A 72,089-nucleotide genomic window follows, 5' to 3' on the forward strand; every position below is an offset into this window, starting at 1 on the left:
AAACATAACAAATGAGAAGACAAGGCTTCACTTTGTCCTTAAAAAAAATAAAAGATTTCCACAAATGCCTGAGCCAGAGTGTCTGCCAATTCACTGTGATGTTTATGAAACACATATAGCTGAAAGGAATTCAGACTCACAAAGGAGGATTTTTGTCATCCAAACACACATTTCCCCCAAGTTTCTTCTCTGCTTCCAGATTTAAGAATCTGTTCAGGGCACACATACAAAAAAAATAATCACCACGTTAAGAGGGTAATTTGGAAGGAGTTCCACGGAACAGCCTCGGCTGTATAATTGAAGAGATGCCTCTCATACATCCACATGGGGCTTCGGAACTCTTAGTGCAAGTCACTGCCAGTTTCTGAGACGAGGCCTGGTAATGCTTCAGAGCAAAAGCTAGGATGAATTTTTCACCACAGAAATAAAGTGAGGTTACATTTTCCTCTCACTCCTGCATTTTCCCTTCTCTCCTCTGCTTCTGGGGATCATGCTCCCTGGAAGCACATTACTTGGAGTTACTTGATCAGTCAAGCAATATGCATACGTTGTCTGAGGACCTACTGTGCATCCAGCGCTGAAGCGATAAGAAATGGAAGGGCCTGCTATCACATAAAGATCAGGCTGGCAGATCACATCTCAGGCCTCTGGGGGGACTTAAATTTCCTTGAGGGCAAGCAAGATGTTTTGAATCTTACTCCAGTGCTGCAAGGACTTCACAGAGAACAGTGTGCCATGTGCAAACTTTAAATCAAGACAAAGACTGACCAGGTGACTGATGTGCTCCCTCAGCTTAGATCAGACCAAAAACCTTTGCTGCACCTAGCTCCAGGAAAAGGTTTTTTCCTATGACCTCCTGGAAGGGCTTGGGATTAGGGCTGCTTTGGGCTACAAAAAAATTGCCTGGCTTTAATAATGAGCACATTTAATATCTTACATAGCAAGAAGTGCAGAGGTGGCTGGATCCAGGGCCCTTAAGCCACAGCTGCATCCCATCATCCCAGCTGGATGCTTCCACGCTTTCTACTCCTTGACATGTGGGCCTTGTTCATCAGGTTATTCCCCTCATGGTCACACGCTGATAGGACAGCATCTTTCCAAAGAAGTCAGATTCTCTCTTCTCATGTGTTTCTTTTTAATAGCAGACACTTTTCAAAGGATACCCCCCTCAAGCCTCTTTGATTCATGCTAAACCAACCCCTGGAAAGAAGGATTAGGTTATGTTGTTTGGCTGAAGCTAACCAGTATGGGATCCCCAAGTCTCGTGTGGAGGGGATGAACACTCAAGACAGATTCTTGGGTTGGCAGACAACTGTGCTGATGATTCTTTGGGGCTCAGTCTTCTTACTTTTCCAACTGAGGCATAATACCTTTTCTCTAAATATGGGGTGATTGGGAAATCTAATTCAAAGAGTATTACTATGCCTCTCTGGTTATTGAGCACTGCCCTAGATGCCATAATGTGCAAAGAGATGACTAAGACACTCTCCTAGTCCTTAGGTTACTTATAATCTCATGGGGAGACTAATATAATTCATATTATATAAGACAAAGTTTATTATTAGAAAAGCCACGTGAGAGTTTAAACTACTCTGGGCACTAGACTGAGTCAAGACTAGAACCAGCTCATCCCAGACTGGCCTTTTAAGTAGATCCGTGTTTCTCAGGGCAAATGTAAATCTGGGCCATAACTGAGAGCCTGGAGCCAGGATTAAGATAAAGGGCTTGGCTGACCACTGGTCTGGCCACCGACTTTCATCAGTGGATTATTCTGGGGTAACTATCTGCTGGTGATGTAGCACCTGCAACTCCAAGGATGGAAATGAAGCAGCATTTATTGAGAGCCAGTTACAGGCCAGACTTTTTCATGCTTTACCTCATGTAATAAAATTCAAGAGCATCCAACAAGGTTTAAGGTAGTTGTTATTATTCCCATAGTTGTAAATAAGGCAGTTGACATTCAGAAAAGTTAAGTAGCTCCCCTGAATTGCCATGAGACCATATCAAACTAGCTGTAGTCAAGATCAGAATCTCTCTTTTTGGAGCCTTGAGTTTTGTAGCTCTTACAAACAGAGAGTAATCCAGGTCCCTACAGGCAAGAATAGAAGTCTACAGGCAAGAAGCATATTGGTGGTTAGCAGCAATGTACTAAAATAATCAGCCAGAATGCTAGGAAGAACAGTGTACATGCTGATGGCTGTGAATTTGAGCCATTTGTCTTAAGACAACTATTAGACCCCAAGAAGTGAATGTGGGGTTGGGGAGAGGGGTTCTAATGTGGTCCTATTTCTCTGCAGAGTTTATGCTTTAGTTTTTATATTAAACCACTGTGATCTTTATTTATTTTAGTAGTCCCTTCCCTCAAAGAACTTACATTCTAGCTGTGATCTGAGGGCAACTAATAAAAAGAAAGTGCAGTAAGAGAGTATGGCGGCTATGTTGAGGCAAGTACTATCCTGGAGTACGAAGTGGGAGCATCTGACCTTAGGTGGCGGCCAAGGAGGCTTCTTAGAAGAAGGGAATGAACACATTCCACACATTCTTCACTGGAGAGGCAGAGAAAAGAGCCAAGGAAACAAGGGCGTGAAGGGAAACTGCCCTTGGAGAACGTAATCACTAAAGAATTCTCCTCTTTATCTGTCTCCTCTTTCTTTGCCTATGGAGGTAGGATACCAAACTTGAAATTCTGAAATACTGTGGAATCCAGGACAGAGATATTCATACTCAGTAAGCAGGAAAGCAGCAGGGTACTAGTTAGCCCTTGGAAAAACAACACCTGAATCAACCACTCCATTCACTAGTCATTCCCCATCTATTCTAACTAACTGACTTTAAGTTGCGCTTTTCACTTTAACATTTGTTGTAAGCACAAAGTCATTACTGAAAATATGAGAATCTTGAAAAAGGAGAAAGAAAATAAAATTAAATGAAAACAGGGAGTAATATCTAAGTTAGAAGTAATTGAAAAATCTTCAGACTTGGCTGTGTAAAATTTAAAATCTTACTTCATTTAATTACAAGGCAGACTGGGAAAAATATTTCTAGTAAATATGTCAAAAGATTATTATACTTTTATCACAAGAGCTCATACAAATAAATAAGACATTAATAAATAGAATGATCAAAAATTAGAAAGAGGATATTAAATTGTAAAATAACCATGTGAAAGAATGTTCAATTTTTTAAGAAATATTAATTAAAGCAATCAGGAGATATCACTGTCACCTGTCAAACTGGCCAAGACTATTTTAAAAATGAAAATGGCCAGTGTTGGCAAGGATGCAGCTGACACTCACACATTGCTGAGAGTGTAGCCCTCTTCAGGGAAGCTCTTAGACAATCTGAATCCAAGTGTTAAAAGTGTCCAAAGCCTTTAACTTGATTATCTGCTAATTAAGACATCTATTCGGAAAAAAAAAAAGCCCCCTAAGTGTAGGATAGTCCTTAAGCACAAGGATATTTTCAGCCCAAATTTTCAAATATAGAAATTTGTTTAATAGAGAATACATAATAAATAACTTAAAAGTTGTTCTTATGGAGCATATGTTCTTTTTGTAATGTCAAAATAGTAACTAAATGCAAGAGGGTATAAAAATATAAGGTGTCATACCAAGAGACTGCCTTGTCTTTAAGGAGCTTGCCAGCCAAGTGACTGGGGCAAACACACATGGACACAATACTGAAAGTAACAGAAACGCAAAGGGTTAACAGGGGAGGTGTGACAGAGTGAAAACACATCACTTATGGGGATACATTAGGGAGGCAAATTAAATAGCTGGGATTAATCATGAATTTTCCTTTTCTCATTTAATTATATTTTTAAATTGGAAAACAAATGCAAGTTTGTTTCAGAAAAATCGGAAAATACAGAGAAAGTAAAAATTACTTGTAATATTCCAGACCATAGTTAACCTCTTGACAAGTTTCCTTTTTTTTTTTTCAGCAAAGATGTCTAGGATTAGGAAGAACGAGATCTGAGAAAGAATTGCTGGATATTCTTGGGAGTAAAAGCAAGCAGGTCTTTTAAACGTACGGCACTCATTTAGACATTGTACTAGTGAAATTCAAGGCCCAGGTTTTTCCTCAGTGAAAGTAGGTGATAACAATAATGCCATGCTCATCAAAGGGTCATTGTGGGGATTAAATGACATAGTATCTTGTATTTTTTTTTTTTTTAATTTTTAATTTTTTTAATTTTTTTTTCCACACACACACACTGTATTTTATTTTTACAAGAGATAAATAGACTGACACCAAGCATTGTACATGGATGACCAAAACAAAAGCAACAGTGATTGCAATTACCAAACATGAAACACACTCATACTATGTCATAATATTGACATTCAGTCCAGTAATCCTCCACTGTAACAGCTCCTTTACTTTGCAGTGAAAATTGATTTGTATATTCTTTGCCTGAGTCCTTGTGGGATTTTTTTTTTTTTTTAATTCAGACAGAAAGTCACAAAAATTATACTCATCCTCATCAGTTCACTCAGTCCCATGTAATTAATTTTTTTTTATCTTGATCTTTTGTTAGCACTTTTATGAGTTCATCAGTTTTTCATTAGAGTTCTGAAAATGCTTTTTCATTCAGTTCAGCAGTACAGTCAGTTACCAGAAACCTGTACTTGTCAGAGTCTTTTCCATGAATTTCTTGAAGATGAAACCCTTTTATAGGAACATATTTGCAAAATCATCAGAGTACACCCAGAACTGTCTGTAAATGACAAAAGACTTAAAAATGACCATGGTTAAAGATTTGATGAAAGTTCATAATAATGCAGTTGACAAGAAAATTAGTTATTTCTGAGATATACATTTTAAAGTAATAACTAGGATTATTACTTATAACATTATACCAGAACATATAAGATTTTTAGAAGTTTCCTGTAATGTCTGAAACATTTATATTAACATATTTCCATACAAATACAAATATAAGATTTTTAGAAATTTCATGTAATGTCTGAAACATTTATATTAACATATTTCCATACATATTTCCATACAAATACAAATATAAGATTTTTAGAAATTTCATGTAATGTCTGAAACATTTATATTAACATATTTCCATACATATTTCCATACAAATACAAATATAAGATTTTTAGAAACTTCATGTAATGTCTGAAACATTTATATTAACATACTTCCATACAAATAACCCAATGAAAGTTTAGTATTAGTTGTTTTGTTTGTTTTTTTATACTGCAGGTTCTTATTAGGCATCAGTTTTATACACATCAGTGTATACATGTCAATCCCAATCGCCCAATTCAGCACACCACCATCCCCACCTCACCGCCGTTTTCCCCCCTTGGTGTCCATATGTCCATTCTCTACATCTGCGTCTCAACTTCTGCCCTACAAACTGGCTCATCTGTACCATTTTTCTAGGTTCCACATACATGCATTAATATACGATATTTGTTTTTCTCTTTCTGACTTACTTCACTCTGTATGACAGTCTCTAGATCCATCCACGTCTCAACAAATGACTCAATTTCGTTCCTTTTTATGGCTGAGTAATATTCCATTGTATATATGTACCACAACTTCTTTATCCATTCGTCTGTTGATGGGCATTTAGGTTGCTTCCATGACCTGGCTATTGTAAATAGTGCTGCAATGAACATTCGGGTGCATGTGTCTTTTTGAATTATGGTTTTCTCTGGGTATATGCCCAGTAGTGGGATTGCTGGGTCATATGGTAATTCTATTTTTAGTTTTTTAAGGAACCTCCATATTGTTCTCCATAGTGGCTGTATTAATTTACATTCCCACCAACAGTGCAAGAGGGTTCCCTTTTCTCCACACCCTCTCCAGCATTTGTTGTTTGTAGATTTTCTGATGATGCCCATTCTAACAGGAGTGAGGTGATACCTCATTGTAGTTTTGATTTGCATTTCTCTAATAATTAGTGATGTTGAGCATCTTTTCATGTGCTTCGTGGCCGTCTGTATGTCTTCTTTGGAGAAATGTCTATTTAGGTCTTCTGCCCATTTTTGGATTGGGGTGTTTGTTTCTTTGATATTGAGCTGAATGAGCTGTTTATATATTTTGGAGATTAATCCTTTGTCCGTTGATTCATTTGCAAATATTTTCTCCCATTCTGAGGGTTGTCTTTTGGTCTTGTTTATGGTTTCCTTTGCTGTGCAAAAGCTTTGAAGTTTCATTAGGTCCCACTTGTTTATTTTTGTTTTTATTTCCATTACTCTAGGAGGTGGATCAAAAAAGATCTTGCTGTGATTTATGTCAAAGAGTGTTCTTCCTATGTTTTCCTCTAAGAGTTTTATAGTGTCCAGTCTTACATTTAGGTCTCTAATCCATTTTGAGTTTATTTTTGTGTATGGTGTTAGGGAGTATTCTAATTTCATTCTTTTACATGTAGCTGTCCAGTTTTCCCAGCACCACTTATTGAAGAGACTGTCTTTTCTCCATTGTATATCTTTGCCTCCTTTGTCATAGATTAGTTGACCATAGGTGCGTGGGTTAATCTCTGGGCTTTCTATCTTGTTCCATTGATCTATGTTTCTGTTTTTGTGCCAGTACCATATTGTCTTCATTACTGTAGCTTTGTAGTATAGTCTGAAGTCAGGGAGTCTGATTCCTCCAGCTCCATTTTTTTGCCTCAAGACTGCTTTGGCTATTCGGGGTCTTTTGTGTCTCCATACAAATTTTAAGATGATTTGTTCTAGTTCCGTAAAAAATGCCATTGGTAATTTGATAGGGATTGCATTGAATCTGTAGATTGCTTTGGGTAGTATACTCATTTTCACAATGTTGATTCTTCCAATCCAAGAACATGGTATATCTCTCCATCTGTTGGTATCATCTTTAATTTCTTTCATCAGTGTCTTATAGTTTTCTGCATACAGGTCTTTTGTCTCCCTAGGTAGGTTTATTCCTAGGTATTTTATTCTTTTTGTTGCAATGGTAAATGGGAGTGTTTCCATAATTTCTCTTTCAGATTTTTCATCATTAGTGTATAGGAATGCAAGAGATTTCTGTGCATTAATTTTGTAACCTGCAACTTTACCATATTCATTAATTAGCTCTAGCAGTTTTCTGGTGGCAGTTTTAGGATTCTCTATGTATAGTATCATGTCATCCGCAAACAGTGAAAGTTTTACTTCTTCTTTTCCGATTTGGATTCCTTTTATTTCTTTTTCTTCTCTGATTGCCGTGGCTAGGACTTCCAGAACTATGTTGAATAATAGTGGTGAGAGTGGACATCCTTGTCTCGTTCCTGATCTTAGAGGAAATGCTTTCAGTTTTTCACCATTGAGAATGATGTTTGCTGTGGGTTTGTCATATATGGCCTTTATTATGTTGAGGTAGTTTCCCTCTATGCCCACTTTCTGGAGAGTTTTTATCATAAATGGGTGTTGAATTTTGTCAAAAGCTTTTTCTGCATCTATTGAGATGATCATATGGTTTTTATTCTTCAATTTGTTAATATGGTGTATCACATTGATTGATTTGCGTATATTGAAGAATCCTTGCATCCCTGGGATAAATCCCACTTGATCGTGGTGTATGATCCTTTTAATGTGTTGTTGGATTCTGTTTGCTAGTATTTTGTTGAGGATTTTTGCATCTATATTCATCAGTGATATTGGTCTGTAATTTTCTTTTTTTGTAGTGTCTTTGTCTGGTTTTCGGCTCAGGGTGATGGTGGCCTCATAGAATGAGTTTGGGAGTGTTCCTTCCTCTGCAATTTTTTGGAAGAGTTTGAGAAGAATGGGTGTTAGCTCTTCTCTAAATGTTTGATAGAATTCACCTGTGAAGCCATCTGGTCCTGGACTTTTGTTTGTTGGAAGATTTTTAATCACAGTTTCAATTTCATTACTTGTGATTGGTCTGTTCATATTTTCTGTTTCTTCCTGATTCAGTCTTGGAAGGTTATACCTTTCTAAGAATTTGTCCATTTCTTCCAGGTTGTCCATTTTATTGGCCTAAAGTTGCTTGTAGTAGTCTCTTAGGATGTTTTGTATTTCTGCGGTGTCTGTTGTAACTTCTCCTTTTTCATTTCTGATTTTATTGATTTGAGTCCTCTCCCTCTTTTTCTTGATGAGTCTGGCTAATGGCTTATCAATTTTGTTTATCTTCTCAAAGAACCAACTTTTAGTTTTATTGATCTTTGCTATTGTTTTCTTTGTTTCTATTTCATTTATTTCTGCTCTGATCTTTATGATTTCTTTCCTTCTGCTAACTTTGGGTTTTGTTTGTTCTTCTTTCTCTAGTTTCTTTAGGTGTAAGGTTAGATTGTTTACTTGAGATTTTTCTTGTTTCTTTAGGTAGGCTTGTATAGCTATAAACTTCCCTCTTAGAACCGCTTTTGCTGCGTCCCATAGGTTTTGGGTCGTCGTGTTTTCATTGTCATTTGTCTCTAGGTATTTTTTAATTTCCTGTTTGATTTCTTCAGTGATCTCTTGGTTATTTAGTAACGTATTGTTTAGCCTCCATGTGTTTGTCTTTTTTACGTTTTTTTCCCTGTAATTCATTTCTAATCTCATAGCGTTGTGGTCAGAAAAGATGCTTGATATGATTTCAATTTTCTTAAATTTACTGAGGCTTGATTTGTGACCCAAGATGTGATCTATCCTGGAGAATGTTCCATGCGCACTTGAGAAGAACGTGTAATCTGCCGTTTTTGGATGGAATGTCCTATATATATCAATTAAATCTATCTGGTCTATTGTGTCATTTAAAGCTTCTGTTTCCTTATTTATTTTCATTTTGGATGATCTGTCCATTGGTGTAAGTGAGGTGTTAAAGTCCCCCACTATGATTGTGTTACTGTCGATTTCCTCTTTTATAGCTGTTAGCAGTTGCCTTATGTATTGAGGTGCTCCTATGTTGGGTGCATATATATTTATAATTGTTACATCTTCTTCTTGGATTGATCCCTGGATCATTATGTAGTGTCCTTCCTTGTCTCTTGTAACATTCTTTATTTTAAAGTCTATTTTATCTGATATGAGTATAGCTACTCCAGCTTTCTTTTGATTTCCATTTGCATGGAATATCTTTTTCCATCCCCTGACTTTCAGTCTGTATGTGTCCCTAGGTCTGAAGTGGGTCTCTTGTAGACAGCATATATATGGGTCTTGTTTTTGTATCCATTCAGCCAGTCTATGTCTTTTGGTTGGGGCATTTAATCCATTCACGTTTAAGGTAATTATCGATATGTATGTTCCTATGACCATTTTCTTAATTGTTTTGGGTTTGTTTTTGTAGGTCCTTTTCTTCTCTTGTGTTTCCCACTTAGAGAAGTTCCTTTAGCATTTGTTGTAGAGCTGGTTTGGTGGTGCTGAATTCTCTTAGCTTTTGCTTGTCTGTAAAGCTTTTGATTTCTCCATCAAATCTAAATGAGATCCTTGCTGGGTAGAGTAATCTTGGTTGTAGGTTCTTCCCTTTCATCACTTTAATTATATCATGCCACTCCCTTCTGGCTTGCAGAGTTTCTGCTGAGAAATCAGCTGTTAACCTTATGGGAGTTCCCTTGTATGTTATTTGTCATTTTTCCCTTGCTGCTTTCAGTAATTTTTCTTTGTCTTTAATTTTTGCCACTTTGATTACTATGTGTCTCGGCGTGTTTCTCCTTGGGTTTATTCTGTATGGGACTCTCTGCGCTTCCTGGACTTGGGTGGCTATTTCCTTTCCCATGTTAGGGAAGTTTTCGACTATAATCTCTTCAAATATTTTCTCTGGTCCTTTCTCTCTCTCTTCTCCTTCTGGGACCCCTATAATGCGAATGTTGTTGCGTTTAATGTTGTCCCAGAGGTCTCTTAGGCTGTCTTCATTTCTTTTCATTCTTTTTTCTTTATTCTGTTCTGCAGCAGTGAATTCCACCATTCTGTCTTCCAGGTCACTTATCCGTTCTTCTGCCTCAGTTATTCTGCTATTGATTCCTTCTAGTGTAGTTTTCATTTCAGTTATTGTATTGGTCATCTCTGTTTGTTTGTTCTTTAATTCTTCTAGGTCTTTGTTAATCATTTCTTGCATCTTCTCAATCTTTGCCTCCATTCTTATTCCGAGGTCCTGGATCATCTTCACTATCATTATTCTGAATTCTTTTTCTGGAAGGTTGCCTATCTCCACTTCATTTAGTTGTTTTTCTGGGGTTTTTTCTTGTTCCTTCATCTGGTACATAGCCCTCTGCCTTTTCATCTTCTCTGTCTTTCTGTAACTGTGGTTTTTGGTCCACAGGCTGCAGGATTGTAGTTTTTCTTGCTTCTGTTGTCTGCTCTCTGGTGGTTGAGGCTATCTAAGAGGCTTGATGGGAGGCTCTCAGTATCTTGTATTAATTTGCTAGGGCTGACATAATAAAATACCAGACTGGGTGGGTTAAACAACAGAAATTTATTTTCACAGCTCTGGAGGCTAGAAGTCCAAGATCAAGATGTTGGGATGTTTATTTCTTTGAGGCTTCTCTCCTTGGCTTGTAGATGTCCACCTTGTTTCTATGTCCTCACATGGTCATCTCTTGGTCTGTGTTGTCTGTGACATAATCTCATCTCTTTAGAAGCACATCAATCACATTGGATTAGGGTCCCCTTCATTTTACCTTAACTATCTCTTTTTTTTTTAACATCTTTACTGGAGTATAATTGCTTTACAATGTTGTGTTAGTTTCTGCTGTAACAAAGTGAATCAGCTATATGTATACATATATCCCCATATCCCCTCCCTCTTGCGTCTCCCTCCCACCCTCCCTATCCCACCCCTCTAGGTGGTCTCAAAGCACCGAGCTGATCTCCCTGTGCCATGCGGCTGCTTCCCACTAGCTATCTATTTTACATTTGGTAGTGTATATATGTCCATGTCACTCTCTCACTCCATCCCAGCTTACCCTTCTCCCTCCCTGTGTCCTCAAGTCCATTCTCTACGTCTGTGTCTTTATTCCTGTCCTGCCCTTAGGTTCTTTAGAACCATTTTTTTTTTCAGATTCCATATATATGTGTTAGCATATGGTATTTGTTTTTCTCTTTCTGACTTACTTCACTCTGAATGACAGACTCTAGGTCCATTCACCTTACTACAAATAACTCAATTTCATTTCTTTTTATGGCTGAGCAATATTCCATTGTAAATATGTGCCACATCTTCTTTATCCATCCATTCATTTGTCGATGGACACTTAGGTTGCTTCCATGTCTTGGCTATTGTGAATAGTGCTGTAGTGGACATTGTGGTACATGACTCTTTCTGAATTATGGTTTCCTCAGGGTATATGCCCAGTAGTGGGATTACTGGGTCATATGGTAGCTCTAGTTTTAGTTTTTTAAGGAACCTCCATACTGTTCTCCATAGTGGCTGTATCAATTTACATTCCCACCAACAGTGCAAGAGGGTTTCCTTTTCTTCACACCCTCTCCAGCATTTATTGTTTGTAGATTTTTTGATGATGGCCATTCTGACCAGTGTGAGGTGATATCTCACTGTAGTTTTGATTTGCATTTATCTAATGATTAGTGATGTTGAGCACCCTTTCATGTGTTTGTTGGCAGTCTGTATATCTTCTTTGGAGAAATGTCTATTTAGGTCTTTTGCACATTTTTGGATGGGGTTGTTTGTTTTTCTGATATGGAGCTGCATGAGCTGCTTGTATATTTTGGAGATTAATCCAGCGTCAGTTGTTTCAATTGCAAACATTTTCTCCCATTCTCAGGGTTGTTTTTTCATCTTCTTTACGGTTTCCTTTGCTGTGCAAAAGCTTTTAAGTTTCATTAGGTCCCATTTGTTTATTTTTGTTTTTATTTCCATTTCTCTAGAAAGTGGGTCAAAAAGGATCTTGCTGTGATTTATGTCATAAAGTGTCCTGCCTATATTTTCCTCTAAGTGTTTTATAGTGTCTGGCCTTATATTTAGGTCTTTAATCCATTTTGAGCTTATTTTTGTATACAGTGTTAGGGAGGGTTCTAATTTCATTCTTTTACACATAGCTGTCCAGTTTTCCCAGAACCACTTATTGAAGAGGCTGTCTTTTCTCCATTGTATATTCTTTCCTCCTATATCAAAGATAAGGTGACCATATACGTGTGGGTTTATCTCTGGGCTCTCTATCCTGTTCCATTGATCTATATTTCTATTTTTGTACCAGTCCATACTGTCTTGATAACAGTAGCTTTGTAGTATAGTCTGAAGTCAGGGAGCCAGATTCCTCCCGCTCCGTGTTTCTTTCTCAAGATTGCTTTGGCTATTCAGGGTCTTTTGTGTTTCCATACAAATTGTGAAATTTTTTGTTCTAGTTCTGTGAAAAATGCCATTGGTAGTTTGATAGGGATTGCATTGAATCTGTAGATTGCTTTGGGTAGTAGAGTCATTTTCACAATGTTGATTCTTCCAATCCAGGAACATGGTATATCTCTCCATCTGTTTGTATCATCTTTAATTTCTTTCATCAGTGTCTTATAGTTTTCTGCATACAGGTCTTTTGTCTCCTTGGGTAGGTTTATTCCTAGGTATTTGATTCTTTTTGTTGCAATGGTAAATGGGAGTGTTTCCTTAATTTCTCTTTCAGATTTTTCATCATTAGTGTATAGGAATGCAAGAAATTTCTGTGCATTAATTTTGTATCATGCTACTTTACCGAATTCATTGATTAGCTCTAGTAGTTTTCTGGTAGCATCTTTAGGATTCTCTATGTATAGTATCATGTCATCTGCAAACAGTGACAGTTTTACTTCTTTTTTTCCGATTTGGATTCCTTTTATTTCTTTTTCTTCTCTGTTTGCTGTGGCTAAAACTTCCAAAACTATGTTGAATAATAGTGGTGAGAGTGGGCAACCTTGTCTTGCTCCTGATCTTAGAGGAAATGGTTTCAGTTTTTCACCATTGAGAATGATGTTGCTTGTGGGTTTGCCATATATGGCCTTTATTATGTTGAGGTAGGTTCCCTCTATGCCTACTTTCTGGAGAGTTTTTATCATAAATGGCTGTTGACTTTTGTCAAAAGTTTTTTCTGCACCTGTTGAGATGATCATATGGTTTTTATCCTTCAATTTGTTAATATGGTGTATCACATTGATTGATTTGCATATATTGAAAAATCCTTGCATTCCTGGGATATACCTCACTTGATCATGTGTATGATCCTTTTAACGTGCTGCTGGATTCTGTTTGCTACTATTTTCTTGAGTATTTTTCCATCTATGTTCATCAGTGATACTGGCCTGTAGTTCTCTTTTTTGTGACATCTTTGGCTTTGGTATCAGGGTGCTGGTGGCCTCCTAGAATGAGTTTGCGAGTGTTCTTCCCTCTGCTATATTTTGGAAGAGTTTGAGAAGGATAGGTGTTAGCTCTTTCCTAAATGAGTGATAGAATTCCCCTGTGAAGCCATCTGGTCCTGGGCTTTTGTTTGTTGGAAGATTTTTAATCAAAGTTTCAATTTCAGTGCTTGTGATTGGTCTGTTCATATTTTCTATTTCTTCCTGGTTCAGTCTCAGAAGGTTGTGCTTTTCTAAGTATTTGTCTGTCTCTTCCAAATTGTCCATTTTATTTGCATAAAGTTGCTTGTAGTAATCTCTCATGATCGTTTGTATTTCTGCAGTGTCAGTTGTTACTTCTCCTTTTTCATTTCTAATTCTATTGATTTGAGTCTTCTCCCTTTTCTTCTTGATGAGTCTGGCTAATGGTTTATCAATTTTGTTTATCTTCTTAAAGAACCAGATTTTAGTTTTATTGATCTTTGGTATTGTTTCCTTCATTTCTTTTTCATTTATTTCTGATCTGATCTTTATGATTTCTTTTCTTCTGCTAACCTTGGGGTATTTTTGTTCTTCTTTCTCTAATTGCTTTAAGTGTAAGGTTAGGTTGTTTATTTGAAATGTTTCTTGTTTCCTGAGGTAGGATTGTATTGCTATAAACTTCCCTCTTAGAACTGCTTTTGCTGCATCCCATAGGTTTTGGGTCATCGTGTTTTCATTGTCATTTGTGTCTAGGTATTTTTTTATTTCCTCTTTGATTTCTTCAGTGATCTCTTGGTTATTAAGTAGTGTGTTGTTTAGCCTCCATGTGTTTGTATTTTTTACAGTTTTTTTTCCTGTAATTGATATCTAGTCTCATAGCATTGTGGTCAGAGAAGATACTTGATACAATTTCAGTTTTCTTAAATTTACCAAGGTTTGATTTGTGACCCAAAATATGATCTATCCTGGAGAATGTTCCTTGAGCACTTGAGAAGAAAGTGTATTCTGTTGTTTTGGGATGGAATGTCCTATAAATATCAATTAAGTCCATCTGGTCTAATGTGTCATTTAAAGCTTGTGTTTCCTTATTTATTTTCATTTTCAATGATCTGTCCATTGGTGAAAGTGGGGTGTTACAGTCCCCTACTATGATTGTGTTATTGTTGATTTCCCCTTTTATGGGTGTTAGCCTTTTCCTTCTGTATTGAGGTGCTCCTATGTTGGGTGCATACATATTTACAATTGTTATATCTTCTTCTTGGATTGATCCCTTGATCATTATGTAGTGTCCTTCTTTGTCTCTTGTAATAGTCTTTATTTTAAAGTCTATTTTGTCTGATATCAGAATTGCTATTGCAGCTTTCCTTTGATTTCCATTTGCATGGAATATCTTTTTCCATCCCCTCTCTTTCAGCCTGTGTGTGTCCCTAGGTCTGAAGTAGGTCTCTTGTAGACAGAATATACACAGGTCTTGATTTTTGTATCCATTCAGCCAGTCTATGTCTTTTGGTTGGAGCATTTAATGCATTTACATTTAAGGTAATTATTGATATGTATGTTCCTATTACCATTTTCTTAATTATTTTGGGTTTGTTATTGTAGGCCTTTTCCTTCTCTTGTGTTTCCTGCCTAGAGAAGTTCCTTTAGCATTTGTTCTAAAGCTTGTTTGGTCGTGCTGAATTCTCTTAGCTTTTGCTTGTCTGTAAGGTTGTAATTTCTCCATCAAATTTGAATGAGATCCTTTCTGGGTAGGGTCATCTTGGTTGTAGCTTTTTCCCTTTCATCACTATAAATATGTCCTGCCACTCCCTTCTGGCTTGCAGAGTTTCTGCTGAAAGACCAGCTGTTAACCTTATGGGGATTCCCTTGTATGTTATTTATTGCTTTTCCCTTGCTGCTTTTAACATGTTTTGTTTGCATTTAATTTTTGATAGTTTGATTAATATGTGTCTTGATGTGTTTCTCCTTGGATTTATCCTGTATGGAACTCTCTGCACTTCCTGGACTTGACTGACTATTTCCATTCCCATGTTAGGGAAGTTTTCAACTGTAATCGCTTCAAATATTTATCAGACCCTTTCTTTTTCTCTTCTTTTTCTGGGACCCCTACAATTCGTATGTTGGTGCCTTTAATGTTGTCCCAGAGGTCTCTGAGACTGTCCTCAATTCTTTTCATTCTTTTTTCTTTATTCTGCTCTGCAGTAGTTATTTCCACTATTTTATCTTCCAGGTCACTTATCTGTTCTTCTGCCTCTGGTATTCTGTTATTGATTTCTTCTAGAGAATTTTTAATTTCATTTATTGTGTTGTTCATCATTGTTTGCTCTTTAGTTCTTCTAGGTCCATGTTAAATGTTTCTTGTATTTTCTCCATTCTATTTCCAAAATTTTGGATCATCTTTACTATCATTACTCTGAATTCTTTTTCAGGTAGACTGCCTATTTCCTCTTCATTTGTTTGGTCTGGTGGGTTTTTACCTTGGTCCTTCATCTGCTGCATATTTCTCTGTCTTCTCATTTTGTTTAACTTACTGTGTTTGAGGTCTCCTTTTTGTAGTCGGCAGGTTTGTAGTTCCTATTGTTTTTGGTGTCTGACCCCAAACACCAAAGTGGTGTTGGGTGAGGTTGGTTCAGTGGCTTGTGTAGGCTTCCTGGTGGAGGGGACTTGTGCCTGTGTTCTCGTGGGCGGGGCTGGATCTTGTCTTTCTGGTGGGCAGGTCCGCTTCCGGTGGTGTGTTTTGGAGTGTCTGTGAACTTAGTGTGATTTTGGGCAGCCTCTCTGCTAATGGGTGGGGTTGTATTCCTGTCTTGCTCGTTTTTTGGCATGGGGTGTCCAGCACTGGAGCTTGCTGGCCGTTGGGTGGAGTTGGGTCTTACTGTTGAGATGGAGATCTCTGGGAGAGCTCTCGCTGATTGATATTATGTGGGGCTGGGAGGTCTCTCGTGGTCCAGTGTCCTGAACTCTGCTCTCCCACCTCAGAGGCTCAGGCCTGACACCAGGCTGGAGCACCAAGACCCTGTCAGCCACATGGCTCAGAAGAAAAGGGAGAAAAAAAGAAAGAAAAATAAACAAATAAATTTACTAAAATAAAAATTAAAAAATAATAATAATTAAAAATAAAAGAAGAGAGCAACCAAACCAATAAACAAATCCACCAATGATAACAAGCGCTAAAAACTAAACTAAGATAAAAATAAAAATCAGAAACAGATCAGTCACACACAGCAAACCCCAAGTCTACAGTTGCTCCCAACATGCACTGCCTCAATTTTGGGATGATTCGTTGTCTATTCAGGTATTCCACAGATGCAGGGAACATCAAGTTGATTGGGGGGATTTAATCCGTTGCTCCTGAGGCTGCTTGGAGAAATTTCCCTTTCTCTTCTTTGTTCACACAGCTTCTGGGGTTCAGCTTTCATTTTGGCCCCACCTCTGCATGTAGGCCACCCTCCGGCATCTGTTTCCACCCAGACAAGACAGAGTTAAAGCAGTGGCTGATTAGGGGTTTTTTGCTCATTCAGGGTGGGGGGAGGGAGGGGTACGGTAGTTATAATTGGAACGCGGGGTAAGCCTGTGGCAGCAGAGGGCAGCGTGATGATGCATCAGCCTGAAGTGTGCCGTGTGTTCTCCCAGGGAAGTTGTCCCTGGATCACGGGACCCTGGCAGTGGTGGGCTGTACAGGCTCCTGGGTGGTAGGAGGTGGGTGGGTGTGTATAGTGACCTGTGCTTGCACACAGGATTCTTGGTGGCTGTAGCAGCAGCAGCGTTAGCATTTCATGCCCGTCTCTGGGGTCCGAGATGATAGCCACAGCTCGCGCCCGTATCTGGAGTTCATTTAGGCAGCACTATGCCTTCTTTGGGCAGACAGGGAAGGAATCCCCTCTCCTTGTGCACCCCAAAACAATGGTCTCTTGCCTCTTAGGCAGGTCCAGTCTTTTTTCCCGGACTCCCTCCCGGCTAGCTGTGGTGCACTAGCCCCCTCAGGCTTTGTTCACACAGCCAACCCCAGTTCTCTCACTGGGATCTGACCTCAGAAGCCCGAACCTCAGCTCCCAGCCCCCACCTGCCCTGGCAGGTGAGCAGACAAGCCTCTCAGACTGGTGAATGCTGGTCGGCACTGATCCTCTGTGCGGGAATCTCTCCGCTTTGCCCTCTGCACCCCTGTTGCTGCGCTCTCCTCCGTGGCTCCGAAGCTTTTGCCCTGCCCACCCACCATCTCCACCAGTGAGGGGCTTCCTAGTGTGTGGAAACTTTCCTCCTTCACAGCTGCCTCCCAGAGGTACAGGTCCTGTCCCTATTCTTTTGTCTCTGATTTTTCTTTTTTCTTTTGCCCTACCAACGTACGTGGGGATTTTCTTGGCTTTGGGGAAGTCTGAGGTCTTCTGCCAGCGTTCAGTAGGTGTTCTGTAGGAGGTGTTCCACATGTAGATGTATTTCTGATGTATTTGTGGGGAGGAAGGTGATCTCCACAGCTTACTCCTCTGCCATCGTGAAGGTCCCCCTACCTTAACTACCTCTTTAACGTTTTTTGTCCAAATACAGTCACATTCTGAAGTACTGGGGGTGAGGACTTCAACATATGAATGAATTTTGTGGTGACATGATTCAGCCTAGCAGTTGTATATGCATTTATCCCATTTCCTGGCTTACAACAGGATTTTTAAATTGGCTATTATTTTTATTAGATAGATCCATGTTTTTCAACCATATGGCATTTCATAGAATGTGTAGAGAGGTTAATTTTCCTTTTTATAAGCAGCAAAATTCCTGCTGTGTGTACATCCTTTTACCTTTGGGAAACCTTGGATTGAACAAACTCATTTAATGTTAGAAACCACTTTTCAATTAACATCTATTAATTAGTGTCTAAAGAATTTATATATGGCAGAAAATTCTTGGGAAGTGTTGATCTGTACTAATAATACAGACCAAAAATTTTAGATTGAAAAAAATACATCTGTACTTGGTTATGATAAATGTTTAATTTCAACTTGGTTGTTTCTGGAGAAACTACACTGTAATGGAAAGGGAGCAATTATTTGCCTGCCCTGTTCCACTCCACTCCCCCAGCTCATCCACTTCCTTCCTCTCCTTTCCACTGTGAAGGAGCTGATCATCTATAAAATAGATGTTAAATAAATTTCCTAAAGAAGAGTTACCATCTCTCTTTAAATCTACATATATATATATATATATATATATATATATATATATATATATATGCCTTTCTTGCACTAGTCAAGCATAAATTTTCATTTTAATATCCTTCCTCTCTAGTCCCTGCTGATCAAAGGATTCTATTTCAGAGAGGTGGGAGGGGAGAATACTAATGAGATTATTTGAAAATTTCAATCACATTTAGAAATCCAACTCATTTCATAGACAAACAATAGGAATTACTGAATCTATCTCCTCACCTAATGCCCTCAGTCTCAGTTTATTTAGATAAATAAAGTGGAAACCTGATAGTCTTTCTATTTCAATACACAAGTAATCATAGATACCTAAATTAATTCACTGTGGGCTGTGTTTTATAATTATAAATTGTTTAACATTCAGTATTTTGTTGGTTTGAGGTTAAAGTCTAATTTAAAATTTTTTGCCTATCACTTTGGGCCATGTTAATTTGTTTGCATTTACTTTGGCATTAGCTCTCTAAAATCAGTTCAACTCAGTTGGGAATGGAACAGGCACAAACTCTGACTTTGCAGAACACTTGGGTGCTGGTGTGGAGTACGCCTGGCCTACAGCGGATGGTCTCTATTCTGGACACACCTGATCACTTGTCAAAGCAATTTGTGTTTAGAGTGTTTGAGTGGCTGCCTGTTGCCTTCAGTGAATGTGTTGACATTTGTTTACTCTCTGAAATGCCTAATAAAAGAAATATAACCACTGCTCTTGTTCCTAGCACACTCTCCACCAAAGAGCAGTTCAGTCCTTGAAGTAGGCATGTCCTTACTCTCGTTTATAAACGCAGCTACTTTAAACCACAGCTGATAGCTGTGTCTCTCATATCACCATTATCTTTCATCCCAGGTAAACCCTTTCTTCCTACTTAAATAAGACAAACATGTTTCAACTTCACAGCTGGGAGCTACCTGACATTAAAAACCAATTGTAATGAGTTGCTTGTGGCTGATAAAGAAGTAGGGTAGGTCATCTTAGATGCTGAAATACATTAAAATTATAAAAAGGAGAAGGAGAGAGAAAGAGAGAGAGACAGACTGCCTGCCTGATGTCATTTGGGTCCCATGTTGTAGCACAGAGGGAGGGAAGATTCCAGCATCCTCCTCCAGTCACGGTTCCTGGACTGAGCTGGGCAGGGACTGTGCCTTAACCAGTGGGATGCGTGGGCCAAGGGAGGTCAGAGCACCTACAACATCAAGACAATTTCATGCCCAGATTAATCTCCAAAATATACAAACAGCTCATACAACTCAACAACAAAAAAACAAACAACCCAATGGAAAAATGGACAGAAGAACTAAATAGACATTTCTCCAAAGAAGACATACAGATGGCCAACAAGCACATGAAAATATGCTCATCATCACTAACTATTAGAGAAATGCAAATAAAACTACAGTGAGATATCACCTCACACCAGTCAGAATGGCCATATCATCAGAAAGTCTGTAAATAACAAATGCTGGAAAGGGTGTGGAGAAAGGGAACCCTCCTGCACTGCTGGTGTGAATGTAAATTGGTGCAACCACTATGGAGAACAGAATGGATGTTCCTTAAAAAACTAAAAATAGAACTACCATATGACCCAGCAATCCCACTCCTGGGCATATATCCAGACAAAACTATAATTCAAAAAGATACATGCACCCCTATGTTCATAGCAGCACTATTCACGACAGCCAAGACATGGAAACAACTTAAATGTCCATCGACAGATGAATGGATAAGGAAGATGTGGTACATATATACTATGGAATACTACTCAGCCATAAAAAAGAATGAAATAATGCCATTTGCAGCAACATGGATGGACCTAGAGATTATCATACTAAGTGAAGTAAGTCAGACAAAGACAAATATGATATCACTTATATGTGGAATCTAAAATATGACACAAATGAACTTATCTACAAAACAGAAACAGACTCACAGACATAGAGAACAAACTTGTGGTTGCCAAGCGGGTGGGTGGTGAGGGAGGGATGGACTGGGAATCTGAGATTAGCAGATGCAAACTATTGTACATAGGATGGATAAACAACAAGGTCCTACTGTCTAGCACAGTGAACTATATTCAATATCCTGTGCTAAACCATAATGGAAAAGAATACAAAAAAAGAATGTATATATATATATATATATATATATATATATAACTGAATCACTTTGCTGTACAGCAGAAATTAACACAACATTGTAAGTCAACTATACTTCAATTAAAAAAAAAAGACAATTTCATGCCCAAGACATTTGACACTATGAATTATTGATCCTCATTTCATTTATTCAGTGAATATAATTCAGTGTCTACACTGTGGCAGTGCTGGGATAGAGTCAACCATATAAGAATGCTGATGCCATAAACCTGATGCGAGAGAGAGAATGAATAGACACAAGGTAGACTAAACCTGAGGAACTCAAATCAAAAGAGGCTGAAGGCATCTGAAATGACCTCATCTTTCTTTTCCCTACCATTACTCTAGACAAAGAAGGTGGTTTTTTCCCAAGAAAGAGAGGATCAGATAATTTTAAAAAGTTTTCCCTACCCCTGGATACTCACTCTTCCCTTCTATCTCTCTCCCTCTCCTCTTATATACTAGAACAGTAATTCCTAGACATTTGGATTTCACGACGGTAAAGTTAAAAAAAAATAATTTCAGGCATCTATATAGAATTGCCAACTTCTTTTTGCTATGGTTTTATGCATATGTCTATGTGTACATATATTATATATGTATATATTACCATCTATTTTATATATTATAGATAGTGATATACATTACCATCTACTCCTAATATTAGCTAATGTTTGAGGGTTTAATATGTGACTGATTCTTTATATTGAATCTGCACAACACTTACGGTATAGATACTGTTAATATTCCCTTTTTACAGATAATGCAGTGGAAGCTCAAAGAGGCTAAGAACACTGCCCAGTCAGACCCAGCTGGTGGGTGGTAGAGCCAGAGATTGGACTTCTGACCATTCAACCCTTGAGCTCTCAATACCACCATTCCCTTTTTTTTTTAACTTTTTAAAAATCCTCAGTTTTAAGTTCTAATTCTTTTATTTTATTTTTAATTTTTTGACCACGCTGTGTGGCATGTGGGATCTTAGTTCCTCGACCAGGGATCGAACCTGTGCCCCCCCGCATTGGAAGCGCTGAGTCTTAACCACTGGCCTGCCAGGGAAGTCCCCCACCATTCCCTTTAAAGCAGAGAAAACCCTTACAAAACTACTCATCACTAAAAATATGGGAAAGACATGATTTCAGAAATTTTAAAGTTATCTTTATGAAAAACTCACTTGTTTTTATTTTTCTTATTTCACTGTGGACTGGAGAAAGCTTTGTTAAAGGCTTGCCCAGGCCCATGAATTGCACTTAGGAATCCTGGTTCCAAGTCTTCAGCAAGAGAGAAACTTTTTTTTTTTTTTTATTTTATTTATTTATGGCTGTGTTGGGTCTTCGTTTCTGTGCGAGGGCTTTCTCTAATTGCGGCAAGTGGGGGCCACTCTTCATCGCCGTGCGCGGGCCTCTCACCATCGCGGCCTCTCCTGTTGCGGAGCACAGGCTCCAGACGCGCAGGCTCAGTAATTGTGGCTCACGGACTTAGTTGCTCCGTGGCATGTGGGATCTTCCCAGACCAGGGCTCGAACCCGTGTCCCCTGCATTGGCAGGCGGATTCTCAACCACTGCGCCACCAGGGAAGCCCAAGAGAGAAACTTTTAATCCACATCCTAGGTGACTTTCTAGAGAGTTTAGATCAAGAGTATAAGCATGTTAGCCATTTTAAGGACAATCATGTATCATTTTATGAAATGACCTTCAAATGCATTTTACAAAATACCTGTTTTAATTCCCCCATTGGGTGCATGGAATTAGGAAACTAGGAAATGTTCCTCAGGTGAGAAAGGTCTTTACCACAGAGGGCAAAGCCTTCAAGGGTATGGGAATCCCCAGAAATAAACCACAAAAATGTACTAGCTTGGGCAATGCTACACCTTCCCCACACCTTGGAGAGAAAGTCTTTCCAAGTATTCTTAATTGTTTCTATAACCCAAAAGAGCTTAAAAAAAATCAATACTCTAGGTTCAGTCACTGAGTTATGATCTTGAGTGAGTTGCTTGATTATCTAGTACCTCAGTTTTTCCATTTGTCAGTCAAATCAGAATAATTTAATTCCCATCTGACATATCTTCGAAAGGGTGAGCGTTAGATGAGACAAAGTATGTGTATTCCCTCCATCTTTTTCCCCTTCTGAGAGAGCTTCTGCAATTTAGTTTGCAGATTCATGGGCATTCTTTTGGACCAGCTCCATTTCCCTGTGTCATTAGATATTCTCTTCTGATTCCTTATACGTTTTCCCCTTCTCAAATGTTTAGTATTCTATACTCACTCTTTCCTGCAAATTGTTATTTCTGTTTGCTCCCCAAAGCCAATAAAATTTTAAATTAAGCATAAATGAAAACAGTAACTATTGCATTTCTGCCAATCAACATGTGGATGGGAGATGAAAGGAGCAAGTGAACACCCGAAATGACACACAGTCACTTCCAGGTTGATTAGGAGACTGCAGCAGGGGTTGTTTTAATCAGAGCCGCTCTCAGGGAGACAGACAATCCTAGGTGGCTGACTGGGGCACGCCTTCCAACATCAAAATATTTCTACTTCTTAGAAATTCCAAATGGTACGATTTGTCCCTCAAAGAGGGAGAGCTGGGAACCCAGGAGGCCCTGAGGTACTTGCTGTCTTTCCTGCTTTCTCCCGATTCTGCTGATTCATGGGAGGAGCGTCATATATAAGCGCATCACAGGAACATGCAGAGGTCAGATGCTCTAAGGAGCAATGCATAAGGAATGTTCAGTAACATTACTCTGTTGACTGTGGCCCAATCTCCTTGGTGAATTTCTTAAGAAGCCTCACAATTAGGTATCATGTAGGAAGAACAATAGCCCCTCAGGGAGTGAGGCTTCTTTCAGTGGCCTCAGTAACCAGCACCTTCTGAAACCTTTATACCAGAGTAACTTCACCCTCTTTTCTGGTAACAGGGCAAGATTTAGTCAAGAAGGCCACGATACAATGAAGGGAATAAAGGAGGGAGTCATCAGATTTCCTGGAAACATAAGAAGGACCTAGGAAAAAGCACACAGCTCCCCATCCTTACCATAGGCCGTGCAATTACATCTTTTTCCTTGAGGACTGTTTTGTAGATGGGGAGAAAGAGTTTCCTAAACACTGTGTAAAAAGGCACAGAGGCAAAACAGATATTCGAAATGAATGGGATCTCAGAAGATGAGAATTAAATCAGGCATCACGTACTCTTTAGGCCACCCCCTGCCTCGCACTCAGCTTTCTGCTCTAACCCCACGTGTCAGAAATGCTGGCACATCCCTGGTGACGGAAAGCTTACTGCTTCCATGACTGGACAGGTCCAACCATCATGTAGTTACGCTCCTACTCAAACACTTATCAAAACTACTTGATGAGGCAGTGGAAACACAGTAGTGAATTAAAAAAAAAAAAAATGTGATCCCAACTTCAGGGCCCTTAGAACTGAGTGGAAGACAAAATGAAACCAGCGACTACAATATTGGATTCTTCCTCATTGAACTCTCATGCCTGCAGATACCACTCAAAAGTGTTAAGTCTAATCCATCGCCGTTAGGACAAATCCATCTGGTATTTGAAGACAATGATCGTAATTCCTTTGAAGAACTAAAAATGCTCATCTTCCTTCCTCTCTCCCTTCCTCCCTCTCTAAGGTGAATTAGGTAAACCTCATAAGTTAGCGTAAGTAACAAACTATACCCTTTAATGTATGCTTTGCCAGGATATTATAGATTATATAAATAAAGGCAAGCCAGCCAATACTTGGTTTCCCTTTTTGCCTTCTGAAAGTAAAACAAAACTGAATTTGTGAAGAAAAGAGGGTGAAGATACTCTTGTAGAAAGGCTTCTTACCTTACCTAGTCTTATTTGGCTCCCTCTTCCATACCTCCCCTCAGGCACTTATTATACTTTTCATATCCTCAAACTTTTCAATAAGAAACATAAAATCTAACCAAAAAACCTAAACAAATTAAATGGAACCTATTTTTTTTTCACACACAAAATGGATTTTAGTTTTGCCTTATGAAGGTCTTATGTTTCATTATTATTAAAAATATCATGAATATTTTGCCTGCTGGGAGCACAGTTTTTCTTCCTATTTTTCAATCTTCCTCAAAATCCCTTATTGCATATTTTATGAGTTACAGCAGATCTTAGTTATTGCTTTTTAAAATTACAAACTCTAACGCCTATGTTGGCATTCTGCTAATGGTCTTTGCATATACGTGTTGTTGAGCGTTTACAGAGAAAAATGTAATAAGAGAAACATTTGTGGGATGAATATATACTTGTAATATACTTGTGTGACTTTTATAAACAGAAATAGGGCTATGTTGAGCAAGCAAGCTGAGTTTCTCTAGATGCCAATTTCCTGAGAACTTCTTCCAACTTGAGTGGCTTAGATCACAGGCTAATTTATTATCCTCTCACTTTATTATCATCTCACTTTTCCTCTCCCCTTGACAATTTTGGGAAATCTATAATTAGGGACATGTACAGAGCTGGAAGCTGCGTTGGGTGCCTTGAAGCCTCTTGTTTTTTCCTTGCCTTGCCTGCTAGGGTACTGTGAGCTTCTTGAGCTTTCATGGTGTGTCTGCAGTACGAACTGTTCCCCTTGCAGTTGGGAAGAGTTGAAGGTGTTCATGGGAAATGGAGCAAAACTGTTGTGAGAAGTAGTTGACTGGGGAACTTTGGGATTTCAGGAATGAATTTTTAAAGAGGTTTTTTTTTTTTTTAAAAAAGATATTTCTAGAAAGACTCAAGAGGGTGATTATGAAAATTAAATGGTATAAGGCCTAGGAAGTGCTTAGCACAGGGTCTGGGCACCTGAAAAGTGCTCAATAAATGTTTATTATTATTATTATTGTTACTGTTATTGTTATTATTATTAAGTTGCAGGCACACTCATCTTGTATGTGATTCATTGTAAACCCCTCAAAGGGATTTGGGAAACAACTTTTTAAAGGGGGCTTTAATTGCGTCAGGAAAGTTGCAGGAAAGGACACCTTATATCGCCTGCATCTAGGATCTAGGACCAACAACAAAGCCCAAGAACAAATAAAGGTGGCCCAAGGTGAGCTGGTGATGCTGTAGGCAGTTCAAAGGAGTATGAGTTCCATGAGGATCTGACCACTCCCTGTCTGTTGTATCTTGAGACAGTCCTGCTCAAAAGTGAACTTTGGAGGCCAATAAGCCTCATGACCTCTCCAAATCGATTTGGTTTTGGTCTCCCCCAAATAGATCACCATAGAAAAACTGATGCATCTCTATGGGGGTCAGAGCAGTGGACATTCAGGGTCAAGAGGGAGAGCTAAAACTTAGTTCTAACAATGTCTGTGTCTTTATTTTTCCCTTACCCCTCAGGACCGCATCCTAGTGCCATGGTTTATCTGAGTAAAGGGGTTCACGCTCTCACCATCCCCAGCCCCACCCATGCATACACCAAATGTGGCATTCATGGGGTGCTGCACTCATGTGTAACCTGGCTCTTTCTAGCAAAGCTGGAATGAAGCAAGTATTTTTTTACTTCTGCCTCTCACTCCTTCCATTGCCCTCTTCATTCCCCGGGTGCTACTTTTCGAGGTCTTAACCCTGTTCTTTCACTTTTCCCTGGACCCCCCACTAGGTGGTGTCACTTGGGCAACTCAACTGAACTACTGTATATTTTATTTCTTTTAGGACAATCCCTCTGCCAAGACAGTGTTGCCTCAAATTCTGGAATCGAAGGTGATTTTTATTTTATACAAAGACAAAAGCAAATATTCACTGAGCATTTATTGTATACTGGACATGGTTCTTGATGTTTTGTATGTGTTTATCTCATTTAATTCTCATACAAACCCTGATGTTTATTTAATATAATTTAATATAAATATATTTAATCAACATAAATATTAATATTTAATATAACAATTATTTAATATTACCCCTCATTGCAGGAAGTATTGACATAAAGGCTATTCCTACTCATGAGAGGTGGAATACAAGTTTAATTTTCAGCCTTCTTCTAGATTCTGTAAAGAGATACTGAGACAAGTGCCCATCAACAGACGATTGGCTATATATATACCCCACATCTTCTTAAGCATATATAATACACACACACACACACACACACACACACACACACACACAATGGAATATTACTCAGCCATTAAAAAGAATGAAATATTGCCGTTTGCAACAATGTGGATGGATCTAGAGAATATCATGTTAGTGAAATAAGTCAGATAGGGAAAGACAAATACTATATCACTTATACGTGGAATCTGAAAAATAATATAAATCAATCTATACACAAAACAGAAACAAACTCGCAGCCACAGAAAACAAACTTATGGTTACCAAAGCGGGTGGGGGGAGGGACAAATGAGGAGTATGGGATTAACAGATACATAAAGTAGACACCTGAAACTAACACAATATTGTAAATCAACTCTACTTCAATAAAAAAAGAGGTCCTGAGCCACTTAGCAGTCCAGGACACTGAACCATTGTGATAGTTGCTCTCCCCTCTAATTTTGTTTTCCTGAAATGCCTACAGTCCATCAGAATGGACTATGGTTACTTGACTCGTTGCATTTCTATCTAAACAGATGAAGGGTGAGAAGCAGACAAAAGAGAAGCAACACCTTAAAGATATGCCTTCACCTATAACGTGGAGGCCAAGCTGGAGACAAGTAGGAAATCAAAGCAGTAATTAGGCCAATACAATATGAAAGTAAGAGGTATGGGGCAGCTGACTCTGAACATGTGTTTTGGGCCCAACAGGAGTCTAAACGTCAAAGTTGGTTACAACAAAGCCTGTTTAGCAGCAGCTCTGGCTACAGAGAACGATGTGAAAAGATCAGGTGGACCCCCACCAGACAACCCAGCTACATCTGCTCACACAGATGGCAACACCATGAGCGGCATCATCCTCAAACAGGAAGGCCAGTGACAAGACAGGAAGGCCAGTGACAAATGCATCACAAACCAGTATCATAAGAAGAGACCAATGGCTCTCTTAAATCCAGAGCAGAGAAAAATAAGGAGCAAATTTACTAGTCACATTTTTATTGGTCAAAATCAATCCTTTTTATTGATTGTCTATTATTAATTAAAGCTGCAAGTTTGTATTATTGAATTAAAATGTGTGGTGCATGTTCCCACATTTGTATATTAATCTTATGCATTTTATCATTTCACAGCAGGAGCCCACTTAGGTTATATTTCTGTAATTAATTCAAACATAAGATGAATGAATTACCCTTCACAGCAGAAGTCAAAGCAGACTGTTCGTTCATGAATTTACTCAATGTTTTCTCCTCCTCAGTTTATCAGTTTACTGAATGTGCTACCCTTGTATAGATATTAGCTACTGTTTCATCATTAGCTATAACATTTTTGTGAGTCAAAGACCAGTGTTGAACAGGATAATCTATGTTTGAATCAAACTGTTGAAAGTAACTCAAATTGTCCATCCCTAGAATATAAAAATGAAGTAAGTCTGATGGAGATACTTAGATCTATTCTATATCCTTCTTAAGTAGCATTTAAAGTGCTTCAGGCAATGCTCACACTCAAGCCCACTGGTGCTTCTCTTTGTACAGTATTTTCAAAAGCAAAGGCTCCTGTTGCATTGCGAGCTGGAACTCCTTTGAAGCACAAGCAATGCATTCACTATCTTATATAACAGCTGTTATCTCCCCTCTTTGTGGAGATGTATTTCTTTTCAGAGGCAAACACAAGGACATCTCCTTAGTTGAGTATTAGCAGTAATCGAAGTGCAGAGGATCACAGAAATCTTGATAAGCACAACACCTTGTTCCTGAGGACCCTGTAGACTGTCACCTCACCAGGCTTTCTCCTTAGCATCGTTGTCACATATTCTGTGAGTGAAGCTTCTCATTTGCCTTCACTCCCATCAGGCAAATATTGTCTAGGTGTAGTGCTGATGACTGAATTCTGGTTTACATGCAAACAGAAGGAGTCAATGTCATTGGAGAGTGAGGCTGTGATGAGGTTAACTTCAACCACCATCCCTGAGGACACTCTATTCCCATCTTCACTGAGTTCACTGCCAGCAGGACCCCCACTGCTTTGCATACAAATATAATACCACACTATTTCTGTGGGACAGAAATCCCAGAAAGATACGATGTAATTTCTGCCTGTCTATAAACTTTCCCACTGGACAATGCAAAAGTGTGTAAAATTATATTTCTGTGTAAAATTATATTTCTATTTCCTTGCCTTTCCATTTTAAGGATGAAATTTATACTCACCATCAGAGAGAGAAGAAAAACTTCCAGAACAAAAAAAAATCGCCCTTTTCTTCTTTTTCCTTTTCACAGCTTCATGGCATGCATAAAAACTAAGCCCTAGGTTATAATATAACTTCCAGGCTTTCACTGCACTTACGATTTTTTTCAGAATTTACACTTCTTAATATACTAAGATGGTAGTACTACCCTCTGATGGATACCAACCTGGCATATGAAACCCAACAAGAGTCTAAACAGGAGACTGGCAATGTTTGGCAATGTTTGTTCTCCCCTTTAATTTCCTAAAATGCCTACAGTTCATTTTCATGGCCATAATCTTATAATGTGCTCATTGTTCAAACAGCTATCTTCCAAGATCACATTTTCAAGGTAACAGTATTACTCAGAGGAGTTATTTAATTAGGGCACAGGGCAGTATCTCAACTCCTGTAGCTCCTTCTGTTAAGTTTCCTCAAGCTTTCCTTCCAGTTATGCACATCCATTCTGAGAGTTCACCATGAGCTGAGAAAACCGAGACAAGGTGGGCCAGAATTTGGAACTATTTGTTGTAGTTAACTTGCCATGTTGTGCAACCATCCCCATAAATCAGTTTTAGAACAGTTCCATCACCCCAGTAAGATCACTAATGCACATCTACAATTAATCCCCATTCCCACACCCACTCCCTAGGTAACCACTAAGCTACTTTCTGTCTCTCATAGCTTTGCCTTTTCTGGATATTTCATATAAATGGAATCATACAATATGTATTCGTTGTGTCTGATTTCTTTCACTGAGCATCATGTTTTTGAAGTTCATCCATGTCATAACATGTATTTGTAGTTCATTCCTTTAATTGCTAAATCGTATTCCATTGTATGGACATATGACATTTTGTCTACCTGTGTGCCAACTGATGGACATTTTGGTTGTTTCCAATGTTTGGTGATTATGAATAATGCTAAGAACATTTGTTTACAAGTCTTTGTGAGGACATAGGTTTTCATTTTTCTTGGATAGATATGGCACTTTTTAAAAAACGGCTTTATTACATTATAATTGACATATAATAAACTGGATATAATTTAAGTATACAATTTAACCTGTTTTGACATATGTATACACCTGTCAAGCCATCACCATAAGCAAGGTAATGAACATATCCTTTATCCCCAAACAATCCTTCATGTTGCTTTGTAATCCTCCTGCTTATCCTTCCCCATCAACCCCAGTTCTCTGACAATCACTAACTTGCTTTCTGTGCTTTTAGATTAGTTTTCATTTTCTAGATTTTATGTCAGTGGAATTATAAAGCATGTGCTATTTTTTTTTGGTCTTACTTCCTTCACTCAGCATAATTATTTTCTCATTTTTCCATGTTGCAGTGTATATCAATAGCTCATTTCTTTTTTTAAATTCCTGAGTAATAGTTTATCTGCATATACCTCAGTTTATCATTCATCTGTTGATGGGTATTTAGGTTGTTTCCATTTTTTTGCTATTACTACAAACAAAGCTGCTTTGAACATTTACATTTGTATGAACATATGCTTTTTTTCTTTTGGGTAAAGTCTCAGGAATGGAACAGCTTCATTACATTGTAGGCATATGATTAACTTTGTAGGAAATTGCCAAATCGTCTTCCAAAGCGGTGTTTCATTTTACATTCTCATTAGCAGTGCACTGAGAATTTCTGTTCCTCCAGATTCTTGACACCTTGATATGGTCAGTCTTTTTAATTTTAGACATTCTAATATGTGTGAAGTGAGACTGCACTGTGGTTTTAATTTGCATTTCCCTAATGACCAATGATGTTGAATATCATTTCATGTGCATATTTGTCATCTGTGTGTCTTCTGTGGTGAAGTACCTGTTAAAACTTTTTTACCATTTAAAAAAATTAGGTTGTTTGCTTTCTGCATATTGAATTTTGAGAGTTCTTTATAAATTCTAGATACAAGTCCTTTACCAGATATATGCTTTGCAAATATTTTCTTCCAGTATGTGGCTTGTCATTCCATGAATCAAAAGAAAGTTGGAACATCTATATTAATATCAGACAAAAAAGATTTCACAGCAAAGAATATTACCAGGGATAAAGAAGTTCATTTCATAATGGTAATAGGGTCAATTTATCAAGAGGACATAGCAATTCTAAACATTTATGCAGCTAATAACAGAGATTCAAAATACATGAAGCAAAAATTGCTAGAGTGGCTAGGAGAAATAGGCACAATGGTATTTGGAGATTTTAATATCCCTATCTCAATACTTCATAGAAAAAAATGGCAGAAAATCATGAAGGATATAGTAGACTTGACTGACAGCGTCAACCTACTTCACCTGAATTTTTGTGTTCTCCCCAGATTTATATATTGAAGCCCTAAGCCCCAATATGATGATATTTGGAGGTGGGGCCTTTGGGAGGTAATTACGTTTAGATGAGGTCATGAGAGTAGGGCCCCCGTGATGGGATCAGCGTTGTTGTTAAAAAAAAGGAAGAGAAACTAGGGCTCTCTCTCTTTCTCTGCCATGTGAGGACACAGTGAGAAGGCAGCTATCTACAAGCCAAGAAGAAGGTTCTCACCAGGAACTGAATTCGGGCACCTTGATCTTGGTCTTCCCAGACTCCAGAATGGTGAGAAATAAAAGTCTGTTGTTCAAGTCACCGAGTCTGTGCTATTTTATTATGGTGTACTAAGCTATAACAAAAGCAGACTAAGATAGTCCAATTCCCAATTCAGCTGTGAATTTTCTGAAGTATAACAATGACTCTCTTGGTTGCAGGTGGAGAAAGCAAAGACTTGAATTATCTTAAGTGAAAAGAGAAACTTATTCAAAGAAAATACTACGTATATGGATAGGGACTTGAGTTATACAGATGTATGCATTTGCCAAAACTCACTGAATGCTACACTTAAAATCTGTGCATCTTACTATGTGTAAATTTTACCTCAATAAGTAAACAATAATTGAACTCTGCTTAATGATATGTATGCTAAAGTGTTCAGGGTTTTAGTGAAGTGATGTTTGCAACTTAAGCTAAAATGCATGAGAAATAAGATGATTTTATGGATAAGGGATGGATAGATGTGATAAGGCAAATACAGCAAAACATTCATTGTAGAATCTAGGTGGTAGATACGAGTGTTCACTGTAAAATTATTTCAACATTTATATATGTGAACATTTCTATCAGAAAATGTTGGGTCAAGAACCCAAGAACAAGGCTATGGTTGGACCTCTATAATAATAGAAACATCGGGATGTTCTTCCTCTCTCATTTATTTCCCTCTTTGGGTCATCTCAGCCTCCTTTCTCTCTATGGCAGAGTAGCTTTCTCTATGTGGCCAAAAACACGACCACCAAGATCTCCCCAGATGTACATCTTATGGATTCAGTACCAGAGAGAGACTGGCCAAATATTCCCCCCTGTTTCCAAATCCAAATATCCATGAGGAAAGATTCATTGACCCAGCTTGGGTCAGGCACTCATTTTTGGGCCAATCAATGTGGCCAGGAGGACAGGGCTGTATGAATAAATGGTATCTGTTTAGAAAATATGAGATAAATGACAGAGTTTAAGGGTGTGGAGAGAGCGAGCCTTCAACAATAGGCTTTTCCTGGAAGAAGGTAGTCTGGAATCAGACCAAACAATAGGTGCCAATTCCAGCAACATAAAAATGAGAAGGACCCACATCATTGACATCATTGAGTTTACCTCCAAGCAAAGAAAAAATAAAAAAGAGTAGCAAACTACATACACTCAGCCAAAGTCGTCAACAAAATTTGTTCCTGCAGTTATCTCCCTCAAGCCCAATCTGAACAGTGTTCTGATTTTTTTCCTGACACATAAATAAGGTTCCAGGCATTGAGTAATATGTTAATGAAAGATCTCAAGATGAGAGCTCAAATCCAAAGTGTAGAATATGTGACAGTGCTTTTTGCTGTGAAAATCATGAACTAATAATGAGTAAGGACACAGTTACTCCAACCTTCTCTACTTAGGGAAGTCTCAAAAAAAAAAAAAAAAAAAAAGAAGTTCAGAAGATGTATATAGAGACACATTCTTTCCAGAAGGTGGTGGAAATATTTGCTTAATACAAATTTCCAAATCTGTGGCTTGCCAACTAACGCTTATTAATTAATACCAACTGAATGACAATTAATTTGAATTTGTGAAAAGTAAGGATCACATAGTATGTGAATTACGGTATAATTAAAAGGCAAAACACTGATTAACAAAGTGTTATCAGAAAATGTCCCATTGAGAGCACCTTCTTTAGTGAAAGAATCTTGAAAACTTTTCATTTTAAGATATATGTTTTCTACGTGCTCTCGTTGAATTGAGTCTCCACACGAGTTGCTGACATCTTAGTAATACTTTCAGTCTAAAAGTCCATTCTCATTTAACTGTCTGGACCTCATGAGGTAAGCAGGTTTCAAGGCTTGCCAGACAGAGACTGGGAGCCCACTGAGTGCAGGAGGAACTAAAAATCAATATACTTGGGCTTCCCTGGTGGCGCAGTGGTTGAGAGTCCGCCTGCCACTGCAGGGGACACGGGTTCGAGCCCTGGTCTGGGAAGATCCCACATGCCGCGGAGCAACTAGGCCCGTGAGCCACAGCTACTGAGCCTGCGCGTCTGGAGCTTGTGCTCCGCCACAAGAGAGGCCGCGACAGTGAGAGGCCCGCGCACCGTGATGAAGAGTGGCCCCCGCTTGCCACAACTAGGGGAAGCCCTCACATAGAAAACGAAGACCCAACACAGCCAAAAATAAATAAATAAATAAATAAAATAAAATTATAAAAAAAAAAAATAATCAATATACTTGATTTCTAATACACCAAGCAACTAGTAACCGCTGATTTAAATTGGACCAGTTCTTAATCACTGAATTTTAAGGTTTTTTGTTCTTTGTTTTCTGTTTTTTGCCATAGGGCAAAAATTACATGGAAAAAAAACCTTCCTATTGTATTTAGGCTCTTAGGGATAATGGTTATGAGGGGCTGGGGGCAGGGAACACAGTGATCCCAACCTGCTGATTTTGGCTTAGTTCAACTCCAACGTAAAATTTATAATTTTTTAATTTCTGACTGTTTCAATTGGAAAAGTGTCTATCTATCTCTCTACCTATCTATCTATCTTACACACACACACACACACACACACAGATATATTTAAGTAAATTATTATTTTTTGTTTTGTTTATCTAGCAAGAACAGATAACTAAACTAAACTGAGTTAAAGCTCCGCTGAGAATTCTCCCTCCTTCCCTTCCATTTGCCCTGCTTCCGCAACAACGTTTTCGGAGTAAATTAGATTCACTGTATGTTTAAAGCAATGTGTTTAACTGTTGGCTCTGCAGGTCCAATGAACTCCTCTACAATTTGGGTGAAAAGAGATTATTATATTATGTTTCTAGCCAATTAGGGTTGTTCTAGTTGAATACTCCCTCTTGTAAACTTAGTTAAAGTTAATAAAACATGGTACTGAAACATATTTCTTGGGAGCAGAAGTCTGGAGGGGAAACAGAAGAAAAATGTTGAGTACAAAGTGTTTTGAAGGTATTTTATTATTATTTTTGCCATTATTATTATTATTACACACATGAAGTATCTTTAATGGGACACAACATGGTAAAGTTGAAGCACTGGGAACACAGCGTTGGGAAAGAACAGTCCAAACCCTAACGTCAGCTCTGTGGATGTTGAATCACAAACTCTTGAACTTAATATTCCCTAAGCTGGGAAGTAGAAATAATAATCCTGTTGCCCTGAGGACCCAGTGATACAGTGAATACAATGTGCTTTGAAAAGCATGAATTGTAAGTTAGAGATTATAAAATAGAGTTAAAATACTATGTGGTCTTTCTGAAAGTATTTTAAAATCTACAAGGAGATTTAGTCTTCTCAACACATATGTTCCCAAGGAAATATTTATAAGCAGAAGTTTTGTAAACAAAACCTGAGTTTAATTTAGCCAAAGGTATATAATCAGCCCTCTCCCTCCCCTGGTCTAATTATAACATAAGCGAAAACTGGGTTTATAAAAGGCAAAGGCAAAGTAAAATCATTTCTGCAAAAGCAAATAGTTTTTCACAGTAGTTGGGATGGATCTTCAGGACAAGTAGAGGAGGATCGTTAAGAAAACTGCAGCCAAATGAGACAGGTCTGCTTTGAGGCACTATCTGTAGAAGGTCCAGTGAGCCCATAACTTTGAGCACCAGGACCAATCAAGAAGCCCCATGGATTGGGAGTTTGAGATTAGCAGATGCAAACTATTATATATAGAATGGATAAACAACAAGGTCCTACTGTATAGCACAAGGAACTATAATCAATATCCTGTGATAAACCATAATGTAAAAGAATACAAAAAAGAATGTATATATATGTGTAACTGAATCACTTTGCTATACAGAGAAATTAACACAACGTTGTAAGTCAACTATACTTCAATTAAAAAAATAAAGACAATTTCATGCTCAAGACATTTGACACTGAATTATTGACCCTCACTTCATTCATTCAGTGAAAATAATTCAGTGTCTACATTGTGACAGTGTTGGGAAAGAGTCAGCCAGACAAGAATGCTTACGCCATAAAGCTGATGCGAGAGAGAGAGAGAATAAATAGACACAAGGTAGACTAAACCTGAGGATCTCAAATCAAAAGAGGCTGAAGACATCTGAAATGATCTGATCTTTATTTTCCCTACCATTACTCTAGACAAAGAAGGTGTTTTATTTCCCAAGAAAGAGAGGATCAGATAATTTTTAAATTTTGCTGTACAGCAGAAATTAACACAACATTGTAAATCAATTATACTTCAATAAAATAAGTTAAAAAAAGGAAGGCCCAGACCTTGGCCAACAGTCCAAGGGCCAACAGTGGTGATGGACAATCCTCCCAGCAACACTTCAAAGTAGATGCTATTATCCACAATTCTCAGATAAGGAATACATGCCAAGGATGCACTGCTGGAAAGTGAAGAAAAATAAATTTGACCCAGGTTCTACCTGGGGAATCTACAGTCTATGTTCTTTTGAACCCAAAAGTGGGCATTCTTCCTCAGAGGAGAGTCGGCCTTTCTCTGACTCTCTGGGGGGCTTGCTTCCCCTTTCCCACCCAGCCTTAACCCAAAGGCTGCTTCCTTGCCTGGGCTCTTGCTTTTGGAAAAGCATCCACAAGTTCTTGATCACAAGCTGCGAATATCAAAATGTTCCATGAAGACCCTTAGAAACCTAACAAAATTATGCAAGTCAATATGTAAAGCATTATATAATTTACTATTATTATTTCCTGAATTGTGATTTTTTTCCCCCAAAGTAATTGCATGTTTGTGAAGGAAATTCTTGTGCTGTAATTTGGTCCAAAGAAAATCTAAAGAGTGTAATCAGTGTACCGAGTGCTTAACAACTCCTCAAGTGATTTAAGAACACTACTTTAAATAATTCCCCTGACTGCAGTTCTCAAGAACATGCAAGGCTCTCCTGATGGTCTTCTTCAAGTGCCATCTGTGTCAGCGAAGCCACAGAACTCCAGCATTTGTGTGAGTCCTATCTCAGGTTTTCTGTTAAAGACCCAGCAGCAGATATATAAAGTCTGACTTCCCCCTTTTATTATTTTTTTAACATCATTATTGGACTATAATTGCTTTACAATGTTGTGTTAGGTTCTGCTGTATAACAAAGTGAAACAGCTATGTGCATACATATATCCCCATATCCCCTCCCTCTTGTGTCTCCCTCCCACCATCCTTATCTCACACCTCTAGGTGGTCATAAAGCTTCGAGCTGATCTCCCTGTGTGATGCAGCTGCTTCCCACTAGCTATCTATTTTACATTTGGTAGTGTGTATATGTCAATGCTACTCTCTCACTTCGTCCCAGCTTACCCTGCCCCCTCCCTGTGTCCTCAAGTCCATTCTCTACATCTGTGTCTTTATTCCTGTCCTGCCCCTAGGTTCATCAGAACCATTTTTTTAGATTCCATATATATATGTTAGCATACAGTATTTGTGTTTCTTGTTCTGACCTACTTCACTCTGTATGACAGACTCTAGATCCATGCACCTCACTACAAAATAACTCAATTTTGTTTCTTTTTATGGCTGAATAATATTCCATTGTATATATGTGCCACATCTTCTCTACCCATTCATCTGTTGATGGACACTTAGGTTGCTTCCATGTCTTGGCTATTGCGAATAGTGCTGCAATGAACATTGTGGTACATGACTCTTTTTGAATTATGGTTTTCTCAGGGTATATGCCCAGAAGTGGGATAGCTGGGTCATATGGTAGTTCTAGTTTTTTAAGGACCTCCATACTGTTCTCCACAGTGGCTGTATCAATTTACATTCCCACCAACAGTGCAAGAGGATTCCCTTTTCTCCACACCATCTCCAGAATTTATTGTTTGTAGATTTTTTGACGATGGCCATTCTGACTGGTGTGAGGTGATACCTCATTGTAGTTTTGATTTGCATTTCTCTAATGATTAGTGATGTTGAACATCCTTTCATGTGTTTGTTGGCAATCTGTATGTCTTCTTTGGAGAAATGTCTATTTAGGTCTTCTGCCCATTTTTGGATTGGGTTGTTTGCTTTTTGATATTGAGCTGCATGAGCTGCTTGTATATTTTGGAGATTAATCCTTTGTCAGTTGCTTCATTTGCAAATATTTTCTCCCATTCTTAGGGTTGTCTTTTCATCTTGTTTATGGTTTCCTTTGCTGTGCAAAAGCTTTGAAGTTTCATTAGGTTCCATTTGTTTATTTTTGTTTTTATTTCCATTTCTCTAGGAGGTGGGTCAAAAAGGATCCTCCTGTGATTTATGTCACAGAGTGTTCAGCCTATGTTTTCCTCTAAGAGTTTTATAGTGTCTGGCCTTACATTTATGTCTTTAATCCATTTTGAGTTTATGTTTGTGGATGGTGTTAGGGAGGGTTCTAATTTCATTCTTTTACATGTAGCTGTCCAGTTTTCCCAGCACCACTTATTGAAGAGGCTGTCTTTTCTCCATTGTATACCCTAGCCTCCTTTATCAAAAATAAGGTGACCATATGTGCGTGGGTTTATCTCTTGGCTTTCTATCCTGTTCCATTGATCTATATTTCTGTTTTTGTGCCAGTACCATCTGTCTTTTTTTTTTTTTTAAACATCTTTATTGAAGTATAATTGCCTTACAATAGTGTGTTAGCTTCTGCTTTATAACAAAGTGAATCAGTTATACATATACAATATGTTCCCATTTCTCTTCCCTCTTGCATCTCCCTCCCTCCCACCCTCCCCATCCCACCCCTCTAGGTGGTCACAAAGCACCGAGCTGATCTCCCTGTGCTATGTGGCTGCTTCCCACTAGTTATCTATTTTACATTTGGTAGTGTATATATGTCCATGACACTCTCTTACCCTGTCACATCTCACCCCACCCCCTCCCCATATCCTCAAGTCCATTCTCTAGTAGGTCTGTGTCTTTCTTCCCGTCTTGCCACTAGGTTCTTCATGGCCTTTTTTTTTTTTTCCCCTTAGATTCCGTATATATGTGTTAGCATACTGTATTTGTTTTTCTCTTTCTGACTTACTTCACTCTGTATGACAGACTCTAACTCCATCCACCTCATTACAAATACCTCCATTTCATTTCTTTTGATGGCTGAGTAATATTCCATTGTATATATGTGCCACATCTTCTTTATCCATTCATCTGTCGATGGACATTTAGGTTGCTTCCATGTCCTGGCTATTGTAAATAGAGCTGCAATGAACATTTTGGTACATGACTCTTTTTGACCTATGGTTTTCTCAGGGTATATGCCCAGTAGTGGGATTGCTGGGTCGTATGGTAGTTCTATTTGTAGTTTTTTAAGGAACCTCCATACTGTTCTCCATAGTGGCTGTATCAATTTACATTCCCACCAACAGTGCAAGAGTATTCCCTTTCCTCCACACCCTCTCCAGCATTTTTTGTTTCTAGATTTTTTGATGATGGCCATTCTGACCTGTGTGAGATGATATCTCATTGTAGTTTTGATTTGCATTTCTCTAATGATTAATGATGTTGAGCATTCTTTCATGTGTCTGTAGGCCATCTGTATATCTTCTTTGGAGAAATGTCTATTTAGATCTTCTGCCCATTTTTGGATTGGGTTGTTCGTTTTTTGGTTATTGAGCTGCATGAGCTGCTTGTAAATCTTGGAGATTAATCCTTTGTCAGTTGCTTCATTTGCAAATATTTTCTCCCATTCTGAGGGTTGTCTTTTGGTCTTGTTTATGGTTTCCTTTGCTGTGCAAAAGCTTTTAAGTTTCATTAGGTCCCATTTGTTTATTTGTGTTCTTATTTCCATTTCTCTGGGAGCTGGGTCAAAAAGAATCTTGCTGTGATGTATGTCATAGAGTGTTCTGCCTATGTTTTCCTCTAAGAGTTTGATAGTGTCTGCCCTTACACTTAGGTCTTTAATCCATTTTGAGTTTATTTTTGTGCATGGTGTCAGGGAGTGTTCTAATTTCATACTTTTACATGTTCCTGTCCAATTTTCCCAGCACCACTTATTGAAGAGGCTGTCTTTTCTCCACTGTATATGCTTGCCTCCTTTATCAAAGATAAGTTGACCATATGTGTGTGGGTTTATCTCTGGGCTTTCTATCCTGTTCCATTGATCTATATTTCTGTTTCTGTGCCAGTACCAAACTGTCTTGATTACTGAAGCTTTGTAATATAGTCTGAAGTCAGGGAGCCTGATTCCCCCAGCTCCATTTTTCGTTCTCAAGATTGCTTTGGCTATTAGGGGTCTTTTGTTTTTCCATACAAATTGTGAAATTTTTTGTTCTAGTTCTGTGAAAAATGCCATTGGTAGTTTGATAGGGATTGCATTGAATCTGTAGATTGCTTTGGGTAGTAGAGTCATTTTCACAATGTTGATTCTTCCAATCCAAGAACATGGTATATCTCTCTGTTTGTATCGCCTTTAATTTCTTTCATCAGTGTCTTATCGTTTTTTGCATACAGGTCTTTTGTCTCCTTCGGTAGGTTTATTCCTAAGTATTTTATTCTTTCTGTTGCAATGGTAAATGGGAGTGTTTCCTTAATTTCTCTTTCAGATTCTTCATCATTAGTGTATAGGAATGCAAGAAATTTCTGTGCATTAATTTTGTATCCTGCAACTTTACCGAATTCATTGATTAGCTCTAGTAGTTTTCTGCTAGCATCTCTAGGATTCTCCATGTATAGTATCATGTCATCTGAAAAGAGTGACAGTTTTACTTCTTCTTTTCCGATTTGGATTCCTTTTATTTCTTTCTCTTCTCTGACTGCTGTGGCTAAAACTTCCAAAACTATGTTGAATAATAGTGGTGAGAGTGGGCAGCCTTGTCTTGTTCCTGATCTTAGAGGAAATGGTTTCAGTTTTTCACCATTGAGGATGATGTTGGCTGTGGGTTTGTCATATATGGCCTTTATTATGTTGAGGTAGGTTCCCTCTATGCCTACTTTCTGGAGAGTTTTATCATAAATGGGTGTTGAATTTTGTCAAAAGCTTTTTCTGCACCTGTTGAGATGATCATATGGTTTTTATCCTTCAATTTGTTAATATGGTGTATCACATTGATTGATTTGCATATATTGAAGAATCCTTGCATTCCTGGATAAACCACACTTGATCATGGTGAATGATCCTTTTAATGTGCTGTTGGATTCTGGTTGCTAGTATTTTCTTGAAGATTTTTGCATCTATGTTCATCATTGATATTGGCCTGTAGGTTTTTTTTTTTGTGATATCTTTGTCTGGCTTTGGTATCAGGGTGATGGTGGCCTCATGGAATGAGTTTGGGAGTGCCAGACTTCATAAGTATGTTTTATCTCATTTAATCATCACAATAACCTTGTTAGGTAGCTATTATTACCATCCTCATTTTCCTTTCTTTCTTGTTTTCTGGGGTTTTTTTTGGATAAGGAAGATGTGGGTTACAACTGGTAAGTGATTTGACCAAAGCCATATCCACATGGACAAGGTATTAAGATTTAAGCCCTAGTATGTCTTATTCTAAGTAGCCAGAGCTAGAAAATGCACATGCGAGTGTGTGTGGGTGTGTGCAGATACACACACTTACATATATTTATGACTATGTCTGTCTGTCTCTCTATTAAATGTCATGAGTCCATACTAATACCAATAATTCCAACCCTATGGCACAGGGTACATCCTAATCTTCCCTCTCTCCACATTCATAACTCTACTTTGTGCAACATTTGTGCAGATTAAATATAACAGTGTATATAAACAACCAGTGACTCATGTGAATTAGAGAAAGATGCCCCTTCCTCAAGGTGAGTAACTTGGCAACTGGAGTGTGGCTGGCTTCTAGCTCCTACTCACCCCTCAGCTGGGCGTTTCTGTTTCATTACAGAACCAGAATAAGACAGGGTGGAAGTCCTGCAGAGTCAGCATGCAATAAGTGGTAAATTATTTACACTTAAGGTCAAGTCTTTCAGGAAAACAGCATAGATATATCTAAAGAACTTATGACTAACATAATTTTTCCTTAGAGAATTTTTCACAACTAACAGGGTAGTGGGATGAAAAAGAAAAGTGTCCCAAGGTTTTTCACTCCAATGGGAAAATCAATGCAATCCAGTGCATTGTCAATATCACCAATTATATCCCGTTGAGCATAACTGAAAGTGGGTTGACTGACCTCTAACAGATGATTTTTTTAACCTGATGCCTGACTATATGTCACCCTAAAGTCTGAATCAGAAACAGGTTGATATAAAAATAAAATCTGTCCCTGTCTTCCAGAAGCTTGGCTAGCAGCCAAGAAGAAGACGATCTCTCCATAAAGCAGAGTACATCATTCAAAATGATATTGGAGGTAAGGGGAAAAAAAGCCTTGCTTAATTTCCTGTATGCAGTCAGTAAAGTTTACTGACAGATTTATGAGCTTCAACCTGCTGAACACTCCTCCGTTGAACTTTTTCACTAACTTATCTTTGAAGAGAGGTAAATGAGCTCATCTTCGGGCTCTTCAGACGCTCTTTCCCCAGGACTTGATGGACTTTAAATCTGTCACATTTGACTAAATTTGACTCCATGCTACAAATGCCTGATGCTACAAATGTCTAAGGCCCTGAGATGGAGGCTCTGAAAGTGACACAGACCTCCCCAACTGGCATTTTCCAGGGAGGACAGCAAGGTGCTTATGATCATCTCATCTGCATTAAGGATGGGGTGGAGACAATGCAAGCAGCCCCTTTCTTCTTTAAGAGTCCACACTACACAACGTTACAGTGACACAAACTCCAAGCCTCTGCAGCACCTGCTCAGCCACACTGTGTTTTTTAACTTTTCAATGGGGGTAGAATTGGAAGAGCTCAGAACCATGTGGCCTCTCACCTCTTGAGCTGGGTGACAGTGACACCTAAAAAGTGCCTAGAGGGATGCTGGGAATTAAAGAATGACACCCAAGACACAAAGCAGAGGCAGCACTGTTACTCCCAGGGTTGGCAGCTCCCATCTGAGTGCTTTTGAGAGTTTCAAAATTTTCAGGCTGAAACAGATGACACATTATAGGTGTAGATAAACAGATTTATTCTTAAGGAATTGGCTCATGTTATTGTGGAAGCTGCAATCTGTAGGGCAGGCTGGAAACTCAGGCAGGAGTTGATATTTCAGTCTTGAGGCAGAATTTCTTCTCTGGAAAATCTCAGTTTTTGTTTTTAATGCCTTCAACTGATTGGATGAGGCCCACCCACATTATTAAGGGTAATTTCCTTTATTCAAAATCAACTGACTGTAAATGTTAACCACATCTAAAAAAATACCTTTGGTGCAACACCTGATAGTGTTTGATTTAATAATGGAATTATAGTTCAGCCAAGTTGGTGCATAAAAACTAACCAACGCACAGACTTTGATCTAATGTCTTATCTTGTATGATGAAAACTATGCAAAAGCCAAGCCAAATGAGTTCTCTGTGATTTATTTTGCAGGTATCTGCTCCGTCAAAACAATGTTTAGTCAACAGATCCCTCTGAAGAAAAGGAGGATTGAGCTCTCCATGAGATAAGTCTGAAAGAGCCTAGCACAGAGTGTGCACCGAGTAGGTGCTCAATAAATGGGTCCTCTCTCCTTCCTTGTGTAGGATCCCCTCCTCTCCTACTGAGGATGGAAGAAGGAAAGAGGTTAATTCTGTCCAAAGGAGAGCTGGGTCTGAGGATTCCCTGGGTTGATTCATCAGCCATACCCCGGGTTCAGGAATCACCCTCACTGTCACCCTCTGCCACCTGGTAAATTCCCACCACAGATGGGAGGGAAACATTATCACTGTGGATGTGAGAGGGAACCTCAGCTAATCCTGTCAGGATCAGCCTGTGTGCAGGCAGAGTGGGGGGCACCTCTGTCTGATCATCACAGGGAAGGGTCTCCTGCTCACACCTGTGTCCTTCATCGGGGGGGACCACAGAGGTTAGGTGTGGTTTTAGAATGAAACAGATCAGCATTTGAATTCATTTCCCCCATTTACCGGCTGGGACACATGAGGCAGACTATTTGTCATTTCTCCATTAGTAAGATGGAATCATGTACCTGTTGTATAAAGTTGACATAAGAATGAAATGAGATAATATGGGAAGAACTTGGTGGAACTAAGTAAGAACATGATACCTGTTAACTGTTATTGTTTCAACTTTAAATTCTACCACTTGAGAAACATTCTTTTAGCTTAAGTCTTCCACATACTATCATATATTTTAGTGCCACCTGACAGAGGTACCACATTATGTTACCAACACGCAGTGTGGATCAATAGCCACACTTTCCTACATGAGAGGAGTGATCTGGGGACACTGGAAAGGCCAGAGGTGAGAGTACAGAAGAAATATAAGTAACCTTTGTTATATTTTGCAGAATTTTCCTGGCCTCAGAGATTCATATTTCTCAACAAGAAAAACTGGGTCTTTTGGACAGATGCTAATTTACTGTCACCAACATGTGGACCAATAGCAATCCCCAAAGCCCACGATACTGCTGTTAGGACATGGAGTAGAAGGTGTTAGATTGTAAAATGAAGAAAATTTAATTCTATTCTAAAAAAACCCCATAAAACTGAGACTCAGGCCATCATTCTGGAAAGGGAAAAACAGATAAAGAGGAGAGGCAACACAGAGGAACATGAAGGGTTGAGAATAATTCTCTGACTTTTAGCTTTCAACATCCAGGCAACCTGAGTACACAGAAGTTTCCTAAACAAACCATAGGTGAGACTAAGATAGATAACAGTTTAAAAAACTCAGCACAACACATACTCAGCTTGCCAGGCTCAAGAGATCTGGAGCAAATGAGGGTTGTACAAGGGTTATCATGGTTTCAGTGCATGGGGTAGAGTCAGATGACCTGGGTGTGAGCATCAGGCTCATTGGCTGGCTTATGTGAATTGGGCCTCAACTTCTGCCTCTGTAAAATGGGAATGATATTAATAATAACAATAATAGTAATATAATAGTAATAATACCTCACAGGTTTCTTGTGAGGGGTATATGTGAATGCGTAAGTGAAGTACTCAACTAAGTGGTGACACCTCAGTACTCAATGAATTCTTTTTTGATTATCATCATCATCATCATCACCATCACCATCTAACTCATAAAACAGGAAAAGCAGTATCAGATGTGGACTTACAGTGGAAAGTGGTAGATAAATATTATCTACAGCAAATCATAATTTACTCTGCATTATCCCAGTTAAGCCTGTAGTCAGGATTTGGTGAATTAAATCTCAGGTATCTTAAGAGTGAACCTACTTAAAGGCACTGAACTACGGAAATAGAGTCAAGAAAAGAATCTGCAGCTAAAAACGGACACATAGTCCCAAGAATAGAAGATCTTTCAATGAGCCAGGATATCAATAAAGTCTCCACTGACAGAAGACAATTGGTTCTAGGCCTCATGACCCCAAATAGCCTGCAGAAGCCTGTGATGGTCAAGGAGACTTGGGTGAGGTCCTTGGCTGGGAAGGCAAGTGTTCTATGAATAGATGAAGCATCAGACCACACGGGGATTCCATGAGCATTAATTTAATCACAAATATTTAAATGCTGCAAATATATACAGGCATGACAAATGGGAGTGCACAAAATGACCATTAGGATTGTAATATGTGTGTGAGGAAGCCAACAAACACTCTCTGCAAATAAAGGGCCATATAAATACTATATAATTCCACCCCCTATTACTATTAATAATGTGTCATCTGGCTGAACAAATTCCTTAAGTACTTCATGTTCTCTGCTGGAATCAAGTCTTTAATTCCATTTATATAGTTAATGGGGAAGCCCTGAGTCCAAATTAGGTTCCTGAGAAGATGTATTAGAATTACAGGCAAGGGGAGATCCTTTATCCTTTTTTCCTCCTCCGGAGATATAGTGTTGCTTTTTTTACCCTTTAACTCGACTTTGATTATTGAATAATATCCTGGAAAGAAGTGGCTATTATAGCTCATGATGGTTTTGAGTTGGAGATGACCCATGCTTTGCTAGGACCTCAGAATAACCCTGGTCCATTAATAAGCTTCCTCTACAGCATTCACGTTCCAATCGGCCCATGCAATCAGGTTTCTCTGTGTGCCATTAAAATAGGACAGCCAGGGAGAATGCCCAGTGATGGGTCCCTCTCACGCTCTGCAAAGCAATTAGCCCAAGGACCCTCTTTCAGAATGAGGGGCGGTACAGCAAGGTGGCTAAGAGTGTGAGCTCTAGAGTCAGACTGATCTGCTTCCTATCCCAGCTCACCATTACCTGAATCATCATTGGATAAGTTGCTTAATGTCTTTCAGAGCAAGTTGTCTCACCTTTAAAAAAAAGATTAAGCCTTTAAAATGGGTATAGTAGTAGCAAATCCTCTAGGCTTATTAGATTTATTTATCTGTATTAGAAAAGGAAGGAAGGAAGGAAAATAGGAAGGAAGGGAGGGAGGAAAGAAGGAAGGCAGGCAAAGAGAGAGGACTCCCTGAAGAGTCACAGCTTCACTCAAGAGACCTGTGAGAGGACAGGCTAGAGGGACCCTCCTCAGAGTCCGGGGTCTCTCCCCACAGAGTCTGTCCTTGTTCTCTGTCACTTAAAGGTTCAGGAGCAGGAAGCTGTGAACCTGAATGGAGCAGCAGCCTTGTTCTAGGAGCCAGACCGGAGCCTGCGAGCAGCTGTGAGTTTTTGCTTTCTCCTGGGGGTGGTGGGGTATGTCATCTGAGTGTGTTTAAAGAATACAAAGAGGGACTTCCCTGGTGGCAGAGTGGTTAAGAATCCATCTGCCAATGCAGGGGACGAGAGTTCAAGCCCTGATCCGAGAAGATCCCATGTGCCACGGAGCAACTAAGCCCGTGTGCCACAGCTACTGAGCCTGTGTGCCACAACTACTGAAGCCTGCGCACCTAGAGCCCGTGCTCCGCAACAAGAGAAGCCACCACAATGAGGAGTCCGCACACCGCAATGAAGAGTAGCACCTGCTCGCCACAACTAAAGAAAGCCAACATGTAGCAACGAAGACCCAACGCAGACAAAAATAAATAAAAAAAAAAAAAAAAAAAAAAAAAGGAATACGAAGAGAGGGGGGCGCTGAGTCCGTCTTGCGGCCAGGCTCCCAGTAGAGGATGTTTTGGCTGAATCATTTTGTCCTTGCTCTGCAATTACAAGCCTAATTCGAGGAGGAGGTTACAGCCAAGAAGCCTAATGCAGCTTAAATGACTGTCAGCCACTCTGGCTATGTATATAAACAAATATATAGTTCGAATTGCGAACATTTCCAGAGCTACATGAAGGAGATATCACCTCTTGGTTTCAGGTAGATCATTTCAGGAAAATGAAAGAAGTTTCAATGGGACTCTTGGAGGAGATTCCACGTCTCTTTACTGCAACTGATCTAAACAAGCCGATAGGGTTATTCAATATATTTTCTACCAAATGCTTCCAGATTATTCTACATCAGAGGTTTCACAACCAGGAGAAGGTCATCGTACATCATCAGCAACACATTTATTGAGTCTTCTCTAAATGCCAGGTAAAAGGCTAATGCTTTAATATATTTTCTCTTTTATTTTATAAAACAACCTCATTTTTAGGTGAGTAAACTGGGCTATGTCAAGTAACCTCTTATTTTTTAAATATATTTATGTATTTATTTATTTATTTTTGGCTGCATTGGGTCTTCATTGCTGCATGCTGGCTTTCTCTAGTTGCAGCGAGCAGGGGCTACTCTTTGTTGCCTTGCGTGGGCTTCTCATTGTGGTGGCTTCTCTTGTTGCAGAGCACGGGCTCTAGGCACGGGGGCTTCAGTGGTTGTGGCCCACGGGCTCTAGAGCACAGACTCAGTAGTTGTGGCTCATGGGCTTAGTTGCTCCGTGGCATGTGGGATCTTCCTGGACCAGGGCTTGAACCCTTTTCCCCTGCATTGGCAGGTGGATTCTTAACCATTGTGCCACCAGGGAAGTCTTAAGCAACCTTTTCAAGGCCATGTTGATAAGTGCCAAACTCAGATTTGAACCCATGTTTACGCAAATTTGTTTTGTATTTTTAAGTCACTATGTTCTATTTTCTTTCACAAGGAAGAACACACATAGCGCATGCACACATGCACACACACACACGCCCAGACCCCAACTCTAAGAAAGTTGAGAGGAAGACAGAGGGGTGAAGGAGGCAACTCCTGAATTGCTGATGGTGACACTAATGACAACTGTCATCCTCTAGTTAGATATGAATTGATACAAAATGGAATATTTGTTAGAAAGTGGGTGCCCTTTGCTCTTCAGGCAGGTGCCCTCTGAGCTCAGGGAACTGGCCAGTGCTGGATTACCCTCTCCTTTCTGCTAGGAGGGCTGGGCACAGGGCACAGGGCACAGGCCATCACAGAGATGGTATCTCAGTGACTGAGTACATTCCAAAACCTCCTTTGATGCACAAGTTCTGCTGCAGGAGAACAAGCAGCTTTGCCTGATCGCAGAGAGCAGGAATTAGATTCTCTGGAGGGGATACGACTGAATAAATGCTGGTATGTGGCCCTGCTCTGTATGGAAGCTCCAGGTCTGCACTCTCCTCACTCAGGAACCTCTCTGTTGAGCTGGGAATCAGAGTCCAGCCTCATGGGCAACAGAAGCCCCTGCTGAATGTGTTCTGCTCACTGGCATTTGATAAAATACTATGTTGACTAGGTAATGCCCTCACGTATTTAAAATAGAATTAAGGATCAGAATGAAAAGATTCATTTCCACTCCTGTCTTTCTGCCCTAAAGTTTACACCCTCCTCCCTTGGATAACTACTTTTCAGTAGATTTTTAAAAATGTATCCCTCTGGGATTTTGAAAATGCAAATTAAATATGAATAGATATAGTTCTTTGTTCCTTCTTTATACAGAAAGTAGCACACTCTTCTGTACCACTTTTCCCAATAGGCAGCCCTTCTTTTAAAGAACATGGAAAGATTTCTCATTTTTTTTATATGTGCATAATGCCTCATTGCATGTATATACAATAATTGATTCCATCAATTTCCTATTGGACACGGGTTGTTTCCAATCTTTTGTTATTACTTTTTAAATTTTAATTAATTTTTATTGGAGTACAGTTGATTTACAATGTTCTGTTAGTTTCTGCTGTACAGCATAGTGAATCAATTTCAAAGGATGTTGCAGGGAACAACGCGTACACACGTCAGCTTATACATGTACTTCCGGAGGTAAAATTTCCAGAGGTCAGTTGCTCTGTCAAGGGTGTGTGCATTTGTCATTTAGAAAAATGCTGGTATTCAATGGGTATTCTGAGAATCTGAGTCAAAACTTTAAAACTCATCCTCGAGAGGTGACTTGGAGTGTGCTAGGTCACATGAGTCTTCTTCACTTTTTAGGGGAGGAATCTCTTCATTTGAAGATCCTTTCCAAGCTGTGGGTATAGAGCTACCCATTTCTTAGAAATTAAGAAATATCATGACCAGATTAATCCCCTAGAACCTGGGGATAGTCTGCCCATCACACTTTCCTGCCCAGGCACCGTCAAGCGGGTCCCCAGTGGCCACAGTCTGGAAATCCAGGCCTTTCACTCTCAGACTCCAGTGGGCATCTCCACTGCTCCTCTGTGAGCTCTGTGCCACATGCCTGTCCCCCGACAGGCACAGGTCCTGTCTCCTTCCCTTTCCCTCTGACACAGCGTCTCATTTGTCCCCCTTTGATGCTCACTCACGTTGCACTGTGTTCTGGGTACATTCCTTCTCTCTCCTTCCAGACTATGAGATCTTCTGGTGCAGGAGATGGTCTACATTCTCCAGGTATCCCTTTCACACCAATAACTTGTGAGCTCAGTAACTATTTGATGTGATGCTCAGCACCTGCTCTCTGAGGCTCTGAGCTGTGGCAACAAAGAAACCGATTGATAACCAATATAAGGCAGTGGTGCTTCTATACTTTAAAGGTAACTGTGATTTCGTAAGAATCCTAAATTTAGAGTCAAAGGCCCAAATTCTTGCTCTTACATTTGCTTAGGAGCCTCTTGGGGGTATTTTATTTTTTTGCCCAGAATGTAGAATTAATGCCTGCCCTGAAGAGCTCCCCCTTTCATTTGTAATGACTCATTTAGTGCCTGGCTTCCATTAGACTGTAAAACCCATGAGGGCTGAGCCCATGGCTGTCTCATTCAATGCTGTATTCTCAGTGGCCTCCAGAACCTGACATTCAGTAGATGCTCAATAAATACTTGACATATAAATTAAATGAGTTAATACATGGTGCAAATAGAATCGGAGGAAAAGTTGATAAACCAGAATGCTATTGGTCTCGATCTCTGGGTTTCTATCAATGGAAAATCAGATTTGTGTAGAAGAGAATGTCAGGAAACTCAAATTCTAACCCCAGCTATGCTGTTAATTAGGGCTATGACCTTAGATGACCATCAAATCTCTCTGAGCCACAATTTTTTCCTCTATTAAATATGGGAGCTGCATATATGGGAAGCTAAAATTGCTTCGCCACAGCTAAGTTCTGTAGTTAACATGTCTGGCAAATCACAGTATGAGCCCCCAAATATGAGGAGTTTATATTTTAAAATGTTATTCCAAAATGACTGCTCTAGACTAGAATCATAGGCCATGGTTATGAATCCTGACCACGGAGACTATCAGTTTCATCCTCCCTTCCTTTTTTTTTTTCTGTCATGAATTCAAATAATTAGTAAACACTTGCTCTGAGTGTTCTGGCTCTGTTGATGATTAAAAATTAACCTCATCAATCTACATCCTCGTCTTTATTAGGCACCCCCAGTTGGGTCCTACTGGTTCTGCCTTTGATGATGATCAAAGTCTAATCATCAAAGATCGACCATGTGTAATTCCATGAAGTGATTAAGAGACATTCTTTTCTGAGCTTGATGTATTGTGGAAATGACAAGGGTTAATCCCCCCTGAAGTATAATCTTCTGAGAATTGAACTTTGGTCTCAAAGACAGGCAAGTCCACACCGGAGAGGGATTTTTCTACTCTACCCTCCTCTACTTGGTGAATTCCTTTTTCCAAGATGAATTAATTGGGTGGCATTTAGTTTCCCAATAGATTCCCTAGTCCTCAACCATAAATCAATGACATTCTTGCCAAACTGACTTCCCTGATGATACTTTGGGAAAGGACATCACAAATCTTCAGACAATATACTTTATATCTCCCTTTTACTTTAGATCTGTAGGTACTATAGCTTTCACATGCTTCTTTATTAGTTCAATCCATTAAGAGAACAATGATCAAATATAAATACCCCGGGCAGAAACATGACAAGGGCAAGGAAACAGATGACAGCTGGCACTCTTTTGTAACATAACAAATAGTATTCCAGCATGCTGTAAGTTTTTGACCTAAAGCAAGAGAAAGTTGATGACTTTAATAGAGTTTTCTTCATAAACCCTTTCTTTTCTGCTTCAAAACTGCTGACATTTTTTTTATCCCTAGCTCCCTTATGATTGCTTTGCAGTGCATGTCTCTAGGTTTCAAAACCGGGGTCTTCTTGGAGATGCTCGGTTCATTGTATGAGCACTCCCAGCTGACAGCAGGCAAGCAGAGGCTCTCAAAGACTGGATGAAGCACAGAATTGGAATGCTGCTCCCTGCTTCCTTCAGAGAAGGTTTCACTATAGATATGCAAGTGACACTGATTGGCTCCAACTGTTTAAGAGTTTAGCTTAATAAAAATGCTCTCTTAGTTGTACAGCAAAGAATTAATCTAGTCATATAGAAACCACTCTATAGACATGAAATTTGAGGCACTGACTTAACTTCTCTAAGTTTCAGTTTACTCATCTGTAGGATATAAATGACAACAGTACCTATGTCATAGGGCGGTGGTGAATATTAAAAATAACATTGGGCCTGTACAAGGCTTAGCAGGGGTGTGGCACACACCACATGCTCTGTAAACGGTGGTTACAGATGTGTGGATGTCTGTGTTCTTGTTCTCCTTCTCATGCCTGCCCATTGTCACTGTGTAAGCAAAGAAATGCCTTTAGTTCTAGAGGCAAACCCAATCAAAGCAGGGGAATCCTGCTGATTAACATATGATAGGATCTGTGAACATTTCCAGCCCTTTCCTAATCAGTCTGTCTCATAACCAGCTTCTTTATACTCCTAGTATCTTCTTGTCACACCTTTTTTCAGGGGACTCCTGCATTTGCTTGTTAAACAAACATTTCCATTTCTTTCATTCTGTGATCTCCACTGGTCCCTTTCCTCTGTGCCCAGGGTCCATTCAAAACTACGCTGTCTCCATCAACTTCTGATGTTCTATTGAGTCTCAGAAAACAGCAGTCTTCATATATATATATATATATATATATATATATATATATATATATACACACATACATATACACACACACACACACACACATATATATATTACACACACACATAAAATCTTGATGTGGAAGAGGCCTTCTAAATATCAATTTATTTTGCATATAATCAAAATCAAAAGACAAATGACAAACTAAAAATTAAACTGCAACATATCAGAAATAGCTAATTTTCCTAATATGTAAAGAACCATACAAATCAATAAGATAACATACCAACAGTCTAGTAAAAATTTGGGAAAAGATAGTTTACAGAAAACAAATAATATATATGTAAAGATGGTTAGTCTCACATATAAGAAAAAAATGTGATTTAAAACTATACTGAGTACTATTTTTCATATATCAGGTTGGCAAAAAATAAAAAAGTCATGTACAGTTTGAAAACGGTCTAATGAAATAAACTCATGTATTACAGGTAGAAGTTTTTAAAGGAGAAAAAGTTGTAATATTTGTCAAAATTTTAAGTAAAATTTACCTTTTGACTTAGGAATTTCGCTTTAGCCTACTGATACTTTCCCACATATGTGAAATGATACAAGGACACAACTTTATCTTGTACCACCATTTGTAAGAGCAAATCATTAGACACAAACCAAATGTCTACCAGTAGAGGATTGGTTAAATTATGATAAATTCCCCAAAAGAATGAGAAAGCTCTCCATGACCTGATATGGAATGTTCTCTAAAATGTAGAGAATGATCTCCAAGATATATTATTACTTGAATAAAACAAGATACAGACCAAAGCTTATTTGTTTAAAGATGAGTAAAAGGAAATATGTATTTATAATTTTTTTGATTTTGCATAGAATATTTTGGAAGAAAGCAAAAGAAAATGACCAAGTTGCTTGCCTCTGGGGAGGAGACAGGGTGGCTGGTTATTCGGATTAGAAGGGGCAATTTTACCAAACTGTGTGTACCTTTTGAAATCTGAACTATGTGATTGAAATACCTATGTAAAAATTACATACAATCATAATTAAATACATCTTTTGTTTTCATCCCTCTTTTAGAACAATGCTTCTCTAAGTGGGACCCACGGTTATGTCCCAGATGAGTCAGTCAAAAGGCAAGAGCAAAGAACACTCTGATATTTCCAGCCAGTCCAGGAAGAAGAGAGGAGGGTTCATGCTCAAAAACTTGAAAAATTCACTTCTGGGAACTTCTCCACTGCAGCTTAGAGGCCTAAGGCCAGCTGGGATGGAATGCATTCCTAGAAAGTGTCCCTAAGGGAGCTCACATCTAATGATTGGCCTGGATTTCCCAGCTTCTTGCAACCTGTGCTCCTGCCTCAGCCAGAGATGGCGAGTGTTTGGCTTAATCACCAGGTAAGCCGTTTTTCTGTTTTTGTTATAAATAGATAGAGTGACTGGTGAGGTTGAGGTCTTGTATTTGATGTCTTGGAAAGTTTGAAAAACCAGCATTTTTGCTTTTTGGCTTGGTATGGATTTGAAGAAATGCCCTTCACTGATTTTCTTTTCTCTTAGGGAGGATTCCTTAACTTCCAGCAGCCTAGATTCTGTTGTCTTGAAGGGTCTAAGGTGAACACGTGCAAATTAGTACAGCCCCAGGTAAGCAGAGATCAGCAGGAAGTTTAAAGAAAAGTAAGAAAAAGTTCTGCATCAAACACCAGGGCAAATTACATGGCCTCCACAATCTCCTCCCTTGCCTTTTAAAAATCCATAGTACATTTCTAAAAAGAAGTAAGTACAACGATGACAGTTAACATATAATTTTAGGGATACCTTAAAAAAAGAAGGAAGCTCTTCTTTGGAATTTGTTTGAATAAGCTTTAATTATGCATTGGGAGTCACCAAACAACTAATCAGGAAGTATACTGGTGTATTTAGACACATTCTCATCAATGTACTTTCATAAGTTGTTTTGATTTAAGGAGATCATGTTTTGACTCAAACTGCAGCTTTAATCTTTGTTAATATAGAGTGAACAGAAATGGAGGGGTGGAGAAGAAAAATAAAAGAAAGTAAATGTTTTATGGCAAAGCCTCAAAAATACAAATAAAACATCACAGTTTAATTGTGTCAGTAAACTGACAAAGTTCAGATCTCTCTAAAAGCTGTCAGGATGGTCACTACCTGCTCTCCTGCTGGGCGATGTTTTCAAACTCATTAACTTCCATTTAACAGGAAAGAATTGCTTTCTCACTGGAATGAAAGCCCTGGAAGCTGTAAAGGACTTGGTACGGATATGATATTTTGTTCATGACTTTGTAAGTGGCTTCAGAGTCTATTATAAACCTATTTAATTGAATTTGAAGGAAAAAAACATTTGAAAGGAATAATTTTATTTCCACCCTAATGTTTCCAGGGTAGCTGCAGCTGTTTTGTCTCTTATACAATCACAGCTGCCTCACTACACACTCCATGGAGACTCTATGATATAGAGATAGTTTGGGTTTAACTCTGTACCTCCACACATTCTAGGTATTCTAGGTATTCAGAGGGGTGACTGACAGTGACCCAATGCAATAGTCAAAGCAGATAACAAAGCACATAATAGTAGAAATAATTACTGCTAACATTTATTAAGTGTTCAGTATATGCCAAGCACTGTACGCTGAGATTTACATAGAATATTTTGTTAAATCATTCCTACTGCACTAAGAAATAAATATAATTACTAACAAAATCTTTATTTTGACTAGAACTGAAATTCTCAAAACTCTATCCTTCTCTTCAAAAGGATCTTCATCCAAAATACTGACAAATCCTTCCATGGGCAACCCCCAGGCAATTGCCAGAAATAACTGACCCAAAGCATTTCCTCCTCAGGCTGAAAAAGTCAAAAAGCACCAGTCTCTCCACAGGGACCCAGCCTCCATATGCTTGCCTGCTTGCCGTCTTAGAGGTTTATGCCTGACATCAGTAACAGGGAGCACATCTGATCAGAGAGCTACTAATCAGTGGGAGGAGGGTAGTGAATTAAGAAAACTTTCTGAATTTTTAGGACTAGGTGGCTATTGTCTGCTATGTCCCTGGTCCTTTACAAATGGCTGACCTGTCCATAAACTGCACTGTAATGACCAATAAGAGACAGAACCAGATTATAAAGTCTATTTCCTGGTAGGTACCCAGCAGCGCATGCCAACATCACCTGCTACCCATCATCTTGCCTCCATGCTTTTCTGACTCGCAGCTCATACTCCCAGAGTTTGGCCCACTGAATTCTGGTGTCACTGGTGAACGTATTTCCACAGCTGTCAGCTCATATTGCTCCCCTGTTGCTGAGATCTTTCATGTTCTCAAGAGATCTCAAGATGGCAGACTGAGCCCATGGTGCTGCTACTTTCCAAAAAAAATTTCAACAGCAGTGCTGTAAAATAAAAGAACTGCTACTAGTGGGTGGAAAATGAAAGAAGTTCTGAAAATTAGAAACCAAATGACATCACATCTAGCTCCAATTCCTCCCCACTCCCCATATCCACCCTCAAAATACACTAAAAAAGAGAAATGTGCAAAAGAGAACTGTTCAGAAAGTGATCTGTAAACATCAAGAGTCAGGAATCACCAAACATCAAGGAAAGTTAGAATCAGTATAGAGAAGTACCAATAACATCAAACAGAAGAATTACTCCCCAAGGAAACAAACTCAATAGAATCAATGGATGGAGTATATAAATAATACAATTATAGTCTCAGAAAATACTTAAAAGGTCATTAATTGTATCCTTTAAAACCAAGTAGAAGAAAATGGACTTGAGGACACGGGGAGGGGGAAGGGTAAGCTGGGACAAAGTGAGAGAGTGGCATGGACATAGATACACTACCAAAGGTAAAACTGATAGCTAGTGGGAAGCAGCCACATAGCACAGGGAGATCAGCTCGGTGCTTTGTGACCACCTAGAAGGGTGGGATAGGAGTGGTGGGAGGGAGGGAGACGTAAGAGGGAGGAGATATGGGGATATATGTATATGTATAGCTGATTCACTTTGTTATAAAGCAGAAACTAACACACCATTGTGTTATACTCCAATAAAGATGTTAAAAAAAAAAAAAAGCACAGAAGACAGCACCAAATAAATAAAACCAAGTAGAGATCTTGGTATCTACAGTTTTTTTTTTTTTTTAGGAAAACATTTTTATTTATTTTTATTTATGGCTGTGCTGGGTCTTCGTTTCTGTGCGAGGGCTTTCTCCAGCTGCGGCAAGTGGGGGCCACTCTTCATCGCAGTGCGCGGGCCTCTCACTATCGCGGCCTCTCTTGTTGCGGAGCACAGGCTCCAGACGCGCAGGCTCAGTAATTGTGGCTCACGGGCCTAGTTGCTCTGCGGCATGTGGGATTCTCTCAGACCAGGGCTCGAACCCGTGTCCCCTGCATTGGCAGGCGGACTCTCAACCACTGCGCCACCAGGGAAGCCCCGGTATCTACAGTTTTGATTGCCAAAATTAGAAAGTGAAGAAATTTAAGGACAAAGTACTTAAAGTTGGAAAAAAATAAGCCAAAATGTATGGTAAGGTTGAAATTAATTTAAAAAACACAAGAAAAATACTACACAGGTACCTGGATTGACTGAATATTGGACTTAGAGCTGCCTGGAAGCCAAAGTGAAGAGGGAAATAAGAGCTATAATTACAAAATGAAAATAAATATATGTTCTGGAGAAACAGAAGCAAGGCTCATAGCGAAATTGGAGAGACGTGTCTTTAGCAGATTTTCATAAAGCAAATATGTTCATGACTATTTCTATAGTACATACGACTGTTTTCACAGGACTTATTGTTATCATGTTCCTCAATATTAAACGTTACTGTATTTCCCCCTTTTTCTATTTAGGCATAACATATATGAAGTTCATAAAGTGCACTAATCTTGTATGTGCAGCTTGACAAATTTTTACATATGTAAATACTGAATAATTTTCACTCAGATCAAGATATAGAATATTTCCAGAACCTTAGGAGTGTCCCTGTACCTTTTCTCAGTCAGTAACCTCTACTGAAATAACCACTTTTCGGACTTCAATCATCAAAAATCCCTATTAACAGACAAATGATGATTTAACATCCTTTATTAATTCTGTCGCTCAAACCATAATTCGAAAATATACATGCATTCCAATGTTCACTGCAACACTATTCGCAATAGCCAAGACATGGAAGCAACCTAAACATCCATTGACAGATGAATGGATAAAGAAGATATATAGGGGCTTCCCTGGTGGCACAGTGGTTGAGAGTCTGCCTGCCAATGCAGGGGACACGGGTTCGAGCCCTGGTCTGGGAGGATCCCACATGCCGCAGAGCAACTAGGCCCGTGAGCCACAATTACTGAGCCTGCGCGTCTGGAGCCTGTGCTCCGCAACAAGAGAGGCTGCGATAGTGAGAGGCCTGCGCACTGCGATGAAGAGTGGCCCCTGCTTGCCACAACAAGAGAAAGCCCTCGCACAGAAACGAAGACCCAATGCAGCCATAAATAAATAAATAAATAAAAATTTTTAAAAAAAGGAAGATATATACACACACACACACACACATATATATACACACACACGGAATATTACTCAGCCATAAAAAAGAATGAAATGAAATTTTACTGAATGTTACTCAGCCATAAAAAGAATGAAATAATGCCATTTACAGCAACATGGATGGACCTAGAGATTATCATACTAAGTGAAGTAAGTCAGAAAGAGAAAGACAAGTATCATATGATATCACTTATATGTGGAATCTAAAAAAAGGATACAAATGAACTTATTTACAAAACAGAAATAGACCCACAGACATAGAAAACAAACTTATGGTTACCAAAGGGGAAAGGTGGGGGAGGGATAAATTAGGAGTCTGTGATTAACATATACACACTACTACATATAAAATAGATAACCAACAAGGACCTACTGTATAGCACAGGGAACTATACTCAACATTTTTTAACCTATCAGGGAAAAGAATCTGAAAAAGAATCTATCTATCTATCTATCTATATCTGAATCACTTTGATGTACACCTGAAACACAACATTGTAAATCAACTACACTTCAATTAAAAATACATACATACGTACATAAATAAATAAAAATTAAAAATTCTGTCACTCAGCTGAATGCCTGCTGGAAGCTGAGCCACTGATCCAAGGCAGGAGAGGAGGAGGTTTGACTCTGCATAAAGAAACTGACCAGACTGAAGGGTTGGGTCCTACTGTGTCCAACCCAATGCACTGCTGGCATTCTAATCCGTTATGTCTGAAGATTTGGCCACAGAGGTCAAAGTTCAGGCAAGTCTTTTTTTTATGGAGATCTCACCAAGAAATAGTAGTAGGAGCCTAGGAAGCAGAGCGCCCTAATTCAGGTGGGCAGAAGGGCTGTGGCTCCAGGTAGTCAGTCCCTGTAACCAGATGAAGCTAGTAGCTGTTGAACAATATTCAACTCTGTGGGAGAGAGTGATGTCAACGGCAGGGAAGAATGTCAGGGATCCAACCAAATAGGTCAGTTCGGGGCTTGGCTGTGGTATCAACCAGTAACCTTGGTTCAGGGTGAGAAACCAAAGGCAAAAGCCCAGTCGTAAAGACTAAAATCATCATGGCAGGAAGCTGGAGTTGAAAGGGACACTCGAGTGTCTAGTGTCTAGATTCTAAACCACAAAATTGGCATGACTGATGCCAAGTCTAAAGTAGTGATATGTCATATGATATCACTTATATGTGGAATCTAAAAAAATGGTACAAATGAACCTATTTACAAAACAAATAATCATAGATGTAGAAAACAAACTTATGGTTACCAAGCGGGAAGGTGGGGGGAGGGATAAACTGGGAGATTGGGATTGACATAGACACGGTACTATATATAAAATAGATAACTAATAAGGACCTACTATATAGCACAGAGAACTCTACTCAATACTCTGTAATGACCTATGTGGGAAAAGAATATAAAAAAGAGTGGATATATGTATATGTATAACTGATTCACTTTGCTGTACAGCAGAAACTAACACATTGAACTATACTCCAATAAAAATTAATTCAAAAAAAATAAAGTAGTGATATGCATCCCATACCCTTTGACCTGGTGGGCTGAAATTGCTGAAACAAAGTACTCTCCAGACCGGGACTGAGTGAGGAGTAAGCTTGGCAGATCCTGGGCGTAGAGACCCTCAGTTATTCCAGTTGAGAGAGGCTTGGGCATGTACGGGCTGAGACGATGTTTTGCCTGACTAAATGCTTTAAGATGGTCAAGGGATATCAAGCAAGGTACCCTCACCCCCAGTTCATAATTATTGGGTGCTTACACTCTCTCAGACACCTGAGTTTTCTGATTAGATCCCTCTTGCCTAACATCATATGCCATATGTGCTACTGTTACCAAGATGAAAAAACAGGCTCAGAAAAGGTAGATGGGACCTGTGTCACAATTAGGAAGTGACAGGAGGTATTCCAGTGTTCAAAGCCAAGAAACTTGACTCCAGAATGCATACACCCAACTGTTATGCAAACTGTTCCCTTTTATTTGTTGCGACATCCTTGGGGGGCACAGAGCAAAGAACTGCCCCCTCCTCTGGTGCTAATGAAGAACCCCCCACTGTAACAACAGCTTTACTGAAATATAATCCATATGCCATACAATTCATCTATGTAAAGTGTACAATTAAATGGTTTTGAGTATCTTCACAGATATGTAGAAGCAGCATCACAGTCTATTCTGCAACATTTTCATCATCTCAAAAAGAAACCCTATAACCTTTAGCTCTCAGCTTCCTATCTTCCCCTCCCCACCTCCCCTCTCCTCAGCCCTAAAGCAACCACTAATTTACTTTCTATTGTCTGTGTATTTGTCTGTTCTGGACTTTCATATGAATGGAATCATATACTATGTAGACTTTTACCACTGGCTTCTTTCACTTAGGATAATGTTTTCAAGGCTTATCCAAGTTGTAGCATGTATCAGTACATCACTCCTTTTTATGGCTGAATACTATCCCATTTTATGGATGTACCACCTTTTGTTGATCATTGATGGATATTGGGGTTATTGCCACCTTTTGGCTGTCATAAATAATGCTGCTATAAATATCCATGTACAAGTTTTTGCATGGACATATGTTTTCATTTCTCCTGGATATATAACTAGGAGTAGAATTGCTGGTAACTCTATGATGAATCCTTTGAGAAACTGCCAGACTGTTTTCCACAGTAGCTGCACCATTTTACTTAGTCACCAGCAGTGTATGAGAATTTTTCCACATCCTCAATAACACTTGTTATTATATGTCTTTTTGATCCTAGCCACCCTGGTCTATGTGAAGTGGTATCTATTGTTCTTTTGATTTACATTTTCCTGATGACTAATGATATTGAGCATCTTTTCATATGCTTATTGGTCTTTTGGAGAAATGTCTATTCAGATCTTTTGCCCGTTTTAAAAGTGAGTTTTCTTCTTCTCATTGAGTTGTATATGTTCTAGATATAAGCTCCCTATTAGATATACGATTCGCAAATATTTTCCCCCAACATGTGGGTTGTTTTTTTCACTTTCTTGATAATGTCCTTTGCAGCATGAAAGTTTTAAATTTTGATAAAGTCCAATTAATTTATTTTTTCTTTTGCTGCTTATGATTTTGATGTTATACCTAAGAATCCTTTGCCAAATCCAAGGTCATGAAGATTTACCCCTATGTTTTCTCCTAAGAGTTTTATAGTTTTAGCTACTACATTTAGGTCGTTGATCCACTTTGAGTAAATTTCTGTACACAGGGTATGTTTTCATTTATGAGTACTAAGGAAGTCCCTATGCTTTTATAAATACCAGATACTATATTTTTCTTTGAACACTGTAACGGTGAATAAGGTGCTGATTCCTTACGTACTGAAGTTCAGTTAGGACTTCAAGAAGAACCAAATATTACATGATGGTATCTGTTACATAAGATTATCTTCTTTTCATCTTATGGTAGCAGAGAGTGAGTGATGGGGATAGAGAATATCAACGACTTTGAAATCAATAGCAGTTTATTTACCATCTATCTGTCTGTCTTTCACACTATTTGTATTTTTTTTGTTTACAGCTTTTTAAATTGATAATCCATATACCATAAAATTCACCTTTTATAGTATACAATTCAGTATTTTTAAGTATATTCACAAAACTGTGCATCTACCACCACTGTCTAATTCCAGAATATTTTCACCACTCCAAAAAGAAACCATATACCCATTAGCAGGAACTCCCAACCCTCCCTCCACGCAGCTCCTGGAAACCACTAATCTATTTTCTGTCTGTGGATTTGTCTCTTCTGGACATTTCATATAAATGGAATCATACAATATATGGTCTTATGTGTCTGGTTGCTTTCACTAAGCATAATATTTTCAAGTTTCATGATGTTATGCCATGTATCAGTACTTTATTCCTTTTTATTTTTTATTTTTACTGTGGGAAAATGTATACAACATAAAGTTTACTATCTTTTTTCTTTTTAATTGAGGTAAAGTTTACCATTTTGACCATTTTAAAGTGTGCGATTGGTAGTGTTAAGTACATTCACATTGTTATGTTACCAACCTCCAGAACTTTTTTCATCTTGCAAAACTGAAATGCTATACCCATTAGACAACAACTCCCCACTCCCCACTGCCCCTAGCCTCTGGCAACCACCATTCTACTTTCTGTCTTTATGAGTTCAACTACTGTAGTACTTCATAGAAATAGAATCACGTGATATTAGTCTTTTTTTGTGACTGGATTATTCTACTTACCATAAAGTCCTCAAGGTTTATCCATGTTGTAGCATGCGTCAGAATTTCCTTTGTTTTATTTATTTTATTTTATTTATTAAAAATTTTAATTGAAATATAGTTGATGTGCAGTATGTTACTTTTAGGTGCACTACATAATGATTTGATATTTGCATACATTAGGAAATGATCACACTAAGTTTTGTAACCATCTGTCCCTATATGAGGTTATTAGAATATTATTGGCCATATTCATTATGTTGTGAACTGCCATCTCCGTGACTTATTATATGACTGGAAGTTTGTACCTCTCAATCCCTTTCACCTATTTCATTCCTCCCACCCACCTCCCCTTCTGGCAACCACAGAGAACGTTTGTTCTCTGTATCTATGAACTTGTTTTCATTTTGTTTTGTTTCTTAGATCCCACATATAAGTGAGCTCATGTGGTATTTGTCTTTCTCTGACTTACTTCATTCAGCATAATAGCCTCGAGATCCATCCATGTTGTTGCAAATGGCAAATTTCATTTTTTATGGCTGAGTAATATTCCACTCTGTGTACACCACATCTTTATCCATTCATCTAATGATGGACACTTAGGTTGCTTCTGTATCTTGGCTATAGTAAATAATACTGCAACGAACATTGGAGTGCACATATATCTTTTCAAACTAGTGTTTTTGTTTTCTTTGGGTGAACACCCAGAAGTAAAATTGTTGGATCATATGGCAGTTCTATTTTTATTTATTTACTTTTTTTTTTTTTTTTTTGAGGAACCTCCATACTGTTTTCCACAGTGGCTGCACCAATTTACAATCACCTCTTTTCCACATCCTCACCAGCACTTGTTATTTGTTGTCTTTTTTGACGATAGCCATTCCGACAGGTGTAAGGTGGTATCCCATTGTGGTTTTGATTTGCATTTCCCTGATGATTAGTGATGGTGAGCATCTTTTCATGATGCTTTTGTTGTGCCGGGTCTTACTACTGTAGGTGCACTGGTAGGTGGGGCTGGCCCCGGCCCCTGTGGCTGCCTGCAGGCCCAGGGGGCTCTCGGGTGATGTCGGGCCCTAGAGCCCCAGGAAGCCCCCTGTGCTAACAGGCTAGAGGGAGGACTCCAAAAATGGTGCTTGGCAGCACCAGTGTCCTCCTGGTACAATGAGCTGCCCAAATGGCTGCCACCAGTGTCTATATCCCCAGGGGCATTCCTAGTTGCCTCCTGCCTCTTCGGGAAACTCTCCAAGATCAGCAAGTGGGTCTGACCCAGGTTCCTTTCAAATTACTGCCTCTGCTCTGAGACTCAGAGTGTGTGAGATTTTGCATGCACCCCTTAAAAACAGAATCTCGGGCTTCCTTGGTGGCGCAGTGGTGAAGAATCCACCTGCCAATGCAGGGGACACAGGTTTGAGCCCTGGGCTGGGAAGATCCCACATGCCTCGGAGCAACCAAGCCCGTGCGCCACAACTACTGAGCCTGCACTCTAGAGCCCGCGAATACAATGACTGAGCCCGTGTACCTGTGTTCCTCAACAACAGAAGCCACGGCAATGAGAAGCCCGCGCACTGCAATGAAGAGTAGCCCCTGCTCGCCGCAACTAGAGAAAGCCCGCGCACAGCAACGAAGACCCAACGCAGCTAAAAAAAATAAATAAATAAATTTATTTTTAAAAAAAACAAACAAACAGAATCTCTGTTTCCTACAGCCCTCCAGCTCTCTGATATGCAAGCCCTGTTGGCCTTCAAAGCCAGACATGCTGGGGGCTTATCTTCATGGTGAAGGATCCCCCAGGCTGGGGAGCCTGATGTAGGCTCATTCCTTGGGGAAAAGCTCTGCAATTGTGCTTATCCTCCTATTAGTGGATCACCTACTCCAGGGTGTGGGTCTTGACTATACCATGTCTTTGCCCCTCCTACCAGTCTCTTTATGGTTCCTTCTTTATATCTTTAGTTGTGGAAAATATTTTCTGATAGTCTTCAGGTCATTCTCACAGATAGTTTCTCTGTAAGCTGTAATTTTGGTGTGTCCATGGACGAAGGTGAGCTCAGGGTCTTCCTACTCTACCATCTTGGCTTACTTGCATTTATTTAGAAATACACTAACAACCATTTCACTACTGAATTCAGCATAATGGGTGTGTATGATATGTTGAAGATCTATAATAACGTTTCTTCAATGTACAGTTCAAGACATATGAACATTTAAAAATTTATTATGAGGTTTCATTTATTGTTTTTCAAACAGGTCAGAGTTTTATAAATTATTTATTAAGGGCTGGATAACTAATCCAGCACACCATGCACCTAAACTGAACTTGTTTCAAATACATATATTTCTTTGATAAATAACTTCCTCCTGCGTGACTTATCAACTTAATGTGGCACAGTTCTACATTAGCAAGGTAGTAGCCCTGTTTCACAATTTTTAAAGATTTTCCACTTAGGCTGAGAGGAAGGTTTAGGGGAGTATCATTCATTTCCAAGAAGAGGTTAAGAAAAAAATGGGTTTGTTTTAAGTCAGTAGTGTGTGCTTCAAAAAAATGAACTAAAAAACATAAAAGGCAATAAAGACACAATAATTTTACTTAAACTTGAAATTGTGGAAATTAACTCTGTCCAGTGAAGAACTGACAGGAAATCTTTAGAGTTAACTAAGTGCCTTAAACTATAAATCACAAAAGGCTTCTCAAACTATAAACTCATTCTCAATGGCCACAGTCAGATTGGAATGTAAGGGCATCTCCACAGATTAACTGACTTCCGTGGGGTTTGGGAAGTAGGAAATATTATAGCTGAAAACTATACTGAGTAATGTATTTGAAACCACAAACAAGTAACATTTAAGCGGTAAAACGTAAATCCTGTGGTGGACTAGACAAAGGAGGTGAAGGAGAGATAGGGGTTAAGGATGACATCTGGGTTTCTAGTTTGCCAACTGGAATGTGGTGCCATTCCTCAAGATATGGAAGGGGACCTGTTTGGGGTAAATAACCTTGATTTTACTTCTCATCCTTAATGGATTTGATAAGCATTTTAAACATTTAAGTGGAAATTCTTGGGAGGGAGTTATGCCAATCTGGAACTTGGAAAAGGGATTTGGGTTGGGAATATAAATCTAGAAGTCTTAAGAAGATAAATTACCTGCAGAAAAATACAGATTGGAAAGAGAGTCTAGGCTGAGCCCTGGAAAGCTCCAATCTTTAAAAGGCAGATAAGTAAGGAAGAGCTGGAAAAGACTTAGAAGGAGCAGCTGCCAAAGTAGAAGAAATACCAAGGGAAAGTGGGAGAACAGAAGCCAAGGGAGATGAAAATGGGATATGGTTGCAGAAAGGAGGGAGTTCTCAACAGTGTCAAATGTTGCTGAGAACTCAAGTGAAATGAGGACCTAGAAATGCCCACTGGTTGTAAAGAGAAGGTCATTGTTGATCTACGAGCATTCTGATAAAGCAGAACATGTCAGAGTCATACTGGAGTAAAGTGAGTAATAAATGGTAGGTGAAGAAGTGCAGATGGTGGGGTTTCTACTTTGCCCAGCTAGATGGCAATGCCATTACCCAAGGTGGGGAAGATGTACAAGTTGGGTCCTCTTCTGAGATAACTGGTTTGAAGAAAACAAGACAGAGCAGTAGCTGGAGGAGAATATGTGATTCACGTAAGTTATTTTAAAATTTTGCTTGTTTTAAAGGTAGAAGTGATTTCAGCATGTTTGAATGGTACTGGGAAATGTTGGGTAGAGAAGGAGAGGTTAGAGATATAGGAGGAGATACTTAACAGCTTAAGGTTTTAATAAGGCAAGAGGTGATGGGATTCAGAGTGCAGGTGAGGAGGATAAATATTGCACAAAGGCACAATTTTTTTTTATATTTTCTTTTTACTTTTGTGTCAGATATATACATTACCTACTCAAAATACAATAAAATTCATAACATTAAAATAATGAGAAAGATCATTTCAATTTGTATAATGATAATACATAAAAAGAGAATCCTCCAGGGTAAAGGTGATCAAAGAGAAAATACATAATTAGATGGTTCTTAAAATAAAATATGGGACTATGGTGCAAGATGTCTCTCTGATGAGGTGGAACAAATGGGTCTCACCTTCCAAGGTCAGGAGATTCTAAAACATCCAGATGGTGGCTGAGCAAGATAGAGTATGTTAGGTAGAAATTTTAAAACTTGGTTCTAGAAGAATTGGAGAGTAGAATTCATGGGAACTTGCAGTGTTGTGGATTAGTGCAGGGTGGGCTTTGATGTCTCATAGACCTGGGTGTTTAACTAATGTATCCGAATTTGATCTAAAATAATACCGTGCTGGCCCCAAAGTGTTATTGTGTGGATTCCCTTCTTGGGTTGTGGATTGGACTTATTGACTCAATTCTTACTAATAAAATGTGGCAAAAATGATGAGATATTACTTCTTAGATTTAGTTACAAAAAGACTGTGATTTCTAGTTTGCTTGATACCTTCCTGCCTCCTTCTCCCACTTTTTTCTCTCTCTCTGTTTCTCTGTATCTATGTTGCTGTCTCTGTCTCTGTCTGTCTATCTGTCTGTCTCTCTGTGCTTGCTTTAGGGAAGCAAGCTGCCAGTGAGTAGCTATATGGAAAGGGTCTGGTGTCTCTGCCATCAAACAGCAAGGACCTGAGGCTGCCAATAGCCATAGGAATGATTTTGGAAACGGATCTTTCCTGATTGAGCCTTGAGGTGACCGCAATCCTGGCTGATACCTTATTGCTTGTGAAAGACTGTGAACAAGAAGCACCCAGATATTTGACCCACAGAATGTGAGATAATAAATATTTGTTGTTTTAAAACGTCAAGTTTTAATTTGTCATGCAGCAATAGAAAAGCAATATATTTAAGAAACTGTTGAATAAGGAGTAACTGAAGGAACAAGGGCTTGTTAATGATGGGGTAGTGCAGACAAGTCTATCATTATCAAATGATAGCCAGGAGATGTAACACACTGGCTTTTTTGGTGTTATTGTAGAACCAACGTAAGTGATTATATATAAAGAGATTACAGATGTCACAAGGAAGCTTAGTAAGCTGAATACTTGTTAAAGCAGTGTTTCTCAACTCTGCTTACACATTAAAGTCACCTCCGGAAACATTAAAAAATAATGTCAGGACTCCACCACAAATGCATAAAATAAGAAATTCTATGTATTCGTCCTGGACACTGGCCTTTATTAAAATCTCTCAAGTGATAGTAATGTGTAACCTGTTTCACAAAGAACCACTGAGCTAGCCAATTGCATCCCTTTACTGAGAATCACAAATATATCCATTTTCCTAATTTTGTAAGAAACTGTGGCAATACCTAATTTTTGACAATTTGTGTTTATTATTGTAATTTATTCTCATTATAGACTCGAGTCCCTGTAAACTAGACTAACCTAAATGAGATCTTAAACTGTAATTTAATTTCTTTGGCCTCAGTATCTTTAGTAATAAAATGAATGTGTAGACTAAATTATTTCTTAAATGACTACTGTATTAGTTTTCTATACTGTCGTAACAAGTAACCAAAAACTTAGTGGCTTAAAACAACACAAATTTATCATCTTATAGTTCTGGAAGTTAGAAGTCTGGTACAGCTCTCACCTGGCTAAGATGAAGATGTTGGCAGGGCTGTGTGATATTCTAGGGGTCTAGGGTAGAATCTATTTCCTTGCTCATTCAGGTGTTAGAATTCAGTTCTATGCGGTTGTAGGACTGAGGTTTCTGTTTCTTTGCTGACTGTCAGTTGGGGACAACCTCTGATTCCTAGAAACTTTCCTCTAGTCCTTGCACATCACCTTTTACATCTCAGAACCAACAAAGGGATGAAGAATCTTTTTCACACTACTGTTTTCAGATCTTCTGCCTTCCATCTTAGATTCTCTCTGACTGCAATTGGGAAAAATTCTTCACTTTTGATGACTCATGTGATTAGATTGTGCCAACTTGGATAATCCAGGATAATCTCATCTCAAGGTCCTTAACACTAATTTCTCTGCAAAGTCTCTTGCCATATAAGATAACATTCACAGGTTCTGGGGATTAGGGTGTAGCTATCTTTGGGGGTCATTCTTCTTCCTTTCATACATTCCATATATGTCTAAGAACCTTAGATTAGTAGCATCATCTAGGGCAGAAGGCAGAGGTCTATCACCTTTGCCTGGAGAATTTTTTCCAATGCCATATACCTATACCCCAGAAAATCCTAAAGTGCTACCCTGACCACCTCTGCTACCTCCACCATACTCCAGAAACTAGAGAAACGCAAAAGTTGCTCTAAATCAGGAACAACAATCTATTTTTTTTTAAATGCTTTCCTTTTTTATTTATTTATTTATTTATTTATTTATTTATTTATTTATTTATTTATAATTTATGGCTATGTTGGGTCTTCGTTTCTGTGCGAGGGCTTTCTCTAGTTGTGGCAAGTGGGGGCCACTCTTCATCGCTGTGTGCGGGCCTCTCACTATCGCGGCCTCTCTTGTTGCGGAGCACAGGCTCCAGACACGCAGGCTCAGCAACTGTGGCTCACGGGCCTAGTCGCTCCGCGGCATGTGGGATCTTCCCAGACCAGGGCTCGAACCTGTGTCCCCTGCATTGGCAGGCAGACTCTCAACCACTGTGCCACCAGGGAAGCCCAACAACAATCTATTTTTAATCCTTTAATAATACCTGTTATAGATTTGCTCACAGTGAGTGCCCAAGTGAGAATGTTATCAGTCCTCTAAGCCAAGTTTCCAGAGATGACAGATGACAGATCGATTCATCCATCCAGTACCATATAGCGATTAAGTCACTGGACTTTTAAAGTCAGACAATCTGAGTTTTAATCTTAGCTTTTTGTGTGTTTTAGGATAAATTGTGCTCTAGTCAAGTAATCTCCTAAGTCTTAGTTTCCTGATGTGTAAAACAAGGTTGATGGTAATTCTTACAGGTCTGTGGGAGGAGTAAATAAGAGAGTTGATATAAAGCTAATAGCACATAGCCTGGCACAGGGGGCCAGCCCCTCATTGTCATCCAAAAACTGTTTCTTAGGTGCACTGTGCCAAGTGATATGCAGGTGGCTGTGAAGGTATGTAGGGTGGGGGTACCATGCTCATGAACCATATATTCAATAATTCTGCATGTTCTGTGGTTGAGAAGAGGGAGAATTTCCTTTCTCCCAGGCTCATGGAAAGACTCATGGAGACAAAGCTTTTAAGACTGGGTGGGTAGTGACAGGTGGAGGTGAGGAGGTGAACATGGGTGCCTTCCTGCTTTTATGGAAAAGTGTGCTGATGTCACCAGTAATATGGATGGTACTGCTTGTCCACGTATTAACACCAGGTGGTGTACTAAGTATCAGAGAAAAGAATCAGTAAATTGTCACTATCCTTGTCCTTGAAGGGCTTAGTCTATTTGTAATAATAATTGTTAATATTCATTGAATAATTACCTATTGCCTCGTACTATTCTAAGTGCTTTATATGTATTAACTTTTAAAATATGCCCAATAGCATTATATTATCTCCATTTTATGGTTAATGAAACTGAGACACAGAGAAGTTAAATTACGTGCCCAAGTTCACACAGCTTTAAGTAGCAACTAGATTTAAGGCCAAGGTAAAGTAACTCAAGTGGTTATGCATTTATCCACTACACTACACTACACTGTCTCTGCCAAATAAAACTCTAAGAATTGATAGAACCAGGCACAGAGTGGATACTCTGACCAGTACGATGAAGATTTCACACAAGGGGTGATACTGAGACAAAGTTTGATAGAAGAGTGGAAGTTTACCAGCCACAGTACAGTAAATACCAATGATATTTGCCAATGATGCATCAGTGGGATTATTAATTATTGAGCATGTGGCTCAGTTTGAAAGGACCCCGAGTTAGTAATTACTCTGGGCTACAAGAGGCAAATACAATTCAAACTGAATTATGGAAAACAAAGGAAGTGGCATTATTTATTGGCTCACCATCCCAGCAGGATCCACAGACTCGAACAATGTGATGGACAAAAGCTCCTTGGCTCTACCTTGTTTTCTTCTGTGATGGCTTCATTCTTAGCTAGGTTTTGGGCACATTTGTAAAAAACTGACCACCAGGTACCCCAGGAACTCATCCTATGAGTAGCCACCCTGTAAAGAGAATACTACAGCAGAAGCAATGGTAGGCAGCCCCTGCATCATTTCCTATTCCTGGGCTCCCAGGAAGACTGCATTTCCTAGCCCGTCTTATAGACGAGTTGAGGCCAAATGGCTGCGTTCTAGCCAAGAAAAGATGGGTAAGAGGGATTAGAGACACTTCAAGACCTGGCTTTTGTACACAACCCACAGTATATTCTAGATCTCTCTCTTCCCTTTGTCACGGTGCCTTAGAGGTCCCATGTTTCAGATGGAGGAGCTACAACATAGTGGACGGCTGCCCAACATGAACTGGGCATTCTGTGAAGAAGAAATAAAGCTTTATTATCTTAAACTACTGATACATCAGGTTTTCATTTGTTCCTGCAGCACGGTCTAGCCTATCCAGATTAACACAAAGACTACTTTCCCAATTTCCACTCTCAGCCTACTCATTTGGCTCTTGTACCCACTTTTAGAATAGCTCCAGCAAAGCTAACCAAAAGTGAAGAAGAGTCATTCCTCATAAGGAGATGGCAGAAAACAAAAATTACACTATGTTTTTCCATGACCATTACTGATCTTTTGGAACATAAATACTATATATCATGGTCAATTTCTTAGATCATTGATATCACAAGTCCACCAAGAGCTACAAGGATAATCATTCTGAAAATAGGAATTTGGTCACTTTTGCCAACACACATGCACTGGAAATTTTTTACTCCAGTAACCAAATATTTCATCAGCCTGTAAATTTTCCTTTTATTCACACCTTTTTCATGTCTGGGATATTATGCTACTCAATTTAGTGTATTTGATCAAATATAAAATGACTTTATGTAAATTCCTTATTTTTCACTAACCCTGTAATCTTTGTTTTTATTAAATGTTAATGCATTTATCTTTAGGAAAATTTAATTTTTTTCCCTTGCAAATCCTGCAGAATTGGAAAGTTAAACTCCAGAGATTATCGTTCGTATTGTATTCGGGCAATCTCATCTATATTAATCCTATTCTGGGAACAATTTTCATTATAGAAAATCTTTCTTGCACTGAGGAAGTAGGTCAGGGAATGTTAGCACATTGAGAACACAGGAAAACCCATTCACTCTGCATGCTAGAGTTTTTATGGTACAAACAGACAGATCTTTAACGACATAGGTTTTATCTACTTATGAATTTCAGATCTCTCTGGAACATTCTACCTCCACTATTGGGCAAAATCTAAAAGCAGCCCCTGTCAAGATGATTGTTTCTGTTAGCAATTACATATTTTTATTATGATGTGGGTACCTTACTAGTGCTACAAAGAATAAAAAAATACATGAGACACAAATGTTTAGAATTAAACGCCCAGATTAGTAATATGGGCAATAAGCTAGTATCGAAAATATCAAAGCCGTGAAAATATAAAAAAAGAATATAATAGATGCCTGTACATCCCTTATGTAGATTTACTACACTTAAGCTTTCCAAATAGCTCTGTCTCTGTGTGTGTGCATGTATGTAAACACACATACACGTCTCCGTGTGGATACATATAAGCTAATACATCTCTTTCCCCAAATCTTCTGAAAGTAGCATAAAGACATCTTGATATTTCTCCACGAAATACTTCTTGGTCATGCATAATCCAAGAACAAGAACATTTTTTTCCCCTACACAGACACAATATCATTGTCACACCTAGGAAAATCAACTAACTCAATAACAGCATCAAACATAAAGTCCACGCACAATTTTTCAATATTGTCCCCCAAACACCCTTTATAGCTTTATTTTGAAAATAAGAATCCTATTAAGATATATACATAACATTTGTTGTTGAGTCCCTTTAGTCTCCCATAACCTAAAACTTTCCTCTCACCCCTTTTTTCTTTATGGTATTGCATCCTTTGACAATTCCTGGCCACATGTCCTGCAGGACTTTCCACCTTCTGGATTTGCCTGACTGTTATATCTTGGTTAAATTCAGATCACACATTTCCAGCAAGAACCCAACAAAGGTGATGTGTATCTCACAATGCTCATGTCAGGAGACACAGAATATCAGGACATCTTATTATTGGCGATGGCAAGCTTGACCACTTGGTTAAGGGGGCAACTATCAGATCACTCAATTTTACAGCTTTCCCTTTGTTATTAGTAATCTGTTGGGTGATACTCTGAGATAATGTGAATGTGTCTTCCAATGCCTTTAATCCAATGTTTTTTACATTTATTGATGTTCTTTGCTTAAATCATTATTATAATAGGGTTAACAGAATGTTGATTTTCTAATTCCATCATTCCTTCTACTTTTACTATCTGACATTCTTTTATAAAGAAGAGATTTTCTTTATCTTTTCTTTCTATGTATTATATATATTTACATAACATTTATTTTTAATATTATCAATACTATGGCCTCATGGATTATTTAAATATAGTTCTTCCTATACAGTATGATTTTATTTTTGTTGCTCAAATTATTTCAAACCTGGCCAGTGGGCACCCCTCCAAGCCAATTCTGCATTTACTTGATAAGAACACAATATTTGAGCACTTATTTTCTTTTGGTCCAACAAAATATTCAGTGCTTACAGTAGCCTCCCAGCTCAGCCATGGACTCAGCCATATCTCCAAAAAATTTTAAGAAAAATCAAAAACCAAAACAAAA

This window comes from Balaenoptera acutorostrata, chromosome 16 (assembly GCF_949987535.1).
Source record: "Balaenoptera acutorostrata chromosome 16, mBalAcu1.1, whole genome shotgun sequence".
Taxonomy (NCBI): Eukaryota; Metazoa; Chordata; class Mammalia; order Artiodactyla; family Balaenopteridae; genus Balaenoptera; species Balaenoptera acutorostrata.